This window comes from Callospermophilus lateralis, chromosome 7, assembly GCF_048772815.1.
Source record: "Callospermophilus lateralis isolate mCalLat2 chromosome 7, mCalLat2.hap1, whole genome shotgun sequence".
Taxonomy (NCBI): Eukaryota; Metazoa; Chordata; class Mammalia; order Rodentia; family Sciuridae; genus Callospermophilus; species Callospermophilus lateralis.
This window is the reverse complement of record NC_135311.1, coordinates 42,776,090-42,846,909: the sequence shown is the minus strand read 5'-3', so window position 1 is coordinate 42,846,909 and position 70,820 is coordinate 42,776,090. Positions and strand designations below refer to the sequence as shown.

Sequence of the window (70,820 nt, the reverse complement as noted above, 5' to 3'; positions counted from 1 at the left end):
GGACAGGTTGAAGGCGAGTGGGGTCAGGGAGATGGGCGTGGTAGGATGGACTATGGAGTTAAGAATCTAGGGAGGCCAAGAAGTGGGTAATGAAGGTTGAAAAGGGTCAAGTGGGAGAACAGCATGGTGGGTTTAGGTTTCTCTTGGGTGTGCTGGATTAATTGTCCAGTCCAGGGAGGAGAAAGTGGGTGGGCGGGGCCAGCCAGGGCCGGGCTAATGAGGGCGTGTCGGTCGTTGGGCGGGGCCAGGAGAGAACAGTTTGTCTGTTCATCTTAGCTTGTGTATGCACAGCATCGCAGTAGCTGTACCCGACTTGGTACTCCTGCTGCCTGTCATTCTGATCCTGATGATACAGGCTGTGTCGGTGAGCAAGGTAAGCGAGTACTGCAATACCAGATGGTGCGGAGGCATCTTGCATCATTGGGAATCCGGCACTTTCGGATGATCTTCACTGCCCTTGGTCCTGATGGTGCCTCATGAGTCCTTCCAGACCCACCCCTTAAGATGCAACTCGAATCTTTCCTACCCCTGGAGCTCAGTGGTCATTCTTTCTCGTGGGTGCATTGCATGGAGAGCCTGTTATTTGAGGGATGGCTGCATCCTGCACTTGTGTTGATAAGAACCCTGCGATCAGAATAACACCAGCAGACACCTAGGAAAACGCTTGAGACGGGGGTCGGTCCTGAGTGGTGTAGCAGCCTGCAAGAAACTGAGTTTGGCGAGGCCAGCATTATACAGGAGGACATGCCACTCTTCCTGTCCTAGGTATGATTTTGCAAAGGTGGAAGACAGGAGGCTGTTGTCTGTGAGAGGCACACCTTTGCCAAAAAGCACAGAAACCCGAAAGTAGGATGTTAAGGAAATGAGGAAGGAACGATTCTAAATCTAACCCAAGGGGGCATGGGCAATAAAGTTGACCCCGTGGGAGTCAAGATTAAAAAGCCCCTAAAAGTTGAGCGTGAAATTTAGTTTTGATGAAGTGGAAACCTGGGAGCCATGGTGGGATTTTAAAAAAAAAAACAACCACAAAAACTCATTTATTGAGGAATAAATTAAAACTGCAAAATTCACTGTTTTAGTCTAGGATAAGGGATTTTGACAAATGGATACTGTCCTGCATTCTCCAGCATGATCAAGTTTAGGCAGTTTCTTTACTCCAGAATAACCTTTCATTCACCAGTTTTTGTCAGTCTCTCTCCCTATGTCCTTCTGGTTTTTCTTTTTTTCCAGGATCACATGAAAATAGAGTCATTGCCTTCTTTTCTCTGGCTTAATTTATTTAGGACAATGTATTTGAGATTCATCCATGTTGTCGCTCATATCAGTATTTTATTTCCTTTTATTGCTGTGTAGAAGCGTATGGATGCCCTATAGATTGTTTATACATTCATCAAACGAAGGATTTTTTACATTATATCTAGTTTTTGCCAGTATTGTTGTTTGTTTTGTTTTGTTTTTTTTCATACTAGAAATTGAACCCGGGGGTGATTAATCACTGAGCCACATTCCTAGCACCCCTCCCAATATGTTTAAAAAATATATTTTTTTAAAATTTTAAGACAGGGTCTCACTAAGTTGCTTAGCGCATCACTAAGTTGCTGAGGCTGACTTTGAACTTGCCATCTTCTTGCTTCAGGCTCCCAAGACTCTGGGATTATAGGTGTGGGCCACTATGCCTAGCTAGTTTGGGGTAGTTATAAATAAAGCTGCCCCAAACATTGATGCACAGGCATGTGAACATAAGTTTTCATTTCTGTTGAATAAATTCTTAAGGGTGGCATTGCTGAGTCATAAGGTAAACACGTGTGGAACTTTGTAGGAAATTGCCAAATTTGTCTTCCAAAACAACTGTAAGGTTTCTAAATTCTACCAGCAATGTTTGGGAATTCCAGTTGCTTCACATCCTCACCAACATTTCACACTTTTTTTTTTCAAATATCTTTTAGGTATCAGTTGACCTTTAATTTATTTATATGCAGGGCTAAGAATCGAATTCAGTGCCTCACACACACTAAGCAAGCATTCTACCACTGAGCCACAACCCCAGCCCCTCACACTGTCCTTTGTTATTTTGTTTTGTCTTTTAATCAATCCTGTCTTATTAAATGAGTCGTAGTATTTCATTAAGGTTCCAGGTTGTGTTTTCCTAATGAGTAATGATGTTGAGCCTATTTTCATGTCTGTTTGGCCTTCAGTGGGTTTTTGGTAAAATGTTTACTCCTGTCAGGGCACAGTGGCGCACACCTGTAATCCCAGCAGCTTGGGAGGCTGAGACAGGAGGATTCCGAGTTCAAAGCCAGCCTCAGCAAAGCAAGGCACTAAGCAACTCTGTGAGACCCTGTCTCTAATAAAATACAAAAAAAAATGGACTGGGCATGTGGCTCAGTGGTTGAGTGTGCCTATATTCAATCCGTGGTACCCACTCCCCCCAAAAGCGTTTACTCCAATTTTTTGCCCATTTGAAAAAACGGTTGTTTTCTTATTGAGTTTTAAGAGTTTTCTACATCAGACCCAGATCTAGGTTTTGCAAATCTCTTCTTGCAATCTGTGACTTGTCATTCCATTTTCTTCATAGCATCTTCCCAAGAGCAGGAGTCCTTAGTGTTGTTTTTCTAGGACTAGGGGTTGAATCAGGGGTGCTCAACCACTGAGTTCTCCCTCAGCATTTTGTGGCTGTTGTACATTCTACATAGAAAATTGTCATCTGTGAAGAACAGTTTCATTACCTTCTTTCCAATCTGTGTATCTTTATTGCTTTTGCTTTTTAGTGTTGAATAGGAATGATAGGGGTGGGCATCTCTGTCCTGGGATTCCTTTAGTATGGCAATCTCTTGACTAAAGGCTCTTTCAGTAAGACTGGTGGGCAGCATCAGTGGGGGAGGGGATGCTGCAGACCCCGAGACAGTGAACAGACAGAGGAGCCTACCTGCTCATCACCTCCCATTCTTTTAGTCCCCAGCCCACTACTGCCTTATCTTGTCCTCCTCCCACCTGAGACTCTGTGCTTGGCCCTTATTCATCAGCCCTGTGGTATGCCTTTACTTTGAGCTTGACCTTTACTGCTTTGTGTACTGAAGGCCTTCAGCCCAGATTTTCCTGGGCCATGTAATTTTTGACTACAAAATTATGATTGGGCCTCCCCATGCCCCTGTCCTCCCAGATAGTGAAATTCAATTAAGGCATAATTTAAAAAAATATGAGAGGTGGGGAAATGAAGTGGGATTGGTGTGGTGACATTGTCTTTGGAGCAATTGAGCAGCATAAGGAAGAGATTAAAAGATATCTGAAAGGGGCTGGGGTTGTAGCTCAGTTGCAGAGAACTTGCCTAGCATGTGTGAGGCACTGAGTTTGATCCTCAGCACCCCATACAAATTAAAAAAAAATAATAAGGTCTATCAACAACTAAAAATATTTTTTAAAAAATGGGGGTGTGTGGAAGGATGAGGTAAGAGGACAGGTGTGGCCAATGGAGACAGAACAAGGATCTTGCACAGGGAGGCACAGGATGATGAGGAGCCCTGAGAAGGCAGGAGAAAGGAGTGCAGTGTCAGCACTGTCTGGGGAGAGCTGCTCACAAGTGGGTCGAGGGAGGTCACTCTTCCTAGGAGCATAGGTAGGCAGAAGGCCCAGGGTCACTTTTGGGCTCCTCTGCCCTTAGAATCTTGCTCCAGGCCTGGGCTGAGCCCTGGCTTAGCTGACTGACTTAGGAGGAGTCACTGGGAGATGGCCTTGCCCAGTCCTGCTGATTCTGAGCTCCTCTTCCCATCCCCATCTCCCTCCAGGGCAAATCACCCCAGAACAACAACCCCTTCGACCAGGGCTGTGCCAACAACTGGTATTTGACCATTTGTATGCCAGTGGGACCCAAGTGATTTGGTAAACTGAAGGCTCAAGTGGTGGACCTCTGGGGCTGGTGGGAGAGGGGTGAGATAAAGCTGGGTTTTCTTCTTTGGTCCCTGACCCCAGCTCCCATGCCCTGTCACGCATTGTCTTTTCCTTTGGGGTTTTCTCCAGGGCACTCTGGGAGCCTCTTGAAACGTCACTATTTATTGCCCTTCTAGGTTCTTGGCCTAAGAAATGGGGTAGAGGGGAAATGCAGCCGGGATGAGACTCCTGGCTGGGAACCCTGGGCTCTGTGCTTTCCGAGCTGAGGGTGAGGGTGGTCAGGGGGACCAGGCCAAGGTGGGTAGTGACTCCCTGCATTTGGTCTATCATGCCCCATGTACATGTCTGCAGCTACTTGGATGCAGCAGGAGGAAGGCACGGAGTGGGACCCTGAGCAAGGGGACCCAGTGCACACACGGTTCTCACCTCAATATTCCCGTCAACACCGTCCCACAGAGCTCCATGGTCCCACATCTCCAACACATGGGCAGGCCCCCCAGGGAGTGGCGAGGCTGCAGCTTTACACTAGGTAAGGAATAGTGGGTGTGCATTGGGAGAGGGATGTCTGTGGGTCACACATGTGTTGGGGGAGGCTCCTGAGGTTGGCCTGGCCCTGAAGCTGAAGCACATGGAGCTTAAAGAAAAGAAATATGAACCTGAGTGTGCGGGTTCCAGGTTTCAGAGCACTCCCAGGTGTTGCTGAATAGACAAAGAGAAAAGACTGCACCACTAATTTGCTGGTTGGCCTTGGCCAGTCCCTTACCTTTCTAGGCCTCAGTTTCCTCAGTTACTAATGAGGACTGAGACTAGTAATTTATGTTTTAAAGGAGATTCTTTTTTGGGGGGGAGGGGGACAGGGAATTGAACTCAGGGCACTCGACCCCTGAGCCACATCCCCAGCCCTATTTTGTATTTTATTTAGAGACAGGTTCTCACTAAGTTACTTAGTGCCTCACTTTTGCTGAGGCTGGCTTTGAACTTGTGATCCTCCTGCGTCAGCCTCCCAGGCCACTAGAATTATAGTCATGTGCCACTGTGCCTGGCTCTTTTTTTTTTTTTTTTTTTTTTTGTAATGGAAATTTGTACTTGAAATCCCATGTGAAATATATGAAGTGGAGCATTAGGAGTGCAGTAGGGTTGATAAGCCATATTGCCCCACAAGGGCCCTTGCATTACTTGGGGTACCAGCCTTCTCCTTTGTCCTGCCTCTTGGGCCCAGAGCCATGACTGTGAACTGCAGGGTAGAAGCTAGAAAGAACACCTATGTATTGACTTATGTGTTTAGATTTCCATCAGCCCGATGCCGCAGCAAAAAGCCCACAGAGAAGGCTTGGCGTCCCAACCACGAGCCTCTCACTCACCCATTCACACTGCTGGGTACCAGGACATCTGAACTTCATCTTCTGAGCCTCCATGTGGAGGCCTCTCGTAGGTGAGCCCTCAATCACTCCCTATTGGGAGTGCTAAGACTTCCATTTCTGTTGTACATTTGTAAATAGTTTTTACTTCTTCCTATGGCTGCTCTGTCTGTTTGTTCTAGGTTTAGAGAAGTGGTGTTTCCTGGGGATGTAGGGAGGCTCTGAGGGGTTGGAACAAAGACTCTTGGAAGGGAAAGATCCTTACTCTCTGGAGACTCAAGCTAGGGAACCAACATTGTCTAGCTCATTGACCTTGAGCAAGACACTTGTCATTTCTCTCATCCTTAAAATGTGGCAACAGTAATAATCACAGTGACTGACCTGGCTGGCTTCCTGGCAAGGCCTGGAGATGAGAGGAGAGAAAACCCCCAGCTGGCACTAGGGATGGAACAAGCCCTGCCCCGCAGCATCCCTGTCTGACTACAGGGGGTGCCAGCTGCCCAGGAATTTGAAAACCAAGTCTGGCCCAGTCCTCTAGTGGGAGGTGAGCCAGCCTGAGTCAGTCTGGAGCACCCTCCTGGCCGCCTCCTCCCCAGATGTGGGAGGGTGGGGGCATTCATCCTGCATCTCTCCTGCAACTGTGTCCCACCCTGGTCCCTTCCTCCTGGGGTGCATCAGGTGCTGGTTCTGGTCCTGTCCCTGGGGTAGACTCAGGTCTTTTGAGTCTGCAGGCCCCAGAGTGTTGGGCAGGGGGCACATCAAACCATGTGTCTGTTAGTCTCCAGAGTGTGATCTTGGGACTGGGAATAATATAACCTTCGTTGTAGGTTGTTGGAGGAGGAGGTGAGGTGTTTCATCTAGTGCACAGCAGGCAAGCAATGAATGCAGCTGGAATGATTTATGGTTATTTTCTCCACTAGTTGGGCGACCCGACCATGTCAGAATTTCCAGAGTACTATTAGTGGTTGTGGGGCTCTCTGAATTTTTATCAAGAACCCCATATCATCTTGACACATGAAGCATCAGGACAGACAAACTATACTGCTTCTTTCCATACTTGTATCTGTGTGAAACCATCTTGTGTGATAAAGGTGGAGGCAAAAAGATGTCACCCAAGGGGTCAGATGCATGTCCCTAGGGTGTGTGTGTGTGTGTGTGTGTGTGTGTGTGTGTGTGTCAGAGAGAGAGAGAGAGAGAGAGTATGCACATGTTTGGTATGATCTCATCCTCGGGGGTTTGTTCGCCCAGCCCCTTATCCTTTCTGACCAACTTTAGGAGGTGGGTGACCTATGATGCAGGATGTGTCTCCAAGTCTCCAGACTACAAAGTCCCACGACAAGACTGCTCTTCCCTCTTCCTTTCCTCCTCAACCTCTCCTGGGAAGCCCAGGCCCAGCCCCACCCGCCTGCCCTGGCTTGAACTCCAACACTTCTCATCCCCTTTCCCTGTCCCAATATCTATCTCCCTGGGCTCAAGTCCCTTTGGGGCTTAAGGCTTTTCTCAAATCTTATTCCTGCTCACTTCCTTTGTCTGGAAAGCCCAAGTTCATGGGCACATGGCAGAGAAGGAGGGGAGGAGTCCCTGTGCCCAGATTTTAGTGCCTGTGAACCTGTGTGTGCTGTAGGAATGTCTCAACCCTGCTGACCAACAGGGGGAAAGGCCGAGTGGGGAAGCCAGAGGCTCCCAAGCTCATTCCCAAAGGACAGCCCTCCCAATAAACTGGATCTGAGTGAGGGAGGAGAGAGGTGGTCCAGGAGCCTGGGCCAAGGCCTGGATGTGCATCATGGAACTGGCTTGGTGGGGGAGTGCTTGAGGGAGTCCAGCTCCAAGTGGGGCCCAGAAGGCCAGGCCCCAGTCTCTGAGGAGTTCATGCTGCCTCCCCCAGCCCCGCTGGCTGTCCCCCTGCCATCCTGCCTATCCCCCTGCCATCCTGCCTGGTTCAGGTCTGCACTCATTGGCTCCCTGCCTTCAGGTATACAGTGCCTCTCTCAGTCTCAGGCAAGGGCCTTTTAAATCCTAAGCTAGATGTGAGACATCTCCTTGACAATCTGGTCCTCAGTTTCCCCACTAGGGAAGGATGTAATTTCCCTCAGATTCTCAAAAGAGGACATTGCCTTTCCAAAGGCAAAGACTTCCTGCTCTGGGATGAAGATTTTTGGTGTGTCCGGCCCTGCCCCCAGCCTAGGATTCCTAGCATTTCCTTAAGAAAGACCCTTGGATCAGGCTCATTGCTTCTTGAGCATTAAGTGGGACATAGAACATTCCTTCCTTTGACGTCCTCCACCATACCCTCTACCCTAAGCCTTGGGCCAGTCTTGTGACTCCTGGCCAACTTGAGAGGACCCAACTGGGCTGCACCCCCTTCCCTTTTTGCCCCCTTCTCATTTCTGCTGAATGTGCCCTTGATTCTCAGACATGCCCCACCCAATTCTTGGCCAATGGATAAGGCAAGGGGTGTTATAGGGGACCAGTTATGGGGCCCACTGTCCACCTACCCAGGAAACTCTGCCATCCCTGGGCCAGAGCCAAGAAATGGCCCCCACGCCTGCAGGGCTACCAGGTGCCCACAAGCTCCTAGAACCGTAATGCCAGATTCGTGGGACCCCAATAGACCTCCAGGAGCCGAATCTGATGCAATTACACAAAAGTCTTTATTGCAGGCTCGCGCCTGGACTCTCACCCGTTTACAATACAGTGGTCCTGAGTAGTGAATCCCAGACCTTAGTTAGTGAGGATTTATAGGTTTTGGGGGGATACACTATGCATCACAACATCACACAGGAAATCATTTTATACCACGGGAAAATCAAACAACAATTCTTAACATTGATGAGCACATTCACCGGTGGGAACAAGTTGGGTAAGGGTAGTGGGTGAATTCAAATGGTGGATATATTTGAACTGATTGGTTTAAGCCCGGAAGAGTTGCAAGAGTCTATATGCCAAACTGCAGGGTTGCCTAATCATGTTATACATCACGGAAACTACTGGGAGGTCACCTGACATTTCAGATATTTTTCCTGTCTCCTGCTGATTGGTGGTTGCTAGGGGGTTGCTATGGGTCCTCACCTAGCATAACTGAGTCAGGGGCACCTAGCACCACAGATTCCTTTTGTTAAACAACTCAGCAGGGTGGGTATGTGCCTAAGAACCTTCTGTGGGTTTTTCCAAGGACAAGAGTCATGCCCCCTCCCTCTGGACAGGCCTTGAGGTAGAAGCTGATTTCTCAAAAATGGAGTCACATCAGTTTCTCAGAACCTGGGATGGAGAGCCTAGCATCTCCAGACCTTTCCTCATGGGCCTCTTGGGAAGTCAGGGCAAATAGGATGAGACTCAACCTAGTCACCCAGCTCTGCCCCCAACTAATGTGCCACAGGAGAATCTGTCTTCCCTTTGCTAAAACTTGGAGTCCTCAAGGTAATCATAGATATCACACTGAGGGTCAAAGACTCTTAAGTCTTTAGGGAGGGTAGGGACTCAGGGCTACCTCATCCAGCTGTCTGCCACCCCCAGTTTTGCAGATTAGGCTCTTAGGTCCTGCAGAGGGAAGAGTTTGCCCAAGATAACCTGGTGGCATCAGCCTGATGGCTTTCTCTTTTTCCCAGGGGACCACTCTCATTCCTGCTTCCAGGGCCATTCCAGCAGGGGAAGGGCTTGGGCAGTGACCACAGGGCCCTACTCTCTAGGCAAACTTAGAGCTGGCAGTGAAGTTCAGCACAGGGCTGTCTACTGAAAAGCCAGCCAGTTTGGACCCCTCTCCAACCCTGCACTGTGCCCATAGTGCTCCTGCTGCCTCTGGCTCAGCCCTGTCCTGCTCTGCCCTGAGGGCCCCACCCAAGAAAGCCTGCAAGTGGCTGAGGGTGAGGCAAGGCTAGGACCCCTGGGGCAGAGGAGCTGGTTGTCTGAGTAAGTGGGGGTGTCCTGCCCCTTTTACACACTTTAGAATTCCTTTGTTCTCATGCCTTCACTTCCTCACAACCTGCTCACTTGACCTAAAAGATGGAGTGATCCAAGGGACAGGAGGAAGTCCATCAGGGGTCCTGGCAAGAAGGGAGCAGCCTAGGAGGCATTCATTAACAGCCCCTACAACTCCCTGCAGGGAGGAATAATCCCCTGAAGCTGGTAACATTGGCAACAGGTGGAAAAGGGGAAGTGCTCTAGAGGTATTACCATTTTACTACTTTTCCTTTCAAACCAGCCTCCATCTTTCTGATCTGAACCATTACTTATTACTTGCACTGTCCTTTTGTCCCCACCAACAACACTTTCTGAATATGTGTCCTATGAAGACAATTAAATTTGATTCCACGTGTACAGACCACTGATTGCTACAATTTTCCTTACTTCCAATCACCTCTCCCCATACCTTCGACCTCCCTGCTTCCTTATCATAAGCATCCCGAAACCTTATGGGGGAGAGTTCTGAGACTTGATCTGTCATCTGATTTGGCTGCCTCCTAAATAAACCTTTTCTCATTTGCAAAACTGGTCATTTTGAGATAGTAATTTGGGAAGACAGAGAGACATACTAAGTGTCAAAAGAAGCGCCATAAACCACTAAATGTGAAAGGCTCCCTCCAACACTTGCAACTTTGAGGGCAATGTGCAAAGAAGGGTGTAAAATTGTGTAGCTCTACCCTGCCTCCACCTCTAGACCAGCCCCTAGATATCCTCCCTCTGCAAATACTAACACCCCATACCAACAGGTTGCTGTCTGTCTCTCTGGAGATAGCCTGCTTTACCCCAAAGGGGTCTCTCTCTTAAGATAAGACCCCATTCTTCCTTGAATATGTATCTACTTTACAAATAAACCTCTGTCTCTGCCTTTGACTGGTGCATGGTAAAATTCTTTTCTGTCATGTCTGCAAGAACCCTGCTGGCCCTGAGTCAAGTTCTCCCTTTCTCTGGAAAATTCTCAGACCATTCTTCAGAGAAATATCTTCTCCTGTGACCAGTTCAGTGATTGGCATGCCATCTATGGGAGGCGGGTGGCCAGGACCTTGCCTAATTCAGTAACTGACTGTCATGGAGAAGAGATCTCTCCCAAGAAAGGTCCAAAGAGTTCCCAGAGGGAACTCAGGGCAGCAAAGTGTTTCAGCATGAGTCTGGCAAAGGCAGAGACAAAGGTTTATTTAGAAAGTAGATACACATTTAAGGGAGAATGCCATCTGTCTCAAGAGTGAGAAGCCCCTCCTTAGTTGGAGGTCCAACATTTGTAGAAGGGCCATAGTCAGGGACAGGACTGAGGTGGAGACAGTGTGGAGCTGCACAATTGTAAGCTCAGTTTCCCCTGAGTTTATGTATTTCCCTCATTTTACAAGGACATGAGCCAAGAGCCTGTCAAGATTTTAACACAGTGACTCCCACTGCTTGCCTGTCTCTTTTGTCTAAAGAAAACACAGAGACCAAGCTAGAATTTCATAGGACCAAGCCCATGGAGAAAGGGCTGAGAAAGGAGTGCAAGTTTGGGGTTTGGGGAGGGAATACTGAGGAGATAGCTCTGGCTGTCTCCCTATTCATTCGTACCTACTCCCTTTCTTGCAGTTTTGGAGAGAATACAGGTATGGGGGGAATGCAGCAAAAGGGGTGGGAGAGGCTTTCTTTTTGCCCCAGTGGTATCTGAAGAGCAAAAGTGGACAGCATGCCAGAAGCTGACTCTCTTGCCTAGCTGACTCACAGTTTTTATTATTTGATTGCTTGTTTTCTTTTGTCTGACTTACCTACCCTCAATTTTGCCTAAACACACACACTGGCTCATTAATTTAGCACACATATGCTGAATACCCACCAGTGACAAGAGTAAGATGTCACCCCATGCTCATTGTTCACAGACCTAGAAAGGGAGATGGACACTTAAAGAGTTAGTAAAAAAGATGAAAAGTGCCAAAACAAGTAGGACTGTCTGTGAATGTATTAATCATACCTTTATATTCTGCTTTTTGTTGTTATTGTTGTAGTGTTTAAATAAGGGACTGCTTCTTTGGGGTTAGGCATTTCCTAAAGACAGTAAAAAATTGCCTAAGGCACACCTCTTATATGCATACCAACCACTGGGGGGGGGGGCTATACTTCTAACCTCTTCTTTTAGCCAGCTCTTAGTGTTCCCTTTACCTAATTGCCCCAGGGCCAGGTACCAGATTGAAAGAGACATTCCTAAATGCTGCAGCCTGTTGGAGTTAGCCAAACCAAACAATTCAAAACTTATGCTCCTTTACCCAGTCCTTCCCTTAGAAACCACAATACAGGCTCTGACCTTGTTTTCTGAGTGACCTGGTATTTCCCTGTGTGCTCCCCATTCACAGCCTGCAGTGCCTTCTGTTTGTAGGGATCAGTAGTATAAGTCCCTTCTTCCTTCATGACAGTACTTTCTTTGTCTATGTGACTTAACACACATTTCAAACAATCCTGGGAATGGGTATGATGGTGCATACCAGTAATCCCAGTAGTTCAGGAGGCTGAGACAGAAAGATGACATTTTCAAAGCCGCCTCAGCTATTTAGCAAGGCACTGTCTCAAAATGAAAAATAAAAAAAAAAGGCTGGGCATGTATGATATACTCAATGATTAAGTGCCCTTGGGCTCAATCCATGGTGTCCAAACAAACAAGGAAAAAAAAAAACAAAACACCACCATTTCTGGTTACACTTAAAACAGTAAATACCTATATCTCCCCTACTATTTTGATTTTTTATAAGAAAACATAACTAGATAAGAGTTTTTCCCCACATGGGTTCTATTTCATAATTCTCAGAGCAAAGAGTCTACTTATTTGTTTATGAACTATCTTAGTATTCCTGGGATGCTAAAATAATAAATAACAAATTTATTCCTCACAGTTCTGGGGACTGAAAAATGTAAGGTCATGGTACCAGCTTTCCTGATTCATAAATAACTTCCTGCGGTGTCCTCACTTGCTGAAATGGGCAGATAAGCCCCTTGGCTTATTTTGAAGAACACTATCCCATTTTTAAAGATAGTAATCTCTGGCAATAGGCATGCACTGTATACAGGAATATAGGGCTCTGCCCTCATGAATTCATCATCTCCCATAGGTCCCACTTCCTTATGCCATCTCCTTGGAGGCTTAGAAATTCAACATATGAATTTGGGGGTTGAGAGTAGGAATACAAACATTCAGACCATAGCAAGAATTTTTGTTTAAGAAACTGGGTGGGGGCCTGGGGCTGTAGCTCAGTGGTAGAGCGCTTGCCTCACCCGTGTGAGGCACTGGATTTGATCCTCAGCACCACATTAAAAAATAAATTTATAAACAAAAATATTGTGTCCATCTACATATAAAAAAAAAGAAAGAAAGAAAGAGGGGCTGGGGATGTGGCTCAAGTGGTAGCGTGATCACCTGGCATGTGCGCTGCCCTGGGTTCGATCCTCAGCACCACATACAAATTAAAGATGTTGTGTCCGCCAAAAAAAAACTATAAAATAAATATCAAAAAATTCTCTCTCTCTCTCTCTCTCTCTCTCTCTCTCTCTCTCTCTCTCTCTCTTTAAAAAGAAAGAAAGAAACTGGGTGGGATTTGGAGGCGGTTCCTGGAGAAGTTTGAGGAATTAGAAATATCCTATATGTAATGAATTCTTAGTAAGTTTCAAACAAAAACCATGTAGTCTGACAACTTCTGAATATCAAAGAAAACTATCCATTTCTAGAACTTCAATTGCCAGGCTCCTCTCTGTTTGCAAAGTATCTTTACAGTTAATCTGTCATTACTCACATTACTGATAATAGTTGAGAGATGCTATAAGACTCACTTGGCTTGAAATAACTTGGCCAATAACCTGGGTTTCCTCCTACTCTATTTGGTATAAATTGCCTAGTTATAGCCTCTATCAAAGGGTAATTTAAGTTATCTGGCAGGGGAGAAATGTCTCTCTTTGATGATTTGCAGCTGTTGAAGATTTCTAGTAACTAGCTTGACATAGAAATGTGGGGATGTTTCTCAAGAAATATCAGCTTAGAGGGCTGGGGTTGTGGCTCAGTGGTAGAGCGCTCGCCTAGCATGCAGAAGGCACTGGGTTCCATCTTCAGCACCACATAAGTGTAAAATGAAGATATTCTGTACACCTAAAAATAAGAAATAAACATTTTTTTAAAAAAAGAAATATCAGCTCAGGGTTTAATTCTGCTAAATCTGGGTATTCTTAGATGATCCCTAAAGCTCAAGTGTTGAAGAGTTGGTCCCCAATGCAGCGGTGTTCAAAGATGGGGGTCTTTGAGAACTGATTAAATCACAAGGACTCTGACTTCAACAATGCATTCATTCATTTATGGTTCAGAGTTTACTGGGTTTCGAGTGAGAGGCTTTGCTATAAAAGCAAATTCTCCTTTGCTTCCTAGGCACCATGAGGTCAATAGATTTGGTCTACCACATGTCCCTCAGTGATGTTCTGCCTCACTATAGGCCAAAAAGCAACAGAATCAGCAAATCATGGAAAGAAACCTCTGAAACTATAACCCAAATATAAATCTTTTCTCCTTTCTAGTTGTATATCTTAAGTATTTTGTCAGTGACACAAAGCTGATCAACAAACTGAATTCCAATCTTTTCCTTGGACATATTACCACAAATCAGTTGGATAATCACTTTGGCACACACTGAGACTGACTGGGGCAGGATAGGTGTTCAATAAAATTTATTGCATATTCAGTTGAATGAATTGAAGCTTTACTGCATCAGTTCCAGCTGTGATTTGCATAGAACAGGGACCAACTCTAGTTATACAAAGCAAATAGAGAAATTCCTGGAAGGGTATCAGGAGTTCATAGAATTAAGGCAGTTATCTGGCTTGTGGCAAATTGCAGAATCAAGGCAGTTCCATGGAGCTGGCACAAATCCACAGGTTTATGAATAATCTGTCCCTAGAATCGCCATTAGCCCCACCTCCAGCATCCCTTCTGATCCAGGATTCAAATTCCTGGGACTTTAATGGTCTAAATTACCTGTTTGAAATAATTAACCCAAAGGAGATAAAGGAAGGGTCTTCCAATCCCAAGATGGGAGGTTGCAATGGAAGACACATCCTAAGAATTGTTCCAATAAAGCCTTCACACAATAAGAAAAATTTCAAAAAAGAATATGGTGGTAATAGAAGAGGGGAATTAGATATTGCACTGTGAAGAAAGACAAATGTCATTCACATTGATACTAAAAGAGAGATGGGCTGGGTGGGGGCGGGGTGGCGGTTACTGGTAAAGGAGGAAATATAAGGGTGTAGTTTCAGAAGAAGGAGAAAGTGACCATCACAGTCCTCATGTAGCTGGCCAGACAGCTACAAGAACCTGGACAATGGGGTACAGAAAATAAGTATTTCATGGAGTTCCCAGGCTAACACAGGAGCTGAACAAATATTTGTTAATTGAATTCACAACAAAATGGAAACCTAAAACATGCTATTTAGATACAAGGAACTGAGTTTTCTTCTGTTAGCTCAGTGAGGAATGTGTCCCCATAAAGAGTGACTCATCCCTAGAACCAGTTGAGACTTCCCATTTACTCTTAGGCCCTTATCAAATTACTCAGTTATATTTTGACTTCTGTGTCAGAAGAATGGGGTCTCCATGAAGTTAGTCTTGGGCTTTCCCAGACTTCAGCTACACTGGAATGACTGCTTTCATGCTCCCAAGAGACATGCTTCTCTTTCTGGGTTTTCAGATAAAGAATCAGCCCTTAACCAGGTGAATGAGAAGTAATACTCCATTTATGCATGTTGTGTCAAAATGCATTCTACTGTCATGTAGAATAGAATAATTAAAAAAAAAATCAGCCCTTAATTCCTGGCAATTATTTTTCTCTTTTTCTATAAGAATCTCTTTTCTAGCCAATCGCAGTGGTGCACAGACAGTAATCCCAGTGGCTCGGGAGTCTAAGAAAGGAGGATCCTGAGTTCAAAGCCAGCTTCAGGATAGTGAGGTGCTAAGCAACTCGTGATACCCTGTCCCTAAAGAAAATACAAAAAAGGCATGGAATGTGACTCTGTGGTCAAGTGCCCTGATTTCAATCCATAGCCCCCCCCTGAGAAAAAGAATCTTCTCTGCTGCACGCTGCCCAGTCATCTGGCCTAGCTGACGGTGACCTGTGGAACCTCTGACAGAAGAGTCACCTGGCCCTCGAATGCACCATGTCTTGTTCCTCCAGCGTTGACACTATGAAGAAGGTGGTTCAGCAGCTCTTGCTGGAGGCCGGACTCAACCACATGAAGGTTTCCCAGGCAGTTGCAGACTTGAAAAAATTTTGTCTGCAGAATGCTCACCATGATCCCCTACTGACTGAAGTATCTTCATGTACAAGTTCCTTCAGACCCCAGAAAGTCTATTCCTTTTTTGTAGTCATCTTTCTGAGGTTTCCCAAACCCACTGCTCAAGAACCAGTGAATATTCAAGAGAGCTTAATTTGAAGCCTGTACAAAAAATTTGCCTGTAACACATGTACCAAAATACAATCTTCTACTTTTGTCAATCTTTAACATCTACCTCTCTGAATTTTCATGAATTTCTCATTCACAAGGGTAATTATTTTATATACACTGGCAGCAACATACAATAAAATATTGATTTATTTTTTAGTACCGGGGATTGAACCCAAGGGCATTCAACCACTGAGCCACATCCCCAGCCCTATTTTGTGTTTTTATTTAGAGACAGGATCTCACTGAGTTGTTTAGTGCCTTGCTTTTGCTGAGGCTGGCTTTGAACTCTCGATTGTCCTGTCTCAGTCTCCCCGGCTGCTAGGATTACAGACAGGTGCCACTGCACCTGGCTCAAAATACTTGGTATTAAAAAAGAAAAAAAAAACTTTCTTCTTCCTCTTGCAGAGAAGCCACATAACCCAGATTTGAATCCTGGTGTACTATAAATCTGAATTTCAATCTTAGGTCTTTCCCATATTTGCTGGTTTTCTCATCTTGTTGAATATGACCATAGCCAGTTCATTACTCTGAGAAAATCCTGTCCTACAGGAATTTTGAGTGAAAATATACTTAAAGTTCCAGACACATAAAATACTGGATTTCTCATGATACCCAGCCATTAGGTCGTGTCCAAAAGATAGACTTATTAAAAATAGTGCTCAAGGGCTGGGGATGTACCTCAGTGATAAATTGGTTGCTTGCATGAGGCCCTGGGTTCTATTCCCAGCATTTAAAACAAAAGAAAAGTTCAAGATACCACCTCCCCTCACCCAAAAATAATATGTTAGACAGGTGTGGTGGCACCTGTTATCCCAGTGGCTTTGGAGGATGAGGCAGGAGAACTGTGGGTTCAAAGCCAGCCCTAGCAACTTAGTGAGGGATTAAGAAACTTAGTGAGACTCTATCTCTAAATAAAATACAAAAACATGCTGGGGATGTTGCTCAGGGGCTAAGCAACCCTGGGTTCAATTCCCAGTACCAAAAAAAAAAAAAAAAAAAGAATATGTTAGCTGGAACATGAGACTGATCAAATTATGTGCATGCAAGAATATGGTATAATGAATCCCAGTATTATGTAAAATTTTACTAATAAAAATAAATAAATAAATTGCAATTTTTTACTTGGGGGAAAAAAAGCAATGTATTATCATATCAACAACCCCAGAAAAAATCTGTAAATTGAAGGCTGGCATCATAAATGTATCTGGTGGATACAAATAATCATTTTCTAGAAACCCATTATTTTGTCATACATATATATTTCCTTAGGTACTATAAGAGCTTGAATAAAATTTCCCAGTAGAATCTCTCCATTCTGGTCCAACGGTGTCATTCAGTGATGGAGCAATTGCCTAGCTCATGTGAGGCTCTGGGTTTGATCCACAGCACAGGGATCTCCCAAATCCTTTAAAGAAACAAGTGGTTCGGTACACAAAGATGTTTTTTAGATAGACGGAAGGTCACCACAGTGTAAAAGTAACGTGTAAAGCTTGAAATTACTACAGAGAATTAAATAAATTATAATATAAATTATAATAATTTGTTATAGATTTTTATGTAGCCGTCGTTAAGAGATTCTGCAGAAATATATTTACTCACAAGTGGCTTTCTGAGATAGTAACATGCAGTGAGAGTGGTCTGTCAGAGATTCCACCATGGGTATGGTCGGGCAAAAACCACAGAAGGCAATGGTGCAGCCCATCACCCTCTTCTTCAGATGCTTGCAAAATACGTGCCAATTTCAGGGGTGGTTCTATGAGCAAATGAATATAATGATAAGAGCTGTATCATTGGTTTTGATGAGTACATGAGCATTGTATCAGATGATGAGAACAGATTTATTTTAAAACAGTCAAGAAAACAACTGGGTTGGATCATACTAAAAGAAGATAATATTGGGCTGGATACAGTGATGCCTGCCTGTAATTCCTGCAGCTTGGGAGGCTAAGACAGGAGGATCTCAGATTCAAAGCCAGCCTCAGTAAAATCAAGGTGCTAAGCAAATCAGTGAGACCCTGTCTGTAAAATAAAATACCAAATAGGTCTGGGGATATGGGCTCAGTGGTCAAGTGTCATGAGTTCAATCCCCAGTACCCCCCTACCCAGAAAAAGAGATAATATTATTCTGTCACAAAGTGCCTCCAACTAGAAATGATAACTGAAAGCCTGGGACTGTAGCTCAGTGGTAGAGCACCCGAATCACACATGTGAGGCACTGGGTTTGATCCTCAGTACCACATAAAAATAAATAAAGACATTGTGTCCAACTACACCTAAATATATATATATATATATATATATATATATATATATATATATATATATATATATATATATTTAGGTTAAACATTTTTTTCATATTGTTTTTGTTACCTTTTTGATATTATCAGATGAGAATGCTGTGGGGTTGATTTTATTTTTAAAAGTTCTGGGCCAGGACAGTGGCACATGCCTAAATTCAGGAGGCTGAGACAAGTCTATCACAAGTTGAAGGCTAGCCTTAGCAACTTAATAAAAAGTAAAAAGAAATGATCATTGCATCCTTTTTGCCTTGATATTAGCCTCTTCAAGGACCCCATTTTTGGGTACAGGGGATTGAAGTAGGGGCTTTCACATGCTAGGCAAGTGCCCTACTAACGAGCACCATACCCAGCCAATCCCCCTCATTTTTAGACAGGGTCCACCTGAGTTGCCCAAGCTGGCATAAAATTTGCCATCTTTCTGCCTCAGCCTTTTGAGTAGTGGGGATGAGGAGACATGTCCTGCAATGATTGGCTGAGAATAGATTTTTCAAAAAACTTTTTCTCAAGGATATCTCTTAAGAAGATACAGGAACAAAACTGTGTCCAGGAAAACAATTTAAAATGTATATTGAAGGCATGTCTCCCACATGAGCTTTTGGAGGACACACAATATCAAACGATGACACACTGGTTGGAGGATTATAGGCTGGTAGGTTTTCCTTTCAACACTTCAAAATTTCACTCAACTCTCTTTCTCTAGCACATTTTATGAGAAGTCCACTAAGATTCTTATCTTGGCTCCTCTATGACTAAGATTATTTCTTTAAATACCATCTCTTTGGCTTTGATTTTCAGCAATTTGAAAGATGGTAGGTGTAGATTTTGGGTATTTGCCTTGTTTGATGTTCTCAGAACTCCCTGTATCTATTACTTCATAAAAGTTTTCTGTCATTATCACTCGAAGTCTTTCCTCAACTCTGTTCTATTTTGCTTCTCCTCCTCCGATTCCAACTGCACATGTGTTTATCTTTTGCAATTGCCCCGTTGTTCTTAAATTTTCTGTTTCAATTTTTCTTTTCTCTTTGCAATTTTGCCTGAGAAATTTCTTCTGAACTATCTTCAAGTTCACTAATATTCTCCCCAGTCATGTCCAGGCTACTAGTGAGCCCATCAAAGGTGTTAAGCATTCATCTTAGTCATTTTATCTCCAGTCTTTCCTTTTTTTTCTTGTTTACCATTTCCATCATTAGCTTACATTATCTATCTTTTCTTTAATATTCTTGTTCAGCTATAACCCTCTATAACCCTTAGGATCTCAATCATAGTTGTTTCAAATCCCTGTCTGATAATTCCCACAGACTCATCAATTGAGGGTCTCATTTGAATGCTTGCTTTATGTCCTTAGACTTTCTTTCTTCTTGCTTTTTAGTATGTATACCTTGTAATAATTTTTGATTGAACGCTAGAGAGTGTACTGAATAAAATGAACTGGTAAATAGGCCAATTATTTGGTGAGATTTTGTGCTCATCTGTCTAGAAGTTCGGTCATGTTTAGTGTTTTCTCTTTCATCTCTAATTCTCTAAAGTTGTGCGGAGGCTTTTTGGTATAGTGGCACAGTAGAGAGGAAGGAAGGATTCTGTGGTCTATGATTATATCATGGTGTTGAGTGAGCCTGTATTGCTGGGGTGTGACTTTCACTGGTGTTTCCTACTTTTTCCACCACCACTAGCACCTTGCAGGAGATAAGAGCCTGGAGTAGGAGAAACGCCTTCCCCCTCGAGGGACAAGGCTCTGGTGAAATCCTTGTACTTGGAGAGTAGGTTTCTGTTCTGGAGAATGGTTGCTCTTTTCACAATGGTTACCTCCATGTCTAGGTTCACTATTCTCAAGGGACCTAAATGTCGTCTGCCCTCTGGGATTCACCAGTCAGGGCTCCTTTCCATTATTGGCAGCACCCATCTCAGGCACTGATCCCATGCTCCAACTTCACTCCCTTTCTACTCAGGCCCCTGACAGCAACCCCTCCTGAAGTCACCTGCTTGGTGGTTGGTGGCAAGGACTCTGGAGCCAGACCTCATAAGTCCAAATCACAGCTCTACAACTGTCCAGCAGGGAGACCTTGGGTAGCACTTAGCACCTGGTCACTCAATTTCCCTATCTGTAAAACAAGGAATTGTGGGTTATTTCATGTAAACCACATAGAACAGTGGTTGTACCACAAAGTGCCCTGTGTGCTGAAGACAGACCACGATATATGCTGATGTAGAAGGGGAAAAGGTACACTCATACACTGGTGGTGGGACTGCAAATTGGTGCAACCCAATCTGGAAAGAAGTATGGAGATTCCTTTGAAAACTTGGAATAGAACCACCATTTGACCCAGCTATCCCTCTCTTAGGTCTATACCTAAATGACTGAAAATCAGCATATTACACGGACACAGTCATATCAATGTTTATAGCAGCTCAATTCACAATTGCTAAACTGTGGAAACAGCCTGGATGCCCGTCAATAGATGAATGGATCGAGAAACTGTGGTATATATACCTAATGGAATATTACTCAGCATTAAAAGAGAATAAAATTACGACATGTAATGAATGGAGTTAGAGAATATCATGCTAAATCAAGTAAGCCAATCCCCAAAATCCAAAGGCTGAATGTTCACTCTGATAAGGAAAAATGGAGGAACTTTTATCTGGCAAAGGGGAGGCAGAGGTGAGGAGGGGGCATGGGGGTAGGAAAGATGGTGGAATGAGATGGACATCATTACCCTAGGTACATGTATGAATGCACATATGGTGTGAACACTACATCAGGTACAACCATAGAAATGTAAATTTGTGCTGCAGTTGTGTACAATGAATTAAAATGCATGGTGCTGTCATATATATCTAATGAAAAATACAAAACAAAAAGAGAAACCCTAAGGCTAGCATGGTCTGCTCCAAAGCTCAATAGACCTGGTAGTTATGATTCTAGTACCACTCCTAACCTTTTTCCATGACCCAATGCATGTCATCCCTTCTTCTTGTGCTACAACAGAAATTGACATAAAATTTAGTGGCAGACTGTGACCCAAACATCACTTCATTCTCAGTAGAAACACAACTGACCAAAGATCTGAAAAAAAAATTCAATATTACTAATCACTAGAGAAATGCAATTAAAATCATAATGGGATACCCTCTCACACCTATTAGAATGGCTATTGTCAAAAAGACAAAAGAACCAGTGGCACATGCCTTAATCTCAGTAACTCAGGAGGCTGAGGCAGGAGGATTATAAATTCAAGGTAAACCTTAGCAACTCAGTGAGACCTGATCTCAAAATAAAAAGTAAAAAGGTCTCCAGATGGCTATCAGGGGTAAAGTCCCCCTGGATTCAACCCCCATCATAACTAAAAGAAAAAGAAAGACAAAAGATTTTAAGTACTGGTCAGGATGTGGAGAAACTAGAATTCTTGTACTATGTTTGGAGGAATGTAAATTAGTACAGTCATTATGGAAATTAGTATGGGAAGTTTCTTTAAAAATTAAAAATAGAGCTCAGTTGGGAGAGTGGTTGCCTTGCATGGACAAGGCCCTGGGTTCAATTCCCAGCACCAAAAAAAAAAACAAAAACAAAATCAAAAAACTACCCTATGGTCCAGCCAATCGGTGGATGAATGGATACAGACAATGTGGTTTAGAAATATAAGGGGATACTCTTTAGTCTTTAAAAAAAATAAGGAAATTCTGTCATTTATGACAAATGAATGAGGCCAAAGGACGTTTTATGGGGGGAAATAGCCACGCACAGGGCAACAATCACATGATCTCACCTACATGTGGAATCGATAAAAGTTGAACTCATAGAAACAGAGAGCAGAATGGTGACTGCCAGGGTCCCAGGAGTTGCAGAGCTGTGGAGGGGGAAGATGCTGGTCCCAGGAGAACAAATTACACTTAGATGAGAGGGATGAGTTTAAGGGATCTATTGTGCAATATACTGACTACAGTTAATAATAACATACAACAGAATGAGTACAGTTGATAATGTTATCTACACTAAAAATGACTCAAAGAGTAGATTTTAAGGGTCCTCACCACAAATAAGAATATGAAGTAATGTATATGTTAAAAAGCTTGACTCAGACATTCTTCAATGTAACAGTTTTCAAATTATGTTATATGCCATAAATATGTACAAATTATTATTATTATTGTTATTATCATCATCATCAGGGATTGAACCTAGGATTGTTTAAACATTGAGTCACATCCCAAGCTCATTTTATTTTTGAGAGAGAATTACATCATAAATCCCACCATGGAAGTGAGTAAACTGGGAAGATATTTAATTGGTAGATTTCTACCTCCTTCCCCAAACTGGAGCTCTGTTACATTAAAAAGGAAGAAGTGGAGCTAGGATGAGCAATGAGCACTGTTGACTCCAATTAGCACTGGGCCTGAAAGGGGATAACCATCACCAAACTTCTCCCCATGCCATCTTCACATATTTTATGGCCTCTGTATTAGCCTGCTTTCTGTTACTCTAACAAAATACCCGAGAACAGATAATTTATAAGGAGGTAAGGTTTATTTAACTCAGTATCCAAGATTTGGAAGCTCCTGCAAGTGATCTCTCGTGAGGGTGTTCACCAGATTGTGTGGTCAGAAAACAGGGAGGGACCAATCTGGCTCTTTTTATAACAACTCCCTCGTACAGGAGCAAATGAGGACCATGAGAAGTCCATTACTCCCTTGAGAGGGCATCTTGCAGAGTGACTGAGTTACCTCCCACTAGGCCCACCTCTTTCAGGTTCTACCACCTCATCACTGAGGACCAACCCTCGAGCCTTTGAACCTTAATGGGACAAACCACATCACATCATCACAAGCTCCAACAAAGCTACCATCATAAGAGCAGGATGTCCCAGTCTACAACATGTGCGTATGTGGGGGTGGGGGAAGGATGATCTCAGAAGTCACTGGAAGCAGCCAGAGCCCTCATTCCAGAACCTCTGTGATGTCACTTGTGTTGTCATGGCAGTCTGGGTGCCAACCCAGAAGAGTTCGTTGATGGCTTCAGTCTGTGAGACTTGGTGGTCTAGCCATGGCCTCTTCACAGAGTATCATGCCCCCAAATGAACCTCCGATCGAATCCTCATGGCTGAAACCAAGCCTGTTTCCAGCTTTTAATACAATACTTCTTATTACAATAAGTGGCATCTTCTTCGCCTTTCCGTGAGTCTCCCATGGAAGGTGTCAATGTCTTAGACACAGAAGAGGAAATAGACAAGGACAGTACAGAGGCAGGGAGGGAAGTGGAGAGAGAGGGTCAGCAGGGGAAGGAGGATATAGAGTTAGAGGGAACCCAATGTGAAAGCACAGAGGTCTGGAGTGTCTGACACATTTAGGGAACTATGAGAGGCTGGTAATGCTGGTGACATTTTGTGGAGTCTCCATGGTCTGTCTCTAACCTGGATATTTAGATCTGTCCTTAAGGCGAGTGAGTCCTACCTCAGGTGAACTAGGCATTGTGGGGAGCTCTGGGTTTCCCCAGACTGGGACTGAGTCTGGCTCTGGTTTCAGGTGCCGGTGGTTGGCTCAGAATGGGCAGTGAGAATTTGCCGTGGTTTCGGGCCTATTCTTTGTAGTGTCCTTCTGCAGCTTCATTTTCCCCAATGGGTCAGACCCAGGCATTTTACACAAAGGTAAGGCCTCAGACCCCTGGAGATGGAGGTGGTATCCCAAGGGCTGATGCCTGTAGGGGTGATTTCAAACATGCTAACCCCCCTCAACCCCACCCCTCGCCCCCGTGGCCTCAGGAGCCCTTCCATCCATGTCATCATTACTTGGGCCCTGGCACTTCATTTCCCAAGCCACTGAAGTGCGAAAAAACAGAATCCTGGAGGTGTTCCAGCTGCTTTAGAAGGAAGGACTGGGCAGGCTGGCAAGAGAGGCCAGCAGGCTCTTCCAAACCACGCAGTTCACTCCTCCTCCTTCCCATTTTACACACGACTTCAAGCACTGATCACTATTCCAAAAGGGGAGAGCTCTGTATAGAGCTCCTGTGGCTGGACAGCCCTTTCTCTCTGACTGCCGCCCATCTGAGTGGTCAGCTTGCTCAACAGGGACTGGGATTCCCCTGCCCTCCTCCTCCCCACCCTTCTTGTTGCCCAATGATGCTATGGGACGGCCCCAAGCAGTAGAGTGGTGGAAGCGCCTCCTACCACTGCCCAAATCACTTTCCATGCCAGGCTCCTTAGAAGAGGACCCGAACATTCAATACATAGCACAAGTTAACAACACGACCTTTCGCCTGCAGTGGTGCTCGAAGTGTTCTTTCCATCGCCCACCCCGGTCCCACCACTGTCCCTTCTGTAATATCTGTGTGGAGGTAAGTACTCCTCCTTCCTGTACACTCAGCAACCCATCCCAGGGCACCTGGCCAGGACCAGGAACCTCACATCATATGTGTTCCAGGGGTGGGTATGAGATCATCTTCCCACACTGGTACAAGTGGCTCTCAGCCACTCTTGGTCACTTATATATGTTATTGCCTCCAGTTATGCACTTGTCCTGAGACGCTGGCCTTGCTTGCACAGGTGCTGACATGCAAAGGGCACCATCTGTGCTGAGCCTGGTGGAGTGAAGGGGAGGAAAGGCAGTGACTGTCCCACTAGCTTGCTGATACTAGATACCCATAACTTTAGGCCGGCTGCTGCCCTGTTCTGGGTATCGTTGCCTGTCCACCTCTGGGTGTCCAATTGAGGATTTCCGGGGTTCCGAGTGCTCTTCTCTCATGTGCACACCTTGCACGGTTTTCCAAGTACAGAAGGCTTGCTGGGCAAGAAATTCTTCTCATCCTTACCCAGTATCTGAAAAAATACAGCTTCAGAGCTTTTCTGTATCCTGCTCAAAGTGACACCAGGCAGGTCTTGTCTCTAAAGACCTCACTCATGACAAATGACCTGATGAGCCATGGCGTCCTAACTGTGCTCTATCCATGGACGTGCTGGTTTCACCCTGGAGATGGGAGCTCATGTGCAGGGCCAAGAGCAGGTGGTCTCTGGGCTGGGTTGAGGGGGGGCCTCAAGATTTGGGGTATTGGGCTAAGCAAATAGACCCTCAAGGTCTGCCTTCTCTCCCCTAGGACTTTGACCACCACTGCCTGTGGGTAAACAATTGTGTAGGTCAAAAAAATTTCCACGTATTCGTGCTGCTGCTGGTGTCCCTGTGCCTTTATCTGGTTGTTCTTCTGGCTACCAGTGTGCTTTTTCTCATTCGTACAAGACACATGCCCTTGTCCCTGGACTCAGCCATGGCGTATCCACCCAGACCCAAGGGCCCACACTTGGAAGAGAATGGGTTTTGGGGAGGGACAGACAGCCAAGGGGCAGGTGAGCCAAGAGGCGGGGTTAACCGAGGGACGGCTGATGTTGTGGGCAATGCTAAAGGGAGAAGCTACTTGGGAGGACCTATGAAGGACATGTTGAAGGCGAGTGGGGTCAGGGAGATGGGCGTGGTAGGATGGACTATGGAGTTAAGAATCTAGGGAGGCCAAGAAGTGGGGTAATGAAGGTTGAAAAGGGTCAAGTGGGAGGACAGCTTGGTGGGGTGAGGTTTTTCATGGGTGTGCTGGATTAATTGTCCAGTCCAGGGAGGAGAAAGTGGGTGGGCGGGGCCAGCCAGGGCGGGGCTAATGAGGGCGTGTCGGTCATTGAGCTGGGCCAGGAGAGAACAGTTTGTCTGTTCTTCTTTGCTTGTATATGCACAGCATCGCAGTAGCTGTACCCGTCTTGGTACTCCTGCTGCCTGTCATTCTGATCCTGAAGATACAGGCTGTGTCATTGAGCAAGGTCAGCAAGTACTGCAATACCAGATGGTGCTGAGGCATCTTGCATCTTTGGGAATCCGGCACTTTCGGCTGATCTACACTGCCCTTGGTCCTGATGGTGCCTCATGAGTCCTTCCAGACCCACCCCTTAAGATGCAGCTCGAATCTTTCCTCCCCCTGGAGCTCAGTGGTCATTCTTCCTCGTGGGTGCATTGCATGGAGAGCCTGTTATTTGAGGGATGGCTGCATCCTGCGCTTGTGTTGATAAGAACCCTGCGATCAGAATAACACCAGCAGACACCTAGGAAAACGCTTGAGACGGGGGTCGGTCCTGAGTGGTGTAGCAGCCTGCAAGAAACTGAGTTTGGCGAGGCGAGCATTGTAGAGGAGGACATGCCACTCTTCCTGTCCTAGGTGTGATTTTGCAAAGGTGGAAGACAGGAGGGTGTTGTCTGTGAGAGGCACACCTTTGCCAAAAGGCACAGAAACCCGAAAGTAGGATGTTAAGGAAATGAGGAAGGAACGATTCTAAATCAAACCCAAGGTGGCATGGGCAATGAAGTTGACCCCGTGGGAGTCAAGATTAAAAAGCCCCTAAAAGTTGAGCGTGAAATTTAGTTTTGATGAAGTGGAAACCTGGGAGCCATGGTGGGATTTAAAGAAAAAAAAAACAACCACAAAAACTCATTTATTGAGGAATAAATTAAAACTGCAAAATTCACCCTTTTAGTCTAGGATAAGGGATTTTGACAAATGGATACTGTCCTGCATTCTCCAGCATGATCAAGTTTAGGCAGTTTCTTTACTCCAGAATATCCTTTCATTCACCTGTTGTTGTTTTTCTTTTCTTCCAGGATCACATGTAAATGGAGTCATTGCCTTCTTTTCTCTGGCTTTATTTATTTAGGACAATGTATTTGAGATTCATTCATGTTGTCGCTCATATCAGTATTTTATTTTCTTTTATTGCTGTGTAGAAGCGTATGGATGCCCTATAGATTGTTTATACATTCATCAAACGAAGGATTTTTTACATTATGTCTAGTTTTTGCCAGTATTTTTGTTTGTTTTGTTTTGTTTTTTTCATACTAGAAATTGAACCTGGGGGTGTTTAATCACTGAGCCACATTCCTAGCACCCCTCCCATTATGTTTAAAAATTTTTTTTTTTTAATTTTGAGAAAGGGTCTCACTAAGTTGCTTAGCGCATCACTAAGTTGCTGAGGCTGACTTTGAACTTGCCATCCTCTTGCTTCAGGCTCCCAAGCCTCTGGGATTATAGGTGTGGGCCACTATGCCTACCTAGTTTGGGATAGTTATAAATAAAGCTGCCCCATACATTGATGCACAGGCATGTGAACATAAGTTTTCATTTTTGTTGAATAAATTCTTAAGGGTGGCATTGCTGAGTGATAAGGTAAACACATGTGGAATTTTGCAGGAAATTGCCAAATTTGTCTTCCAAAACAACTGCAAGGTTTCTAAATTCTACCAGCAATATTTGAGAATTCCAGTTGCTTCACATCCTCACCAACATTTCACACTTTTTTTTTTTCAAATATCTTTTAGGTATCAGTTGACCTTTTATTTATTTATTGCAGTGCTAAGAATTGAATTCAGTGCCTCACACACACTAGGCAAGCATTCTACCACTGAGCCACAACCCCAGCCCCTCACACTGTCCTTTGTTATTTTGTTTTGTCTTTTAATCAAACATGTCTTATTAAATGAGTCATAGTATTTCATTAAGGTTCCAGGTTGTGTTTTCCTAATGAGTAATGATGTTGAGCCTATTTTCATGTCTGTTTGGCCTTCAGTGGGTCTTTGGTAAAATGTTTACTCCTGGCAGGGCACAGTGGCGCACACCTGTAATCCCAGCAGCTTGGGAGGCTGAGACAGGAGGATTCCGAGTTCAAAGCCAGCCTCAGCAAAGCGAGGCACTAAGCAACTCTGTGAGACCCTGTCTCTAATAAAATACAAAAAAAAAATGGACTGGGGATGTGGCTCAGTGGTTGAGTGTCCCTATATTCAATCCGTGGTACCCACTCCCCCCAAAAGCGTTTACTCCAATCTTTTGCCCATTTGAAATATGGTTGTTTTCTTATTGAGTTTTAAGAGTTTTCTACATCAGATCCAGATCTAGGTTTTGCAAATCTCTTCTTGCAATCTGTGACTTGTCATTCCATTTTCTTCAAAGCATCTTCCCAAGAGCAGATGTCCTTAGTGTTGTTTTTCTAGGACTAGGGGTTGAATCAGGGGTGCTCAACCAATGAGTTCTCCCTCAGCATTTTGTGGCTGTAGTACATTCTACATAGAAAATTGTCATCTGTGAAGAACACTTTCATTACTTTCTTTCCAATCTGTGTTTCTTCATTGCTTTTTCTTTTTAGTGTAAAATAGGAATGATAGGGGTGGACATCTCTGTCCTGGGATTCCTTTAGTATGGCAATCTCTTCACTAAAGGCTCTTTCAGTAAGACTGGTGGGCACCATCAGTGGGGGAGGGGATGCTTCAGACTCCGAGACAGTGAACAGACAGAGGAGCCTACCTGCTCATCACCTCCCATCCTTTTACTCCCCAGCCCACCACTGCCATATCTGGTCCTCCTCCCACCTGAGACTCTGTACTTGGCTTTTATTCATCAGCCTTGTGGTCTGCCTTTACTTTGAGCTTGACCTTTACTGCTTTGTGTACTGAAGGCCTTCAGCCCAGATTTTCCTGGGCCATGTGATTTTTGACTAGGAAACTATGATTGGGCCTCCCCACTGCCCCTGTCCTCCCTGATAGTGAAATTCAATTAAGGCATAATTTTAGAAAAAAAAAGAGAGGTGGGGAAATGAAGTGGGAGTGGGGTGGTGACATTGTCTTTGGAGCAATTGAGCAGCACAAGGAAGAGTTTAAAAGGTATCTTAAAGGGCCTGGGGTTGTAGCTCAGTGGCAGAGACCTTGCCTAGCATGTGTGAGGCACTCAGTTCGATCCTCAGCACCCCATACAAATTAAAAAAAAATAATAAGTTCTATCAACAACTAAAAAATATTTTTTAAAAAACGGGGGTGTGTGGAAGGATGAGGTAAGAGGACGGGTGTGGCTAATGGAGACAGAACAAGGGTCTTGCACAGGGAGGCACAGGATGATGAGGAGCCCTGAGAAGGCAGGAGAAAGAAGTGCAGTGTCAGCACAGTCTGGAGAGAGCTGCTCACAAGTGGGTCGAGGGAGGTCACTCTTCCAAAGGAGCATAGGAAGGCAGGAGGCCCTGGGTCACTCTTGGGCTCCCCTGCCCTTAGAATCTTGCTCCAGGCCTGGGCTGAGCCCTGGCTTAGCTGACTGACTTAGGAGGAGTCACTGGGAGATGGCCTTGCCCAGTCCTGCTGATTCTGAGCTCCTCTTCCCATCCCCATCTCCCTCCAGGGCAAATCACTCTGGAACAACAACCCCTTCGACCAGGGCTGTGCCAACAACTGGTATTTGACAATTTGTATGCCAGTGGGACCCAAGTGAGTTGGTAAACTGAAGGCTCAAGTGGTGAACTTCTGGGGCTGGTGGGAGTGGGGTGAGATAAAGGTAGGTTTTCTTCTTTGGTCCCTGACCCCAGCTCCCAGGCCCTGTCACCCATTGTCCTTTCCTTTGGGGTTTTCTCCAGGGCACTCTGGGAGCCCCTGGGAACGTCCCTATTCATTGCCCTTCTAGGTTCTTGCCCTAAAAAATGGGGTAGAGGGGAAATGCAGCCGGGATGAGACTCCTGGCTGGGAACCCTGGGCTCTGTGCTTTCCAAGATGAGGGTGAGGGTGGTCATGGGGACAAGGCCAAGGTGGGTAGTGACTCCCTGCATTTGGTCTATCACGCCCCAGGTACATGTCTGCAGCTACTTGGATGCAGCAGGAGGAAGGCACAGAGTGGGACCCTGAGCAAGGGGACCCAGTGCACACACGGTTCTCACCACAATATTCCCGTCAACACCGTCCCACAGAGCTCCCTGGGCCCACATCTCCAACACATGGGCAGGGCCCCCCAGGGAGTGGCGAGGCTGCAGCTTTATAGGTTGTGAGGAATAGTGGGTGTGCATTGGGAGAGGGATGTCTGTGGGTCACACATGTGTTGGGGGAGGCTCCTGAGGTTGGGCTGGCCCTGAAGATGAAGCACATGGAGCTTAAGGAATGGAAATATGAACCTGAGTGTGCGGGTTCCAGGTTTCAGACACTCATTGCTCATCCTAGCTCCACTTCTTTCTTTTTGTTGTAACAAAGCTCCAGATTGTGGAAGGAGGTAGAAATCTAACAATTAAATATCTTCCCAGTTTACTCACTTTCATGGTGGGATTTATGATGTAATTCTCTCTCAAAAATAAAATGAGCTGGGGATGTGACTCAATGTTTAAACAATCCTAGGTTCAATCCCTGATGATGATGATAATAACAATAATAATAATAATTTGTACATATGTATGGCATATAACATAATTTGACAAAAGTTACATTGAAGAATGTCTGAGTCAATCTTTCTAACATATACATTACTTCATATTCTTATTTCTGGTGAGGACCCTTAAAATCAACTCTTTGAGTCATTTTTAGTGTAGATAACATTATCAACTGTACTCTTTCTGTTGTGTGTTATTATTAACTGTAGTCATTATATTGCACAATAGATCCCATAAGCTCATCCCTCTCATCTAAGTGTAATTTGTTCTCCTGAGACCAGCATCTTCTCCCTCCAAAGCCCAGCCACTCCTGGGCCCCTGGCAGTCACCATTCTGCTCTCTGTTTCTATGAGTTCAACTTTTATCGATTCCACATGTAGGTGAGATCATGTGATTGTTGCCCTGTGCGTGGCTATTTCCCCCCATAAAACGTCCTTTGGCCTCATTCATTTGTCATAAATGACAGAATTTCCTTATTTTTTTTAAAGACTAAAGAGTATCCCCTTATATTTCTAAACCACATTGTCTGTATCCATTCATCCACCGATTGGCTGGACCATAGGGTAGTTTTTTGATTTTGTTTTTGTTTTTTTTTTTGGTGCTGGGAATTGAACCCAGGGCCTTGTCCATGCAAGGCAACCACTCTCCCAACTGAGCTCTATTTTTAATTTTTAAAGAAACTTCCCATACTAATTTCCATAATGACTGTACTAATTTACATTCCTCCAAACATAGTACAAGAATTCTAGTTTCTCCACATCCTGACCAGTACTTAAAATCTTTTGTCTTTCTTTTTCTTTTAGTTATGATGGGGGTTGAATCCAGGGGGACTTTACCCCTGATAGCCATCTGGAGACCTTTTTACTTTTTATTTTGAGATCAGGTCTCACTGAGTTGCTAAGGTTTACCTTGAATTTATAATCCTCCTGCCTCAGCCTCCTGAGTTACTGAGATTAAGGCATGTGCCACTGGTTCTTTTGTCTTTTTGACAATAGCCATTCTAATAGGTGTGAGAGGGTATCCCATTATGATTTTAATTGCATTTCTCTAGTGATTAGTAATATTGAATTTTTTTTTCAGATCTTTGGTCAGTTGTGTTTCTACTGAGAATGAAGTGATGTTTGGGTCACAGTCTGCCACTAAATTTTATGTCAATTTCTGTTGTAGCACAAGAAGAAGGGATGACATGCATTGGGTCATGGAAAAAGGTTAGGAGTGGTACTAGAATCATAACTACCAGGTCTATTGAGCTTTGGAGCAGACCATGCTAGCCTTAGGGTTTCTCTTTTTGTTTTGTATTTTTCATTAGATATATATGACAGCACCATGCATTTTAATTCATTGTACACAACTGCAGCACAAATTTACATTTCTATGGTTGTACCTGATGTAGTGTTCACACCATATGTGCATTCATACATGTACCTAGGGTAATGATGTCCATCTCATTCCACCATCTTTCCTACCCCCATGCCCCCTCCTCACCTCTGCCTCCCCTTTGCCAGATAAAAGTTCCTCCATTTTTCCTTATCAGAGTGAACATTCAGCCTTTGGATTTTGGGGATTGGCTTACTTGATTTAGCATGATATTCTCTAACTCCATTCATTACATGTCGTAATTTTATTCTCTTTTAATGCTGAGTAATATTCCATTAGGTATATATACCACAGTTTCTCGATCCATTCATCTATTGACGGGCATCCAGGCTGTTTCCACAGTTTAGCAATTGTGAATTGAGCTGCTATAAACATTGATATGACTGTGTCCGTGTAATATGCTGATTTTCAGTCATTTAGGTATAGACCTAAGAGAGGGATAGCTGGGTCAAATGGTGGTTCTATTCCAAGTTTTCAAAGGAATCTCCATACTTCTTTCCAGATTGGGTTGCACCAATTTGCAGTCCCACCACCAGTGTATGAGTGTACCTTTTCCCCTTCTACATCAGCATATATCGTGGTCTGTCTTCAGCACACAGGGCACTTTGTGGTACAACCACTGTTCTATGTGGTTTACATGAAATAACCCACAATTCCTTGTTTTACAGATAGGGAAATTGAGTGACCAGGTGCTAAGTGCTACCCAAGGTCTCCCTGCTGGACAGTTGTAGAGCTGTGATTTGGACTTATGAGGTCTGGCTCCAGAGTCCTTGCCACCAACCACCAAGCAGGTGACTTCAGGAGGGGTTGCTGTCAGGGGCCTGAGTAGAAAGGGAGTGAAGTTGGAGCATGGGATCAGTGCCTGAGATGGGTGCTGCCAATAATGGAAAGGAGCCCTGACTGGTGAATCCCAGAGGGCAGACGACATTTAGGTCCCTTGAGAATAGTGAACCTAGACATGGAGGTAACCATTGTGAAAAGAGCAACCATTCTCCAGAACAGAAACCTACTCTCCAAGTACAAGGATTTCACCAGAGCCTTGTCCCTCGAGGGGGAAGGCGTTTCTCCTACTCCAGGCTCTTATCTCCTGCAAGGTGCTAGTGGTGGTGGAAAAAGTAGGAAACACCAGTGAAAGTCACACCCCAGCAATACAGGCTCACTCAACACCATGATATAATCATAGACCACAGAATCCTTCCTTCCTCTCTACTGTGCCACTATACCAAAAAGCCTCCGCACAACTTTAGAGAATTAGAGATGAAAGAGAAAACACTAAACATGACCGAACTTCTAGACAGATGAGCACAAAATCTCACCAAATAATTGGCCTATTTACCAGTTCATTTTATTCAGTACACTCTCTAGCGTTCAATCAAAAATTATTACAAGGTATACATACTAAAAAGCAAGAAGAAAGAAAGTCTAAGGACATAAAGCAAGCATTCAAATGAGACCCTCAATTGATGAGTCTGTGGGAATTATCAGACAGGGATTTGAAACAACTATGATTGAGATCCTAAGGGTTATAGAGGGTTATAGCTGAACAAGAATATTAAAGAAAAGATAGATAATGTAAGCTAATGATGGAAATGGTAAACAAGAAAAAAAAGGAAAGACTGGAGATAAAATGACTAAGATGAATGCTTAACACCTTTGATGGGCTCACTAGTAGCCTGGACATGACTGGGGAGAATATTAGTGAACTTGAAGATAGTTCAGAAGAAATTTCTCAGGCAAAATTGCAAAGAGAAAAGAAAAATTGAAACAGAAAATTTAAGAACAACGGGGCAATTGCAAAAGATAAACACATGTGCAGTTGGAATCGGAGGAGGAGAAGCAAAATAGAACAGAGTTGAGGAAAGACTTCGAGTGATAATGACAGAAAACTTTTATGAAGTAATAGATACAGGGAGTTCTGAGAACATCAAACAAGGCAAATACCCAAAATCTACACCTACCATCTTTCAAATTGCTGAAAATCAAAGCCAAAGAGATGGTATTTAAAGAAATAATCTTAGTCATAGAGGAGCCAAGATAAGAATCTTAGTGGACTTCTCATAAAATGTGCTAGAGAAAGAGAGTTGAGTGAAATTTTGAAGTGTTGAAAGGAAAACCTACCAGCCTATAATCCTCCAACCAGTGTGTCATCGTTTGATATTGTGTGTCCTCCAAAAGCTCATGTGGGAGACATGCCTTCAATATACATTTTAAATTGTTTTCCTGGACACAGTTTTGTTCCTGTATCTTCTTAAGAGATATCCTTGAGAAAAAGTTTTTTGAAAAATCTATTCTCAGCCAATCATTGCAGGACATGTCTCCTCATCCCCACTACTCAAAAGGCTGAGGCAGAAAGATGGCAAATTTTATGCCAGCTTGGGCAACTCAGGTGGACCCTGTCTAAAAATGAGGGGGATTGGCTGGGTATGGTGCTCGTTAGTAGGGCACTTGCCTAGCATGTGAAAGCCCCTACTTCAATCCCCTGTACCCAAAAATGGGGTCCTTGAAGAGGCTAATATCAAGGCAAAAAGGATGCAATGATCATTTCTTTTTACTTTTTATTAAGTTGCTAAGGCTAGCCTTCAACTTGTGATAGACTTGTCTCAGCCTCCTGAATTTAGGCATGTGCCACTGTCCTGGCCCAGAACTTTTAAAAATAAAATCAACCCCACAGCATTCTCATCTGATAATATCAAAAAGGTAACAAAAACAATATGAAAAAAATGTTTAACCTAAATATATATATATATATATATATATATATATATATATATATATATATATATATATATATATATATATTTAGGTGTAGTTGGACACAATGTCTTTATTTATTTTTATGTGGTACTGAGGATCAAACCCAGTGCCTCACATGTGTGATTCGGGTGCTCTACCACTGAGCTACAGTCCCAGGCTTTCAGTTATCATTTCTAGTTGGAGGCACTTTGTGACAGAATAATATTATCTCTTTTTCTGGGTAGGGGGGTACTGGGGATTGAACTCATGACACTTGACCACTGAGCCCATATCCCCAGACCTATTTGGTATTTTATTTTACAGACAGGGTCTCACTGATTTGCTTAGCACCTTGATTTTACTGAGGCTGGCTTTGAATCTGAGATCCTCCTGTCTTAGCCTCCCAAGCTGCAGGAATTACAGGCAGGCATCACTGTATCCAGCCCAATATTATCTTCTTTTAGTATGATCCAACCCAGTTGTTTTCTTGACTGTTTTAAAATAAATCTGTTCTCATCATCTGATACAATGCTCATGTACTCATCAAAACCAATGATACAGCTCTTATCATTATATTCATTTGCTCATAGAACCACCCCTGAAATTGGCACGTATTTTGCAAGCATCTGAAGAAGAGGGTGATGGGCTGCACCATTGCCTTCTGTGGTTTTTGCCCGACCATACCCATGGTGGAATCTCTGACAGACCACTCTCACTGCATGTTACTATCTCAGAAAGCCACTTGTGAGTAAATATATTTCTGCAGAATCTCTTAACGACGGCTACATAAAAATCTATAACAAATTATTATAATTTATATTATAATTTATTTAATTCTCTGTAGTAATTTCAAGCTTTACACGTTACTTTTACACTGTGGTGACCTTCCGTCTATCTAAAAAACATCTTTGTGTACCGAACCACTTGTTTCTTTAAAGGATTTGGGAGATCCCTGTGCTGTGGATCAAACCCAGAGCCTCACATGAGCTAGGCAATTGCTCCATCACTGAATGACACCGTTGGACCAGAATGGAGAGATTCTACTGGGAAATTTTATTCAAGCTCTTATAGTACCTAAGGAAATATATATGTATGACAAAATAATGGGTTTCTAGAAAATGATTATTTGTATCCACCAGATACATTTATGATGCCAGCCTTCAATTTACAGATTTTTTCTGGGGTTGTTGATATGATAATACATTGCTTTTTTTCCCCCAAGTAAAAAATTGCAATTTATTTATTTATTTTTATTAGTAAAATTTTACATAATACTGGGATTCATTATACCATATTCTTGCATGCACATAATTTGATCAGTCTCATGTTCCAGCTAACATATTCTTTTTTTTTTTTTTTTTTGGTACTGGGAATTGAACCCAGGGTTGCTTAGCCCCTGAGCAACATCCCCAGCATGTTTTTGTATTTTATTTAGAGATAGAGTCTCACTAAGTTTCTTAATCCCTCACTAAGTTGCTAGGGCTGGCTTTGAACCCACAGTTCTCCTGCCTCATCCTCCAAAGCCACTGGGATAACAGGTGCCACCACACCTGTCTAACATATTATTTTTGGGTGAGGGGAGGTGGTATCTTGAACTTTTCTTTTGTTTTAAATGCTGGGAATAGAACCCAGGGCCTCATGCAAGCAACCAATTTATCACTGAGGTACATCCCCAGCCCTTGAGCACTATTTTTAATAAGTCTATCTTTTGGACACGACCTAATGGCTGGGTATCATGAGAAATCCAGTATTTTATGTGTCTGGAACTTTAAGTATATTTTCACTCAAAATTCCTGTAGGACAGGATTTTCTCAGAGTAATGAACTGGCTATGGTCATATTCAAGAAGATGAGAAAACCAGCAAATATGGGAAAGACCTAAGATTGAAATTCAGATTTATAGTACACCAGGATTCAAATCTGGGTTATGTGGCTTCTCTGCAAGAGGAAGAAGAAAGTTTTTTTTTTCTTTTTTAATACCAAGTATTTTGAGCCAGGTGCAGTGGCACCTGTCTGTAATCCTAGCAGCCGGGGAGACTGAGACAGGAGAATCGAGAGTTCAAAGCCAGCCTCAGCAAAAGCAAGGCACTAAACAACTCAGTGAGATCCTGTCTCTAAATAAAAACACAAAATAGGGCTGGGGATGTGGCTCAGTGGTTGAATGTCCTTGGGTTCAATCCCCGGTACTAAAAAATAAATCAATATTTTATTGTATGTTGCTGCCAGTGTATATAAAATAATTACCCTTGTGAATGAGAAATTCATGAAAATTCAGAGAGGTAGATGTTAAAGATTGACAAAAGTAGAAGATTGTATTTTGGTACATGTGTTACAGGCAAATTTTTTGTACAGGCTTCAAATTAAGCTCTCTTGAATATTCACTGGTTCTTGAGCAGTGGGTTTGGGAAACCTCAGAAAGATGACTACAAAAAAGGAATAGACTTTCTGGGGTCTGAAGGAACTTGTACATGAAGATACTTCAGTCAGTAGGGGATCATGGTGAGCATTCTGCAGACAAAATTTTTTCAAGTCTGCAACTGCCTGGGAAACCTTCATGTGGTTGAGTCCGGCCTCCAGCAAGAGCTGCTGAACCACCTTCTTCATAGTGTCAACGCTGGAGGAACAAGACATGGTGCATTCGAGGGCCAGGTGACTCTTCTGTCAGAGGTTCCACAGGTCACCGTCAGCTGGGCCAGATGACTGGGCAGCGTGCAGCAGAGAAGATTCTTTTTCTCAGGGGGGGGCTATGGATTGAAATCAGGGCACTTGACCACAGAGTCACATTCCATGCCTTTTTTGTATTTTCTTTAGGGACAGGGTATCACGAGTTGCTTAGCACCTCACTATCCTGAAGCTGGCTTTGAACTCAGGATCCTCCTTTCTTAGACTCCCGAGCCACTGGGATTACTGTCTGTGCACCACTGCGATTGGCTAGAAAAGAGATTCTTATAGAAAAAGAGAAAAATAATTGCCAGGAATTAAGGGCTGATTTTTTTTTAATTGTTCTATTCTACATGACAGTAGAATGCATTTTGACACAACATGCATAAATGGAGTATTACTTCTCATTCACCTGGTTAAGGGCTGATTCTTTATCTGAAAACCCAGAAAGAGAAGCATGTCTCTTGGGAGCATGAAAGCAGTCATTCCAGTGTAGCTGAAGTCTGGGAAAGCCCAAGACTAACTTCATGGAGACCCCATTCTTCTGACACAGAAGTCAAAATATAACTGAGTAATTTGATAAGGGCCTAAGAGTAAATGGGAAGTCTCAACTGGTTCTAGGGATGAGTCACTCTTTATGGGGACACATTCCTCACTGAGCTAACAGAAGAAAACTCAGTTCCTTGTATCTAAATAGCATGTTTTAGGTTTCCATTTTGTTGTGAATTCAATTAACAAATATTTGTTCAGCTCCTGTGTTAGCCTGGGAACTCCATGAAATACTTATTTTCTGTACCCCATTGTCCAGGTTCTTGTAGCTGTCTGGCCAGCTACATGAGGACTGTGATGGTCACTTTCTCCTTCTTCTGAAACTACACCCTTATATTTCCTCCTTTACCAGTAACCGCCACCCCCCCCCACCCAGCCCATCTCTCTTTTAGTATCAATGTGAATGACATTTGTCTTTCTTCACAGTGCAATATCTAATTCCCCTCTTCTATTACCACCATATTCTTTTTTGAAATTTTTCTTATTGTGTGAAGGCTTTATTGGAACAATTCTTAGGATGTGTCTTCCATTGCAACCTCCCATCTTGGGATTGGAAGACCCTTCCTTTTTCTCCTTTGGGTTAATTATTTCAAACAGGTAATTTAGACCATTAAAGTCCCAGGAATTTGAATCCTGGATCAGAAGGGATGCTAGAGGTGGGGCTAATGGCGATTCTAGGGACAGATTATTCATAAACCTGTGGATTTGTGCCAGCTCCATGGAACTGCCTTGATTCTGCAATTTGCCACAAGCCAGATAACTGCCTTAATTCTATGAACTCCTGATACCCTTCCAGGAATTTCTCTATTTGCTTTGTATAACTAGAGTTGGTCCCTGTTCTATGCAAATCACAGCTGGAACTGATGCAGTAAAGCTTCAATTCATTCAACTGAATATGCAATAAATTTTATTGAACACCTATCCTGCCCCAGTCAGTCTCAGTGTGTGCCAAAGTGATTATCCAACTGATTTGTGGTAATATGTCCAAGGAAAAGATTGGAATTCAGTTTGTTGATCAGCTTTGTGTCACTGACAAAATACTTAAGATATACAACTAGAAAGGAGAAAAGATTTATATTTGGGTTATAGTTTCAGAGGTTTCTTTCCATGATTTGCTGATTCTGTTGCTTTTTGGCCTATAGTGAGGCAGAACATCACTGAGGGACATGTGGTAGACCAAATCTATTGACCTCATGGTGCCTAGGAAGCAAAGGAGAATTTGCTTTTATAGCAAAGCCTCTCACTCGAAACCCAGTAAACTCTGAACCATAAATGAATGAATGCATTGTTGAAGTCAGAGTCCTTGTGATTTAATCAGTTCTCAAAGACCCCCATCTTTGAACACCGCTGCATTGGGGACCAACTCTTCAACACTTGAGCTTTAGGGATCATCTAAGAATACCCAGATTTAGCAGAATTAAACCCTGAGCTGATATTTCTTTTTTTAAAAAAATGTTTATTTCTTATTTTTAGGTGTACAGAATATCTTCATTTTACACTTATGTGGTGCTGAAGATGGAACCCAGTGCCTTCTGCATGCTAGGCGAGCGCTCTACCACTGAGCCACAACCCCAGCCCTCTAAGCTGATATTTCTTGAGAAACATCCCCACATTTCTATGTCAAGCTAGTTACTAGAAATCTTCAACAGCTGCAAATCATCAAAGAGAGACATTTCTCCCCTGCCAGATAACTTAAATTACCCTTTGATAGAGGCTATAACTAGGCAATTTATACCAAATAGAGTAGGAGGAAACCCAGGTTATTGGCCAAGTTATTTCAAGCCAAGTGAGTCTTATAGCATCTCTCAACTATTATCAGTAATGTGAGTAATGACAGATTAACTGTAAAGATACTTTGCAAACAGAGAGGAGCCTGGCAATTGAAGTTCTAGAAATGGATAGTTTTCTTTGATATTCAGAAGTTGTCAGACTACATGGTTTTTGTTTGAAACTTACTAAGAATTCATTACATATAGGATATTTCTAATTCCTCAAACTTCTCCAGGAACCGCCTCCAAATCCCACCCAGTTTCTTTCTTTCTTTTTAAAGAGAGAGAGAGAGAGAGAGAGAGAGAGAGAGAGAGAGAGAGAGAATTTTTTGATATTTATTTTATAGTTTTTTTTTGGCGGAAACAACATCTTTAATTTGTATGTGGTGCTGAGGATCGAACCCAGGGCAGCGCACATGCCAGGTGATCACGCTACCACTTGAGCCACATCCCCAGCCCCTCTTTCTTTCTTTCTTTTTTTTATATGTAGATGGACACAATATTTTTGTTTATAAATTTATTTTTTAATGTGGTGCTGAGGATCAAATCCAGTGCCTCACACGGGTGAGGCAAGCGCTCTACCACTGAGCTACAGCCCCAGGCCCCCACCCAGTTTCTTAAACAAAAATTCTTGCTATGGTCTGAATGTTTGTATTCCTACTCTCAACCCCCAAATTCATATGTTGAATTTCTAAGCCTCCAAGGAGATGGCATAAGGAAGTGGGACCTATGGGAGATGATGAATTCATGAGGGCAGAGCCCTATATTCCTGTATACAGTGCATGCCTATTGCCAGAGATTACTATCTTTAAAAATGGGATAGTGTTCTTCAAAATAAGCCAAGGGGCTTATCTGCCCATTTCAGCAAGTGAGGACACCGCAGGAAGTTATTTATGAATCAGGAAAGCTGGTACCATGACCTTACATTTTTCAGTCCCCAGAACTGTGAGGAATAAATTTGTTATTTATTATTTTAGCATCCCAGGAATACTAAGATAGTTCATAAACAAATAAGTAGACTCTTTGCTCTGAGAATTATGAAATAGAACCCATGTGGGGAAAAACTCTTATCTAGTTATGTTTTCTTATAAAAAATCAAAATAGTAGGGGAGATATAGGTATTTACTGTTTTAAGTGTAACCAGAAATGGTGGTGTTTTGTTTTTTTTTTTTCCTAGTTTGTTTCTACACCATGGATTGAGCCCAAGGGCACTTAATCATTGAGTATATCATACATGCCCAGCCTTTTTTTTTATTTTTCATTTTGAGACAGTGCCTTGCTAAATAGCTGAGGCGGCTTTGAAAATGTCATCTTTCTGTCTCAGCCTCCTGAACTACTGGGATTACTGGTATGCACCATCATACCCATTCCCAGGATTGTTTGAAATGTGTGTTAAGTCACATAGACAAAGAAAGTACTGTCATGAAGGAAGAAGGGACTTATACTACTGATCCCTACAAACAGAAGGCACTGCAGGCTGTGAATGGGGAGCACACAGGGAAATACCAGGTCACTCAGAAAACAAGGTCAGAGCCTGTATTGTGGTTTCTAAGGGAAGGACTGGGTAAAGGAGCATAAGTTTTGAATTGTTTGGTTTGGCTAACTCCAACAGGCTGCAGCATTTAGGAATGTCTCTTTCAATCTGGTACCTGGCCCTGGGGCAATTAGGTAAAGGGAACACTAAGAGCTGGCTAAAAGAAGAGGTTAGAAGTATAGCCCCCCCCCCCCCAGTGGTTGGTATGCATATAAGAGGTGTGCCTTAGGCAGTTTTTTACTGTCTTTAGGAAATGGCTAACCCCAAAGAAGCAGTCCCTTATTTAAACACTACAACAATAACAACAAAAAGCAGAATATAAAGGTATGATTAATACATTCACAGACAGTCCTACTTGTTTTGGCACTTTTCATCTTTTTTACTAACTCTTTAAGTGTCCATCTCCCTTTCTAGGTCTGTGAACAATGAGCATGGGGTGACATCTTACTCTTGTCACTGGTGGGTATTCAGCATATGTGTGCTAAATTAATGAGCCAGTGTGTGTGTTTAGGCAAAATTGAGGGTAGGTAAGTCAGACAAAAGAAAACAAGCAATCAAATAATAAAAACTGTGAGTCAGCTAGGCAAGAGAGTCAGCTTCTGGCATGCTGTCCACTTTTGCTCTTCAGATACCACTGGGGCAAAAAGAAAGGCTCTCCCACCCCTTTTGCTGCATTCCCCCCATACCTGTATTCTCTCCAAAACTGCAAGAAAGGGAGTAGGTACGAATGAATAGGGAGACAGCCAGAGCTATCTCCTCAGTATTCCCTCCCCAAACCCCAAACTTGCACTCCTTTCTCAGCCCTTTCTCCATGGGCTTGGTCCTATGAAATTCTAGCTTGGTCTCTGTGTTTTCTTTAGACAAAAGAGACAGGCAAGCAGTGGGAGTCACTGTGTTAAAATCTTGACAGGCTCTTGGCTCATGTCCTTGTAAAATGAGGGAAATACATAAACTCAGGGGAAACTGAGCTTACAATTGTGCAGCTCCACACTGTCTCCACCTCAGTCCTGTCCCTGACTATGGCCCTTCTACAAATGTTGGACCTCCAACTAAGGAGGGGCTTCTCACTCTTGAGACAGATGGCATTCTCCCTTAAATGTGTATCTACTTTCTAAATAAACCTTTGTCTCTGCCTTTGCCAGACTCATGCTGAAATTCTTTGCTGCCCTGAGTTCCCTCTGGGAACTCTTTGGACCTTTCTTGGGAGAGATCTCTTCTCCATGACAGTCAGTTACTGAATTAGGCAAGGTCCTGGCCACCCGCCTCCCATAGATGGCATGCCAATCACTGAACTGGTCACAGGAGAAGATATTTCTCTGAAGAATGGTCTGAGAAGTTTCCAGAGAAAGGGAGAACTTGACTCAGGGCCAGCAGGGTTCTTGCAGACATGACAGAAAAGAATTTTACCATGCACCAGTCAAAGGCAGAGACAGAGGTTTATTTGTAAAGTAGATACATATTCAAGGAAGAATGGGGTCTTATCTTAAGAGAGAGACCCCTTTGGGGTAAAGCAGGCTATCTCCAGAGAGACAGACAGCAACCTGTTGGTATGGGGTGTTAGTATTTGCAGAGGGAGGATATCTAGGGGCTGGTCTAGAGGTGGAGGCAGGGTAGAGCTACACAATTTTACACCCTTCTTTGCACATTGCCCTCAAAGTTGCAAGTGTTGGAGGGAGCCTTTCACATTTAGTGGTTTATGGCGCTTCTTTTGACACTTAGTATGTCTCTCTGTCTTCCCAAATTACTATCTCAAAATGACCAGTTTTGCAAACGAGAAAAGGTTTATTTAGGAGGCAGCCAAATCAGATGACAGATCAAGTCTCAGAACTCTCCCCCATAAGGTTTCGGGATGCTTATGATAAGGAAGCAGGGAGGTCGAAGGTATGGGGAGAGGTGATTGGAAGTAAGGAAAATTGTAGTAATCAGTGGTCTGTACACGTGGAATCAAATTTAATTGTCTTCATAGGACACATATTCAGAAAGTGTTGTTGGTGGGGACAAAAGGACAGTGCAAGTAATAAGTAATGGTTCAGATCAGAAAGATGGAGGCTGGTTTGAAAGGAAAAGTAGTAAAATGTTAATACCTCTAGAGCACTTCCCCTTTTCCACCTGTTGCCAATGTTACCAGCTTCCAGGGATTATTCCTCCCTGCAGGGAGTTGTAGGGGCTGTTAATGAATGCCTCCTAGGCTGCTCCCTTCTTGCCAGGACCCCTGATGGACTTCCTTCTGTCCCTTGGATCACTCCATCTTTTAGGTCAAGTGAGCAGGTTGTGAGGAAGTGAAGGCATGAGAACAAAGGAATTCTAAAGTGTGTAAAAGGGGCAGGACACCCCCACTTACTCAGACAACCAGCTCCTCTGCCCCAGGGGTCCTAGCCTTGCCTCACCCTCAGCCACTTGCAGGCTTTCTTGGGTGGGGCCCTCAGGGCAGAGCAGGACAGGGCTGAGCCAGAGGCAGCAGGAGCACTATGGGCACAGTGCAGGGTTGGAGAGGGGTCCAAACTGGCTGGCTTTTCAGTAGACAGCCCTGTGCTGAACTTCACTGCCAGCTCTAAGTTTGCCTAGAGAGTAGGGCCCTGTGGTCACTGCCCAAGCCCTTCCCCTGCTGGAATGGCCCTGGAAGCAGGAATGAGAGTGGTCCCCTGGGAAAAAGAGAAAGCCATCAGGCTGATGCCACCAGGTTATCTTGGGCAAACTCTTCCCTCTGCAGGACCTAAGAGCCTAATCTGCAAAACTGGGGGTGGCAGACAGCTGGATGAGGTAGCCCTGAGTCCCTACCCTCCCTAAAGACTTAAGAGTCTTTGACCCTCAGTGTGATATCTATGATTACCTTGAGGACTCCAAGTTTTAGCAAAGGGAAGACAGATTCTCCTGTGGCACATTAGTTGGGGGCAGAGCTGGGTGACTAGGTTGAGTCTCATCCTATTTGCCCTGACTTCCCAAGAGGCCCATGAGGAAAGGTCTGGAGATGCTAGGCTCTCCATCCCAGGTTCTGAGAAACTGATGTGACTCCATTTTTGAGAAATCAGCTTCTACCTCAAGGCCTGTCCAGAGGGAGGGGGCATGACTCTTGTCCTTGGAAAAACCCACAGAAGGTTCTTAGGCACATACCCACCCTGCTGAGTTGTTTAACAAAAGGAATCTGTGGTGCTAGGTGCCCCTGACTCAGTTATGCTAGGTGAGGACCCATAGCAACCCCCTAGCAACCACCAATCAGCAGGAGACAGGAAAAATATCTGAAATGTCAGGTGACCTCCCAGTAGTTTCCGTGATGTATTACATGATTAGGCAACCCTGCAGTTTGGCATATAGACTCTTGCAACTCTTCCGGGCTTAAACCAATCAGTTCAAATATATCCACCATTTGAATTCACCCACTACCCTTACCCAACTTGTTCCCACCGGTGAATGTGCTCATCAATGTTAAGAATTGTTGTTTGATTTTCCCGTGGTATAAAATGATTTCCTGTGTGATGTTGTGATGCATAGTGTATCCCCCCAAAACCTATAAATCCTCACTAACTAAGGTCTGGGATTCACTACTCAGGACCACTGTATTGTAAACGGGTGAGAGTCCAGGCGCGAGCCTGCAATAAAGACTTTTGTGTAATTGCATCAGATTCGGCTCCTGGAGGTCTATTGGGGTCCCACGAATCTGGCATTACGGTTCTAGGAGCTTGTGGGCACCTGGTAGCCCTGCAGGCGTGGGGGCCATTTCTTGGCTCTGGCCCAGGGATGGCAGAGTTTCCTGGGTAGGTGGACAGTGGGCCCCATAACTGGTCCCCTATAACACCCCTTGCCTTATCCATTGGCCAAGAATTGGGTGGGGCATGTCTGAGAATCAAGGGCACATTCAGCAGAAATGAGAAGGGGGCAAAAAGGGAAGGGGGTGCAGCCCAGTTGGGTCCTCTCAAGTTGGCAAGGAGTCACAAGACTGGCCCAAGGCTTAGGGTAGAGGGTATGGTGGAGGACGTCAAAGGAAGGAATGTTCTATGTCCCACTTAATGCTCAAGAAGCAATGAGCCTGATCCAAGGGTCTTTCTTAAGGAAATGCTAGGAATCCTAGGCTGGGGGCAGGGCCGGACACACCAAAAATCTTCATCCCAGAGCAGGAAGTCTTTGCCTTTGGAAAGGCAATGTCCTCTTTTGAGAATCTGAGGGAAATTACATCCTTCCCTAGTGGGGAAACTGAGGACCAGATTGTCAAGGAGATGTCTCACATCTAGCTTAGGATTTAAAAGGCCCTTGCCTGAGACTGAGAGAGGCACTGTATACCTGAAGGCAGGGAGCCAATGAGTGCAGACCTGAACCAGGCAGGATGGCAGGGGGATAGGCAGGATGGCAGGGGGACAGCCAGCGGGGCTGGGGGAGGCAGCATGAACTCCTCAGAGACTGGGGCCTGGCCTTCTGGGCCCCACTTGGAGCTGGACTCCCTCAAGCACTCCCCCACCAAGCCAGTTCCATGATGCACATCCAGGCCTTGGCCCAGGCTCCTGGACCACCTCTCTCCTCCCTCACTCAGATCCAGTTTATTGGGAGGGCTGTCCTTTGGGAATGAGCTTGGGAGCCTCTGGCTTCCCCACTCGGCCTTTCCCCCTGTTGGTCAGCAGGGTTGAGACATTCCTACAGCACACACAGGTTCACAGGCACTAAAATCTGGGCACAGGGACTCCTCCCCTCCTTCTCTGCCATGTGCCCATGAACTTGGGCTTTCCAGACAAAGGAAGTGAGCAGGAATAAGATTTGAGAAAAGCCTTAAGCCCCAAAGGGACTTGAGCCCAGGGAGATAGATATTGGGACAGGGAAAGGGGATGAGAAGTGTTGGAGTTCAAGCCAGGGCAGGCGGGTGGGGCTGGGCCTGGGCTTCCCAGGAGAGGTTGAGGAGGAAAGGAAGAGGGAAGAGCAGTCTTGTCGTGGGACTTTGTAGTCTGGAGACTTGGAGACACATCCTGCATCATAGGTCACCCACCTCCTAAAGTTGGTCAGAAAGGATAAGGGGCTGGGCGAACAAACCCCCGAGGATGAGATCATACCAAACATGTGCATACTCTCTCTCTCTCTCTCTCTCTGACACACACACACACACACACACACACACACACACACCCTAGGGACATGCATCTGACCCCTTGGGTGACATCTTTTTGCCTCCACCTTTATCACACAAGATGGTTTCACACAGATACAAGTATGGAAAGAAGCAGTATAGTTTGTCTGTCCTGATGCTTCATGTGTCAAGATGATATGGGGTTCTTGATAAAAATTCAGAGAGCCCCACAACCACTAATAGTACTCTGGAAATTCTGACATGGTCGGGTCGCCCAACTAGTGGAGAAAATAACCATAAATCATTCCAGCTGCATTCATTGCTTGCCTGCTGTGCACTAGATGAAACACCTCACCTCCTCCTCCAACAACCTACAACGAAGGTTATATTATTCCCAGTCCCAAGATCACACTCTGGAGACTAACAGACACATGGTTTGATGTGCCCCCTGCCCAACACTCTGGGGCCTGCAGACTCAAAAGACCTGAGTCTACCCCAGGGACAGGACCAGAACCAGCACCTGATGCACCCCAGGAGGAAGGGACCAGGGTGGGACACAGTTGCAGGAGAGATGCAGGATGAATGCCCCCACCCTCCCACATCTGGGGAGGAGGCGGCCAGGAGGGTGCTCCAGACTGACTCAGGCTGGCTCACCTCCCACTAGAGGACTGGGCCAGACTTGGTTTTCAAATTCCTGGGCAGCTGGCACCCCCTGTAGTCAGACAGGGATGCTGCGGGGCAGGGCTTGTTCCATCCCTAGTGCCAGCTGGGGGTTTTCTCTCCTCTCATCTCCAGGCCTTGCCAGGAAGCCAGCCAGGTCAGTCACTGTGATTATTACTGTTGCCACATTTTAAGGATGAGAGAAATGACAAGTGTCTTGCTCAAGGTCAATGAGCTAGACAATGTTGGTTCCCTAGCTTGAGTCTCCAGAGAGTAAGGATCTTTCCCTTCCAAGAGTCTTTGTTCCAACCCCTCAGAGCCTCCCTACATCCCCAGGAAACACCACTTCTCTAAACCTAGAACAAACAGACAGAGCAGCCATAGGAAGAAGTAAAAACTATTTACAAATGTACAACAGAAATGGAAGTCTTAGTACTCCCAATAGGGAGTGATTGAGGGCTCACCTACGAGAGGCCTCCACATGGAGGCTCAGAAGATGAAGTTCAGATGTCCTGGTACCCAGCAGTGTGAATGGGTGAGTGAGAGGCTCGTGGTTGGGACGCCAAGCCTTCTCTGTGGGCTTTTTGCTGCGGCATCGGGCTGATGGAAATCTAAACACATAAGTCAATACATAGGTGTTCTTTCTAGCTTCTACCCTGCAGTTCACAGTCATGGCTCTGGGCCCAAGAGGCAGGACAAAGGAGAAGGCTGGTACCCCAAGTAATGCAAGGGCCCTTGTGGGGCAATATGGCTTATCAACCCTACTGCACTCCTAATGCTCCACTTCATATATTTCACATGGGATTTCAAGTACAAATTTCCATTACAAAAAAAAAAAAAAAAAAAAAAAGAGCCAGGCACAGTGGCACATGACTATAATTCTAGTGGCCTGGGAGGCTGACGCAGGAGGATCACAAGTTCAAAGCCAGCCTCAGCAAAAGTGAGGCACTAAGTAACTTAGTGAGAACCTGTCTCTAAATAAAATACAAAATAGGGCTGGGGATGTGGCTCAGGGGTCGAGTGCCCTGAGTTCAATTCCCTGTCCCCCTCCCCCCCAAAAAAGAATCTCCTTTAAAACATAAATTACTAGTCTCAGTCCTCATTAGTAACTGAGGAAACTGAGGCCTAGAAAGGTAAGGGACTGGCCAAGGCCAACCAGCAAATTAGTGGTGCAGTCTTTTCTCTTTGTCTATTCAGCAACACCTGGGAGTGCTCTGAAACCTGGAACCCGCACACTCAGGTTCATATTTCTTTTCTTTAAGCTCCATGTGCTTCAGCTTCAGGGCCAGGCCAACCTCAGGAGCCTCCCCCAACACATGTGTGACCCACAGACATCCCTCTCCCAATGCACACCCACTATTCCTTACCTAGTGTAAAGCTGCAGCCTCGCCACTCCCTGGGGGGCCTGCCCATGTGTTGGAGATGTGGGACCATGGAGCTCTGTGGGACGGTGTTGACGGGAATATTGAGGTGAGAACCGTGTGTGCACTGGGTCCCCTTGCTCAGGGTCCCACTCCGTGCCTTCCTCCTGCTGCATCCAAGTAGCTGCAGACATGTACATGGGGCGTGATAGACCAAATGCAGGGAGTCACTACCCACCTTGGCCTGGTCCCCCTGACCACCCTCACCCTCAGCTCGGAAAGCACAGAGCCCAGGGTTCCCAGCCAGGAGTCTCATCCCGGCTGCATTTCCCTTCTACCCCATTTCTTAGGGCAAGAACCTAGAAGGGCAATAAATAGTGACGTTTCAAGAGGCTCCCAGAGTGCCCTGGAGAAAACCCCAAAGGAAAAGACAATGCGTGACAGGGCATGGGAGCTGGGGTCAGGGACCAAAGAAGAAAACCCAGCTTTATCTCACCTCTCTCCCACCAGCCCCAGAGGTCCACCACTTGAGCCTTCAGTTTACCAAATCACTTGGGTCCCACTGGCATACAAATGGTCAAATACCAGTTGTTGGCACAGCCCTGGTCGAAGGGGTTGTTGTTCTGGGTGATTTGCCCTGGAGGGAGATGGGGATGGGAAGAGGAGCTCAGAATCAGCAGGACTGGGCAAGGCCATCTCCCAGTGACTCCTCCTAAGTCAGTCAGCTAAGCCAGGGCTCAGCCCAGGCCTGGAGCAAGATTCTAAGGGCAGAGGAGCCCAAAAGTGACCCCGGGCCTCCTGCCTACCTATGCTCCTAGGAAGAGTGACCTCCCTCGACCCACTTGTGAGCAGCTCTCCCAAGACAGTGCTGACACTGCACTCCTTTCTCCTGCCTTCTCAGGGCTCCTCATCATCCTGTGCCTCCCTGTGCAAGATCCTTGTTCTGTCTCCATTGGCCACACCTGTCCTCTTACCTCATCCTTCCACACACCCCCATTTTTTAAAAAATATTTTTAGTTGTTGATAGACCTTATTATTTTTTTTTAATTTCTATGGGGTGCTGAGGATCAAACTCAGTGCCTCACACATGCTAGGCAAGTTCTCTGCAACTGAGCTACAACCCCAGCCCCTTTCAGATATCTTTTAATCTCTTCCTTATGCTGCTCAATTGCTCCAAAGACAATGTCACCACACCAATCCCACTTCATTTCCCCACCTCTCATATTTTTTTAAATTATGCCTTAATTGAATTTCACTATCTGGGAGGACAGGGGCATGGGGAGGCCCAATCATAATTTTGTAGTCAAAAATTACATGGCCCAGGAAAATCTGGGCTGAAGGCCTTCAGTACACAAAGCAGTAAAGGTCAAGCTCAAAGTAAAGGCATACCACAGGGCTGATGAATAAGGGCCAAGCACAGAGTCTCAGGTGGGAGGAGGACAAGATAAGGCAGTAGTGGGCTGGGGACTAAAAGAATGGGAGGTGATGAGCAGGTAGGCTCCTCTGTCTGTTCACTGTCTCGGGGTCTGCAGCATCCCCTCCCCCACTGATGCTGCCCACCAGTCTTACTGAAAGAGCCTTTAGTCAAGAGATTGCCATACTAAAGGAATCCCAGGACAGAGATGCCCACCCCTATCATTCCTATTCAACACTAAAAAGCAAAAGCAATAAAGATACACAGATTGGAAAGAAGGTAATGAAACTGTTCTTCACAGATGACAATTTTCTATGTAGAATGTACAACAGCCACAAAATGCTGAGGGAGAACTCAGTGGTTGAGCACCCCTGATTCAACCCCTAGTCCTAGAAAAACAACACTAAGGACTCCTGCTCTTGGGAAGATGCTATGAAGAAAATGGAATGACAAGTCACAGATTGCAAGAAGAGATTTGCAAAACCTAGATCTGAGTCTGATGTAGAAAACTCTTAAAACTCAATAAGAAAACAACCGTTTTTTCAAATGGGCAAAAAATTGGAGTAAACGCTTTTGGGGGGAGTGGGTACCACGGATTGAATATAGGCACACTCAACCACTGAGCCACATGCCCAGTCCATTTTTTTTTGTATTTTATTAAAGACAGGGTCTCACAGAGTTGCTTAGTGCCTTGCTTTGCTGAGGCTGGCTTTGAACTCGGAATCCTCCTGTCTCAGCCTCCCAAGCTGCTGGGATTACAGGTGTGCGCCACTGTGCCCTGACAGGAGTAAACATTTTACCAAAAACCCACTGAAGGCCAAACAGACATGAAAATAGGCTCAACATCATTACTCATTAGGAAAACACAACCTGGAACCTTAATGAAATACTACGACTCATTTAATAAGACAGGATTGATTAAAAGACAAAACAAAATAACAAAGGACAGTGTGAGGGGCTGGGGTTGTGGCTCAGTGGTAGAATGCTTGCTTAGTGTGTGTGAGGCACTGAATTCGATTCTTAGCCCTGCATATAAATAAATTAAAGGTCAACTGATACCTAAAAGATATTTGAAAAAAAAAAGTGTGAAATGTTGGTGAGGATGTGAAGCAACTGGAATTCCCAAACATTGCTGGTAGAATTTAGAAACCTTACAGTTGTTTTGGAAGACAAATTTGGCAATTTCCTACAAAGTTCCACACGTGTTTACCTTATGACTCAGCAATGCCACCCTTAAGAATTTATTCAACAGAAATGAAAACTTATGTTCACATGCCTGTGCATCAATGTTTGGGGCAGCTTTATTTATAACTACCCCAAACTAGCTAGGCATAGTGGCCCACACCTATAATCCCAGAGGCTTGGGAGCCTGAAGCAAGAAGATGGCAAGTTCAAAGTCAGCCTCAGCAACTTAGTGATGCGCTAAGCAACTTAGTGAGACCCTGTCTTAAAATTTAAAAAAAATATATATTTTTTAAACATATTGGGAGGGGTGCTAGGAATGTGGCTCAGTGATTAATCACCCCCGGGTTCAATTTCTAGTATGAAAAAAAACAAAACAAAACAAACAACAATACTGGCAAAAACTAGATATAATGTAAAAAATCCTTCATTTGATGAATGTATAAACAATCTATAGGGCATCCATACGCTTCTACACAGCAATAAAAGGAAATAAAATACTGATATGAGCGATAACATGGATGAATCTCAAATACATTGTCCTAAATAAATTAAGCCAGAGAAAAGAAGGCAATGACTCTATTTTCATGTGATCCTGGAAAAAAGGAAAAACCAGAAGGACATAGGGAGAGAGACTGACAAAAACTGGTGAATGAAAGGTTATTCTGGAGTAAAGAAACTGCCTAAACTTGATCATGCTGGAGAATGCAGGACAGTATCCATTTGTCAAAATCCCTTATCCTAGACTAAAATGGTGAATTTTGCAGTTTTAATTTATTCCTCAATAAATGAGTTTTTGTGGTTGTTTTTTTTTTTTAAATCCCACCATGGCTCCCAGGTTTCCACTGAGATTTGGTCTTATGAGGTCTGGCTCCAGAGTCCTTGCCACAAAGGACCAAGCAAGTGACTCGAGGAGGAGTTGCAGTCAGGGGGCTGAGTAGAAAGGGAGTGAAGATGGAGCATGGGACCAGTGCCTGAGATGGGTGCTGCCAAAAATGGATAGAGCCCTGATTGGTGAATCCCAGAAGGCAGACCACATTTAGGTCCCTTGAGAATAATGATCCTGGACATGGAGGTAACCATTGTGAAAAGAGCAACCATTCTCCAGAACAGAAACCTACTCTCCAAGTACAAGGATTTCACCAGAGCCTTGTCCCTCGAGGGGGAAGGCGTTTCTCCTACTCCAGGCTCTTATCTCCTGCAAGGTGCTAGTGGTGGTGGAAAAGTAGGAAACACCAGTGAAAGTCACCCCCCAGCAATACAGGCTCACTCAACACAATGATATAATCATAGACCACAGAATCCTTCCTTCCTCTCTACTGTGCCACTATACCAAAAAGCCTCCGCACAACTTTAGAGAATTAGAGATGAAAGAGAAAACACTAAACATGACCGAACTTCTAGACTGATGAGCACAAAATCTCACCAAATAATTGGCCTATTTACCTCAGTTCCTATTATTCAGTACACTGTCTAGCTTTCAATCAAAAATTATTATAAGGTATACATACTAAAAAGCAAGAAGAAAGAAAATCTAAGTACATAAAGCAAGCATTCGAATGAGACCCTCAAATGGTGAGGCTGTGGGAATTATCAGACAGGGATATGAAACAACTATGATTGAGATCCTAAGGGTTGTAGAGGGTTATAGCTGAACAAGAATATTAAAGAAAAGATAGATAATGTAAGCTAATGATGGAAATGGTAAACAAGAAAAAAAAAGAAAGACTCCAGATAAAATGACTAAGATGAATGCTTAACACCTTTGATGGGCTCACTAGTACCCTGGACATGACTGGGGAGAATATTAGTGAACATGCAGATAGTTCAGAAGAAATTTCTCAGGAAAAATTGCAAAGAGAAAAGAAAAAATGAAACAGAAAATTTAAGAACAACGGGGCAATTGCAAAAGATAAACACATGTGCAGTTGGAATCGGAGGAGGAGAAGCAAAATAGAACAGAGTTGAGGAAAGACTTCGAGTAATAATAACAGAAAACTTTTATGAAGTAATAGATACAGGGAGTTCTGAGAACATCAAACAAGGCAAATACCCAACATCTACACCTACCATCTTTCAAGTTGCTGAAAATCAAAGCCAAAGAGATGGTATTTAAAGAAATAATCTTAGTCATAGAGGAGCCAAGATAAGAATCTTAGTGGACTTCTCCTAAAATGTGCTAGAGAAAGAGAGTTGAGTGAAATTTTGAAGTGTTGAAACGAAAACCCAGGAGCCTATAATCCTCTACCCAGTGTATCATTTTTTGATATTGTGTGTCCTCCAAAAGCTCATGTGGGAGACATGCCTTCAATATACATTTTAAATTGTTTTTCTGGACACAGTTTTGTTCCTGTAACTTCTTAAGAGATATCCTTGAGAAAAAGTTTTTTGAAAAATCTATTCTCAGCCAATCATTGCAGGACATGTCTCCTCATCCCCACTACTCAAAAGGCTGAGGCAGGAAGATGGCAAATTTGATGTCAGCTTGGGCAACTCAGGTGGACCCTGTCTAAAAACAAGGGAGATTGGCTGGGTATGGTGCTCGTTAGTATGGCACTTGCCTAGCATGTGAAAGCCCCTATTTCAATCCCCTGTACCCAAAAATGGGGTTCTTGAAGAGGGTAATATCAAGGCAAAAAGGATGCAATGATCATTTCTTTTTACTTTTTATTAAGTTGCTAAGGCTAGCCTTCAACTTGTGATAGTCCTGTCTCAGCCTCCTGAATTTAGGCATGTGCAACTGTCCTGGCCCAGAACTTTTTAAAATAAAATCAACCCCACAGCATTGTCATCTGATAATATCAAAAAGGTAACAAAAACAATATGAAAAATATGTTTCCCCCAAATATATATATATATATATATATTTAGTTGTAGTTGGAAACAATGTCTTTATTTATTTTTATGTGGTACTGAGGATCAAACCCAGTGCCTCACATGTGTGATTCGGGTGCTCTACCACTGAGCTGCAGTCCCAGGCTTTCAGTTATCATTTCTAGTTGGAGGCACTTTGTGACAGAATAATATTATCTCTTTTTCTGGGTGGGGGGGTACTAGGGATTGAACTCATGACACTTCACCACTGAGCTCATATCCCCAGACCTATTTGGTATTTTATGTTAGAGACAGGGTCTCACTGATTTGCTTAGCACCTTGATTTTACTGAGGCTGGCTTTGAATCTGAGGTCCTCCTGTCTTAGCCTCCCAAGCTGCAGGGATTACAGGCAGGCGCCACTGTACCCAGCCCAATATTATCTTCTTTTAGTATGATCCAACCCAGTTGTTTTCTTGACTGTTTTAAAATAAATCTGTTCTCATCATCTGATACAATGCTCATGTACTCATCAAAACCAATGATACAGCTCTTATCATTATATTCATTTGCTCATAGAACCACCCCTGAAATTGGCACCTATTTTGCAAGCATCTGAAGAAGAGGGTGATGGGCTGCACCATTGCCTTCTGTGCTTTTGGCCCAAGCATACCCGTGGTGGAATCTCTGACAGACCACTCTCACTGCATGCTACTACCTCAGAAAGCCACTTGTGAGTAAATATATTTCTGCAGAATCTCTTAACGATGGCTACATAAAAATCTATAACAAATTATTATAATTTATATTATAATTTATTTAATTCTCTGTAGTAATTTCAAGCTTTACACGTTACTTTTACACTGTGGTGACCTTCCTTCTATCTAACAAACATTTTTGTGTACCGAACCACTTGTTTCTTTAAAGGATTTGGGAGATCCCTGTGCTGTGGATCAAACCCAGAGCCTCACATGAGCTAGGCAATTGCTCCATCACTGAATGACACCGTTGGACCAGAATGGAGAGATTTTACTGGGAAATTTTATTCAAGCTCTGATAGTACCTAATGAAATGTTGCTGTATGACAAAATAATGGGTTTCTAGAAAATGATTATTGGTACCCACCAGATATACTTATGATGCCAGCCATCAGATTTACAGATTTTTTCTGGGGTTGTTGATAAGATAATACATTGCTTTTTTTCCCCCAAGTAAAAAATTCGATTCTATCTATTTATTTTTATTTGTAAAATTTTACATAATACTGGGATTCATCATACCATATTCTTGCATGCACATAATTGTTCAGTCTCATGTTCCAGCTAACATATTCTTTTTTTTTTTTTTTTGGTACTGGGAATTGAACCCAGGGGTGCTTAGCCACTGAGCAACATCTCCAGCATTTTTTTGTATTTTATTTAGAGATAGAGTCTCACTGAGTTTCTTAAGGCCTCACTAAGTTGCTAAGGCTGGCTTTGAACCCACAGTTCTCCTGCCTCATCCTCCAAAGCCACTGGGATAACAGGTGCCACCACACCTGTCTAACATATTCTTTTTGGGTGAGGGGAGGTGGTATCTTAAACTTTTTGTTTGTTTTAAATGCTGGGAATTGAACCCAGGGCCTCATGCAAGCAACCAATATATCACTGAGGTACATCCCTAGCCCTTGAGCATTATTTTTAATAGGTCTATCTTTTGGACACGACCTAATGGCTGGGTATCATGAGAAATCCAGTATTTTATGTTTCTGGAATTTTAAGTATATTTTCACTCAAAATTCCTGTAGGACAGGAGTTTCGCAGAGTAATGAACTGGCTCTGGTCATATTCAACAAGATGAGACAACCAGCAAATATGGGAAAGACCTTAGATTGAAATTCAGATTTCTAGTACACCAGGATTCAATATCTGGGTTATGTTGCTTCTCTGCAAGAGGAAGAAGAAAGGTTTTTTTTTTTTTTTTTTTCTTTTTTAATACCAAGTATTTTGAGCCAGGTGCAGTGGCATGTGCCTGTAATCTTAGCAGCCGGGGAGACTGAGACAGGAGAATCGAGAGTTCAAAGCCAGCCTCAGCAAAAGCAAGGCACTAAACAACTCAGTGAGATCCTGTCTCTAAATAAAAACACAAAATAGGGCTGGGGATGTGGCTCAGTGGTTGAATGTCCTTGGGTTCAATCCCCGGTACTAAAAAATAAATCAATATTTTATTGTATGTTGCTGCCAGTGTATATAAAATAATTACCCTTGTGAAATAGAAATTCATGAAAATTCAGAGAGGTAGATGTTAAGGATTGACAAAAGTAGAAGATTGTATTTTGGTACATGTGTTACAGGGAAATTTTTTGTACAGGCTTCAAATTAAGCTCTCTTGAATATTCACTGGTTCTTGAGCAGTGGGTTTGGGAAACCTCAGAAAGATGACTACAAAAAGGAATAGACTTTCTGGGGTCTGAAGGAACTTGTACATGAAGATACTCCAGTCAGTAGGGGATCATGGTGAGCATTCTGCAGACAAAATTTTTTCAAGTCTGCAACTGCCTGGGAAACCTTCATGTGGTTGAGTCCGTCCTCCAGCCAGAGCTGCTGAACCACCTTCTTCATAGTATCAACGCTGGAGGAACAAGACATGGTGCATTCGAGGGCCAGGTGACTCTTCTGTCAGAGGGTCCACAGGTCACCGTCAGCTGGGCCAGATGACTGGGCAGCGTGCAGCAGAGAAGATTCTTTTTTTGAGGGGGTCTGTGGATTGAACTCAGGGCTCTTGACCACAGAGTCACATTCCCAGCCCTTTTTTGTATTTTCTTTAGAGACAGGGTCTCACAATTTGCTTAGCACCTCGCCATTGCTGAGGCTGGCTTAGAACTCACGATTCTCCTGTCTCAGACTCCCGAGCCACTGGAATTAGTCGCTGTGCACCACTGCGATTGGCTAGAAAAGAGATTCTTATAGAAAAAGAGATAAATAATTGCCAGGAATTAAGGGCTGATTCTTTTTTTTTAATTGTTCTATTCTACATGACAGTAGAATGCATTTTGACACAACATGTATAAATGGAGTATTACTTCTCATTCACCTGGTTAAGGGCTGATTTTTTATATGAAAAACCAGAAAGAGAAGCATGTCTCTTGGGAGCATGAAAGCAGTCATTCCAGTGTAGCTGAAGACTGGGAAAGCCGAAGACTAACTTCATGGAGACCCCATACTTCTGACACAGAAGGCAAAAGATAACCCAGTATCTTTGATAAGGGCCTAAGAGTAAATGGGAAGTCTCAACTGGTTCTAAGGATGAGTCACTGTGTATGGGAACACATTCCCCACTGAGCCAACAGAAGGAAACTCAGTTCCTTGTATATAAATAGCATGTTTTAGGTTTCCATTTTGTTGTGAATTCAATGAACAAATATTTGTTCAGCTCCTATGTTAGCCTGGGAACTCCATGAAATACTTATTTTCTGTACCCCATTGTCCAGGTTCTTGTAGCTGTCTGGCCAGCTACATGAGGACTGTGATGGTCACTTTCTCCTTCTTCTGAAACTACACCCTTATATTTCCTCCTTTACCAGTAACCGCCGCCCCCCCACACAGCCCATCTCTCTTTTAGTATCAATGTGAATGACATTTGTCTTTCTTCACAGTGCAATATCTAATTCCCCTCTTCTATTACCACCATATTCTTTTTAGAAATTTTTCTTATTGTGTGAAGGCTTTATTGGAACAATTCTTAGTATGTGGCTTCCATTGCAGCCTCCCATCTTGGGAGTTGAAGACCCTGATTTTATCTCCTTTGGGTTAATTATTTCAAACAGGTAATTTAGACCATTAAAATCCCAGGAATTTGAATCCTGGATCAGAAGGGATGCTGGAGTTGGGGCTAATGGCAATTCTAGGGACAGATTATTCATGAACCTGTGGATTTGTGTCAGCTCCCTGGAACTGCCTTGATTCTGCAATTTGCCACAAGCCAGATAACTGCCTTAATTCTATGAACTCCTGATACCCTTCCAGGAATTTCTCTATTTGCTTTGTATAATTAGAGTTGGTCCCTGTTCTATGCAAATCACAGCTGGAACTGATGCAGTAAACCTTCCATTCATTCAACTGAATATGCAATAAATTTTATTGAACACCTATCCTGCCCCAGTTAGTCTAAGTGTCTGTCAAAGTGATTATCCAAACTGATTTGTGGTATATGTCCAAGGAAAAGATTGGAATTCAGTTTGTTGATCAGCTTTGTGTCACTGAAAAAATACTTAATTTATACAACTAGAAAGGAGAAAAGATTTATATTTGGGTTATAGTTTCAGAAGTTTCATTCCATGATTAGGTGATTCTGTTGCTTTTAGGCCTATAGTGAGGCAGAACATCACTGAGGGAGCATGTGGTAGACCAAAGCTATTGACCTCATGGTGCCTAAAAAGCAAAGGAGAATTTGCTTTTATAACAAAGCCTCTCACTCAAAACCCAGTAAACTCTGAACCATAAATGAATGAATGCATTGCTGAAGTCAGAGTCCTTGTGATTTAATCAGTTCTCAAAGACCCCCATCTTTGAACACCGCTGCATGGGGGAACAACTCTTCAACACTTGAGCTTTAGGGGTCATCTAAGTATACCCAGAATTAGCAGAATTAAACCCTAAGCTGATATATCTTTTTTAAAAAAAATGTTTATTTCTTAGTTTTAGGTGGACACAATATCTTCATTTTACACTTATGTGGTGCTGAAGATGGAACCCAGTGCCTTCTGCATGCTAGGCGAGCGCTCTACCACTGAGCCACAACCCCAGCCCTCCAAGCTGATATTTCTTGAGAACCATCCCCACATTTCTATGTCAAGCTAGTTACTAGAAATCTTCAACAGCTGCAAATCATCGAAGAGAGACATTTCTCCCCTGCCAGATAACTTAAATTACCCTTTGATAGAGGCTATAACTAGGCAATTTATACCAAATAGAGTAGGAGGAAACCCAGGTTATTGGCCAAGGTATTTCAAGCCAAGTGAGTCTTATAGCATCTCTCAACTATTATCAGTAATGTGAGTAATGACAGATTAACTGTAAAGATACTTTGCAAACACAGAGGAGCCTGGCAATTGAAGTTCTAGAAATGGATAGTTTTCTTTGATATTCAGAAGTTGTCAGACTACCTGGTTTTAGTTTGAATCTTACTAAGAATTCATTAATATAGGATATTCCTAATTCCTCAAACTTCCCCAGCAACCGCCTCCAAATCCCACCCAGTTTCTTTCTTTCTTTTTTTAAAGAGAGAGAGAGAGAGAGAGAGAGAGAGAGAGAGAGAGAGAGAGAATTTTTTGATATTTATTTTAGAGTTTTTTTTTTTTGGCGGACACAACATCTTTAATTTGTATGTGGTGCTAAAGATCGAACCCAGGGCAGTGCACATGCCAGGTGAGCATGCTACCGCTTGAGCCACATCCCCAGCCCCTCTTTCTTTCTTTCTTTCTTCTTTAGTTGTAGATGGACACAATATTTTTGTTTATGAATTTATTTTTTAATGTGGTGCTGAGGATCAAATCCAGTGCCTCACACGGGTGAGGCAAGTGCTCTACCACTGAGCTAAAGCCCCAGGCCCCCACCCAGTTTCTTAAACAGAAATTCTTACTATGGTCTGAATGTTTGTATTCCTACTCCCAACCCCCAAATTCATATGTTGAATTTCTAAGCCTCCAAGGCGATGGCATCAGGAAGTGGGACCTATAGGAGATGATGAAGTCATGAGGGCAGAGCCCTATATTCCTGTATACAGTGCATGCCTATTGCCAGAGATTACTATCTTTAAAAATGGGATAGCGTTCCTCAAAATAAGCCAAGGGGGCTTATCTGCCGCTTTCAGCAAGTGAGGACACAGCAGGAAGTTATTTATGAATCAGGAAAGCTGGTACCATGACCTTACATTTTCCAGTCCCCAGAACTGTGAGGAATAAATTTGTTATTTATTATTTTAGCATCCCCTGAATACTAAGATAGTTCATAAACAAATAAGTAGACTCTTTGCTCTGACAAAGATGAAACAGAACCCATGTGGGGAAAAAACTCTTATCTACTTATGTTTGTTTATACTAAACATAATAGTAGGGAAGATATAGGTATTCACTGTTTTAAGTGTAACCAGAAATGGTGGTGGTTGTTTTTTTTTTTTTCTTTTTCCTTGTTTGTTTGGACACCATGGATTGAGCCCAAGGGCACTTAATCATTGAGTATATAATACATCTCCAGCCTTTTTTTTTTTATTTTTCATTTTGAAACAGGGCCTTGCTAAATTGCTGAGGTGGCTTTGAACTTGTTTCTCCCTGTCTCAGCCTACTGAACTGCTGGGATTACTGGTATGCACCATCATACCCAATCCCAGGATTGTTTGAAATGTGTGTTAAGTCACATAGACAAAGAAAGTACTGTCATGAAGGAAGAAGGGACTTATACTACTGATCCCTACAAACAGAAGGCACTGCAGGCTGTGAATGGGGAGCACACAGGGAAATACCAGGTCACTCAGAAAACAAGGTCAGAGCCTTCATTGTGGTTTCCAAGGGAAGGACTGGGTAAAGGAGCATAAGTTTTGAATTGTTTGGTTTGGCTAACTCCAACAGGCTGCAGCATTTAGGAATGTCTCTTGCAATCTGGTACCTGGCCCTGGGGCAATTAGGTAAAGGGAACACTAAGAGCTTGCTAAAAAAAGAGGTTAGAAGTATAGCCACCCCCCCAGTGGTTGGTATGCATATAAGAGGTGTGCCTTAGGCAGTTTTTTACTGTCTTTAGGAAATGGCTAACCCCAAAGAAGCAGTCCCTTATTTAAACACTACAACAATAACAACAAAAAGCAGAATATAAAGGTATGATTAATACATTCACAGACAGTCCTACTTGTTTTGGCACTTTTCCTATTTTTTACTAACTCTTTAAGTGTCCATCTCCCTTTCTAGGTCTGTGAACAATGAGCACGGGGTCACATCTTACTCTTGTCACTGGTGGGTATTCAGCATATGCCTGCTAAATTAATGAGCCAGTGTGTGTGTTAAGGCAAAATTTAGGGTAGGTATAGTCAGACAAAAGAAAACAAGCAATCAAATAATAAAAACTGTGAGTCAGCTAGGCAAGAGAGTCAGCTTCTGGCCTGCTGCCCACTTTGGCTCTTCAGATACCACTGGGGCGAAAAGAAAGCCTCCCCCGACCCCTTTTGCAGCCTTCCCCCCATACCTGTATTCTCTCCAAAACTGCAAAAAAGGCAGTAGGTACGAATGAATAGGGAGACAGCCAGAGCTATCTCCTCAGTATTCCCTCCCCAAACCCCAAACCTGCACTCCTTTCTCAGCCCTTTCCTAATGGGCTTGGTCCTATGAAATTCTAGCTTAGTCTCTGTGTTTTTTTAGACAAAAGAGACAGGCTTGAGGACAGGCAAGCAGTGGGAGTCACTGTGTTAAAATCTTGACAGGCTCTTGGCTCATGTCCTTGTAAAATGAGGGAAATACATAAACTCAGGGAAAACTGAGCTTACAATTGTGCAGCTCCACACTGTCTCCACCTCAGACTTGTCCCTGACTATGGTCCTTCTACAAATGTTGGACCTCCAACTCAAGGAGGGGCTTCTAACTCTTAAGACAGATGGCATTCTCCCTTAAATGTGTATCTACTTTCTAAATAAACCTTTGTCTCTGCCTTTGCCAGACTCATGCTGAAATTCTTTGCTGCCCTGAGTTCCCTCCGGGAACTCTTTGGACCCTTATTGGGAGAGATCTCTTCTCCATGACAGTCAGTTACTGAATTAGGCATGGTTCTGGCCACCCGCCTCCCATAGATGGGATGCCAATCACTGAACAGGTCACAGGAGAAGATATTTCTCTGAAGAATGGTCTGAGAAGTTTCCAGAGAAAGGGAGAACGTGACTCAGGGCCAGCAGGGTTCTTGCAGACATGACAGAAAAGAATTTTACCATGCACCAGTCAAAGGCAGAGACAGAGGTTTATTTGTGAAGTAGATACATATTCAAGGAAGAATGGGGGCTTATCTTAACAGAGAGACCCCTTTGGGGTAAAGCAGGCTATCTCCAGAGAGACAGACAGCAACCTGTTGGTATGGGGTGTTAGTATTTGCAGAGAGAGGATAGCTAGGGGCTGGTCTAGAGGTGGAGGCAGGGTAGAGCTTCACAATTTTACACCCTCCTTTGCACATTGCCCTCAAACTTGCAAGTGTTGGAGGGAGCCTTCACATTTAGTGGTTTATGGCTCTTCTTTTGACACTTAGTATGTCTCTCTGTCTTCCCAAATTACTATCTCAAAATGACCAGTTTTGCAAACGAGAAAAGGTTTATTTAGGAGGCAGCCAAGCCAGAAGACAGATCAAGTCTCAGATCTCTCCCCCATAAGGTTTAGGGATATTTATGATAACGAAGCAGGGAGGTTGAAGGTACTGGGAGAGGTGATTGGAAGTAAGGAATATTGAAGTAATCAGTGGTCCATACACGTGGAATCAAATTTCATTGTCTTCATAGGACACATATTCAGAAAGTGTTGTTGGTGGGGACAAAAGGAAAGTGTAAGTAATAAATAATGGGTCAGATCAGAAAGATGGGGGCTGGTTTGAAAGAAAAAGTAATAAAATGTTAATACCTCTAGAGCACTTCCCCTTTTCCACTTGTTGCCAAGGTTACCAGCCTCCAGGGATTATTCCTCCCTGCAGGGAGTTGTAGGGGCTGTTAATGTGTGCCTCCTAGGCTGCTCCCTTCTTGCCAGGACCCCTGAAGGACTTCCTTCTGGCCCTTGGATCACTCCATCTTTTAGGTCAAGTGAGCAGGTTGTGAGGAAGGGAAGGCATGAGAACAAAGGAATTCTAAAGTGTGTAAAAGGGGCAGGACACCCCCACTTCCTCAGACAACCAGCTCCTCTGCCCCAGGGGTCCTACCCTTGCCTCACCCTCAGCCACTTGCTGGCTTTCTTGGGTGGGGCCCTAGGGCAGAGCAGGACAGGGCTGAGCCAGAGGCATCAGGAGCACTTTGGGCACAGTGCAGGGTTGGAGAGGGGTTCAAACTGGCCGCCTTTTCAGTAGAGAGCCCTTTGCTGAACTTCACTGCCAGCTCTAAGTTTGCCTAGAGAGTGGGGCCCTGTGGTCACTGCCCAAGCCCTTCCCCTGCTGGAATGGCCCTGGAAGCAGGAATGAGAGTGGTCCCCTGGGAACCAGAGAAAGCCATCAGGCTGATGCCACCAGGTTATCTTGGGCAAACTCTTCTCTCTGCAGGACCTAAGAGCCCCATCTGCAAAACTGGGGGTGGCAGACAGCTGGATGAGGTAGCCCTGAGTACCTACCCTCCCTAAAGACTTAAGAGTCTTTGACCCTCAGTGTGATATCTATGATTACCTTGAGGACTCCAAGTTTTAGCAAAGGGAATCAGATTCTCCTGTGGCACATTAGTTGGCGGCAGAGCTATGTGACTAGGTTGAGTCTCATCCTATATGCCCTGAATTCCCAAGAGGCCCATGAGGAAAGGTCTGGAGATGCTAGGCTCTCCATCCCAGGTTCTGAGAAACTGATGTGACTCCATTTTTGAGAAATCAGCTTCTACCTCAAGGCCTGTCCACAGGGAGGGGGCATGACTCTTGTCCTTGGAAAAACCCACAGAAGGTTCTTAGGCACATACCCACCCTGCTGAGTTGTTTAACAAAAGGGATCTGTGGTACTAGGTGCCCCTGACTCAGTTATGCTAGGGGAGGACCCATAGCAACCCCCTAGCAACCACCAATCAGCAGGAGACAGAAAAATATCTGAAATGTCAGGTGACCTCCCAGTAGTTTCCGTGATGTATAACATGATTAGGCAACCCTGAAGTTTGGCATATAGACTCTTGCAACCCTTCCGGGCCTAAACCAATCAGTTCAAATATATCCACCATTTGAATTCACCCACTTCCCTTACCCAACTTGTTCCCGCCAGTGAATGTGCTCATCAATGTTAAGAATTGTTTTTTGATTTTCCCGCGGTATAAAATGATTTCATGGGTGATGTTGTGATGCATAGTGTATCCCCCCAAAACCTATAAATCCTCACTAACTAAGGGTTGGGACTCACAACTCAGGACCGCTGTATTGTAAAAGGTTGAGAGTCCAGGCGCGAGCCTGCAATAAATACTCTTGTGTAATTGCATCAGATTCGGCTCCTGGAGGTCTATTGTGGTCCCACGAATCTGGCATTACGGTTCTAGGAGCTTTTGGGCACCTGGTAGCCCTGCAGGTGTGGGGGCCATTTCTTGGCTCTGGCCCAGGGATGGCAGAGTTTCCTGGGTAGGTGGACAGTGGGCCCCATAACTGGTCTCCTATAACACCTCTTGCCTTATCCATGGGCCAAGGATTGGGTGGGGCATGTCTGAGAATCAAGGGCACATTCAGCAGAAATGAGAAGGGGGCAAAAAGGGAAGGGGGTGCACCCCAGTGGGGTCCTCTCAACTTTGCAAGGAGTCGCAAGACTGGCCCAAGGCTTAGGTTAGAGGGTATGGTGGAGGACGTCAAAGGAAGGAATGTTCTATGTCCCACTAAATGCTCAAGAAGCAATGAGCCTGATCCAAGGGTCTTTCTTAAGGAAATGCTAGGAATCCTAGGCTCGGGGCAGGGGGCGGACACACCTAAAATCTTCATCCCAGAGCAGGAAGTCTTTGCCTTTGGAAAGGCCATGTCCTCTTTTGAGAATCTGAGGGAAATTACATCAATCCCTAGTGGGGAAACTGAGGACCAGATTGTCAAGGAGATGTCTCACATCTAGCTTAGGACTTAAAAGGCCCTTGCCTGAAACTGAGTGAGGCCCTGTATACCTGAAGGCAGGGAGCCAATGAGTGCAGACCTGAACCAGGCAGCATGGCAGGGGGATAGGCAGGATGGCAGGGGGACAGCCAGCGGGGCTGGAGGAGGCAGCATGAACTCCTCAGAGACTGGGGCCTGGCCTTCTGGGCCCCGCTTGGAGCTGGACTCCCTCCAGCACTCCCCCACCCAGCCAGTTCCATGATGCACATCCAGGTCTTGGCCCAGGCTCCTGGACCACCTCTCTCCTCCCTCACTGAGATCCAGTTTATTGGGAGGGCTGTCCTTTGGGAATGAGCTTGGGAGCCTCTGGCTTCCCCACTCGGCCTTTCCCCCTGTTGCTCAGCATGGTTGAGCCATCCCTACTGCACACACGGGTTCACAGGCACTAAAATCTGGGCACAGGGACTCCTCCCCTCTTTTTCTGCCATGTGCCCATAAACTTGGGCTTTCCAGAAAGAGGAAGTGAGCAGGAATAAGATTTGAGAAAAGCCTTAAGCCCCAAAGGGACTTGAGTCCAGGGAGATAGATATTGGGACAGGGAAAGGGGATGAGAAATGTTGGAGTTCAAGCCAGGGCAGGTGGGTGGGGCTGGGCCTGGGATTCCCAGGAGAGGTTGAGGAAGAAAGGAAGAGGGAAGAGGAGTCTTGTCGTGGGACTTTGTAGTCTGGAGACTTGGAGACACATCCTGCATCATAGGTCACCCACCTCCTAAAGTTGGTCAGAAAGGATAAGGGGCTGGGCCAACAAACCCCCGAGGATATGCTCATACCATACATGTGAATACTTTCTCTCTCTCTCTCTCTCTCTCTCTCTCTCTCTCTCTCTCTCTCTCTCTCTCTCTCTCTCACACACACACACACACACACACACACACCCTAGGAACATGCATCTGACCCCTTGGGTGACATCCTTTTGCCTCCACCTTTATCACACAAGATGGTTTCACACAGATACAAGTATGGAAAGAAGCAGTATAGTTTGTCTGACCTGATGCTACATGTGTCAAGATGATATGGTGTCCTTGATACAAATTCCGAGAGCCCCACAACCACTAATAGTACTCTGGAAATTCTGACATTGTTGGGTCGCCGAAATAGTGGAGAAAATAACCATAAATCATTCCAGCTGCATTCATTACTTGCCTGCTGTGCACTAGATGAAACACCTCACCTCCTCTTCCAACAAACTACTACGAAGGTGATATTATTCCCAGTCCCAAGATCACACTCTGGAGACTAACAGACACACAGTTTGATGTGCCCCCTGCCCAACACTCTGGCGCCTGCAGACTCAAAAGACCGAAGTCTACCCCAGAGACAGGACCAGAACCAGCACCTGATGCACCCCAGGAGGAAGGGACCAGGGTGGGACACAGTTGCAGGAGAGATGCAGGGTGAATGCCCCCACCCTCCCACATCTGGGGAGGAGGCGGCCAGGAGGGTGCTCCAGACTGACTCAGGCTGGCTCACCTCCCACTAGAGGGCTGCGCCAGACTTGGTTTTCAAATTCCTGGGCAGCTGGCACCCCCTGTAGTCAGACAGGGATGCTGCAGGGCAGGGCTTGTTCCATCCCTAGTGCCAGCTGGGGGTTTTCTCTCCTCTCATCTCCAGGCCTTGCCAGGAAGCCAGCCAGGTCAGTCACTGTGATTATTACTGTTGCCACATTTTAAGGATGAGAGAAATGACAAGTGTCTTGCTCAAGGTCAATGAGCTAGACAATGTTGGTTCCCTAGCTTGGGTCTCCAGAGAGCAAGGATCTTTCCCTTCCAAGAGGGCTTTGTTCCAACCCCTCAGAGCCTCCCTAGATCCCCAGGAAACACCGCTTCTCTAAACCTAGAACAAACAGACAGAGCAGCCATAGGAAGAAGTAAAAACTATTTACAAATGTACAACAGAAATGGAAGTCTTAGCACTCCCAATAGGGAAGTGATTGAGGGCTCAGCTGAGAGAGGCCTTCACGTGGAGGCTCAGAAGATGAAGTTCAGATGTCCTGGTATCCAGCAGTGTGAATGGGTGAGTGAGAGGCTCGTGGATGGGAGGCCAAGCCTTCTCTGTTGGCTTTTTGCTGCGCCATCGGGCTGGTCGAAATCTAAACACATAAGTCAATACATGGGTTTTCTTTCTAGCTTCTACCCTGCAGTTCACAGTCATGGCTCTGGGCCCCAGGAGGCAGGACAAAGGAGAGGGCTGGTACCCCAAGTAATGCAAGGGCCCTTGGGGGGCACCATGGGTTATCTACCCTACTGCACTCCTAATGCTCCACTTCATATATTTCACATGGGATTTCAAGTACAAATTTCCATAAAAAAAAAGAGCCAGGCACAGTGGCACATGACTATAATTCTAGTGGCCTGGGAGGCTGATGCAGGAGGATCACAAGTTCAAAGCCAGCCTCAGCAAAAGTGAGGCACTAAGTAACTTAGTGAGAACCTGTCTCTAAATAAAATACAAAATAGGGCTGGGGATGTGGCTCAGGGGTCGAGTGCCCTGAGTTCAATTCCCTGTCCCCCTCCCCCACAAAAAAGAATCTCCTTTATAACATAAATAACTAGTCTCAGTCCTCATTAATAACTGAGGAAACTGAGGCCTAGAAAGGTAAGGGACTGGCCAAGGCCAACTAGCAAATTAGTGGTGCAGTCTTTTCTCTTTGTCTCTTCATCAACACCTGGGAGTGCTCTGAAACCTGGAACCCGCACACTCAGGTTCATATTTCCGTTCCTTAAGCTCCATGTGCTTCAGCTTCAGGGCCAGCCCAACCTCAGGAGCCTCCCCCAACACATGTGTGACCCACAGACATCCCTCTCCCAATGCACACCCACTATTCCTCACCTCCTGTAAAGCTGCAGCCTCGCCACTCCCTCGGGGGCCCTGCCCATGTGTTGGAGATGTGGGCCCAGGGAGCTCTGTGGGACGGTGTTGACGGGAATATTGTGGCGAGAACCGTGTGTGCAGTTGGTCCCCTTGCTCAGGGTCCCACTCCGTGCCTTCCTCCTGCTGCATCCAAGTAGCTGCAGACATGTACCTGGGGCGTGATAGACCAATGCAGGGAGTCACTACCCACCTTGGCCTGGTCCCCCTGACCACTCTCACCCTCAGCTTGGAAAGCACAGAGCCCAGGGTTCCCAGCCAGGAGTCTCATCCCGGCTGCATTTCCCCTCTATCCCATTTCTTAGGGCAAGAACCTAGAAGGAAAATGAATAGGGATGTTCCAAGAGGCTCCCAGAGTGCCCTGGAGAAAACCCCAAAGGAAAGAACAATGGGTGACAGGGCCTGGGAGCTGGGGTCAGGGACCAAAGAAGAAAACCCAGCGTTATCTCACCCCACTCCGACCAGCCCCAGAGGTCCACCACTTGAGCCTTCAGTTTACCAACTCACTTGGGTCCCAGTGGCATACAAATGGTCAAATACCAGTTGTTGGCACAGCCCTGGTCGAAGGGGTTGTTGTTCCGGAGTGATTTGCCCTGGAGGAAGATTGGGAAGGGAAGAGGAGCTCAGAATCAGCAGGACTGGGCAAGGCCATCTCCCAGTGACTAATCCTAAGTCAGTCAGCTAAGCCAGGGCTCATCCCAGGCCTGGAGCAAGATTCTAAGGGCAGGGGAGCCCAAGAGTGACCCAGGGCCTCCTGCCTTCCTATGCTCCTCAGATGAGTGACCTCCCTCGACCCACTTGTGAGCAGCTCTCCCCAGACAGTGCTGACACTGCACTCCTTTCTCCTGCCTTCTCAGGGCTCCTCATCATCCTGTGCCTCCCTGTGCAAGATCCTTGTTCTGTCTCCATTGGCCACACCTGTCCTCTTAAGTCATCCTTCCAGACACCGCCCCCCTTTTTTAAAAAAATATTTTTTAGTTGTTGATAGACCTTATTATTTTTTTTTAATTTGTATGGGGTGCTGAGGATCAAACTCAGTGCCTCACACATGCTAGACAAGTTCTGCCACTGAGCTACAACCCCGGCCCCTTTCAGATACCTTTTAAACTCTTCCTTGTGCTGCTCAATTGCTCCAAAGACAATGTCACCAACCCACTCCCACTTTATTTCCCCACCTCTCATTTTTTTTTTCTAAAATTATGCCTTAATTGGATTTCACTATTGGAAAGACAGGGGCAGTGGGGAGGCCCAATCATAGTTTCCTAGTCAAAAATCACATGGCCCAGGAAAATCTGGGCTGAAGGCCTTTAGTACACAAAGCAGTAAAGGTCAAGCTCAAAGTAAATGCAGAACACAGGGCTGATGAATAAGGGCCAAGCACAGAGTCTCAGGTGGAAGGAGGACCAGATATGGCAGTGGTGGGCTGGGGACTAAAAGGATGGGAGGTGATGAGCAGGTAGGCTCCTCTGTCTGTTCACTGTCTTGGGGTCTGCAGCATCCCCTCCCCCACTGATGCTGCCCACCAGTCTTACTGAAAGAGCCTTTAGTCAAGAGATTGCCATACTAAAGAAATCCCAGGGCAAAGATGCCCACCCCTATCATTCCTATTCAACACTAAAAAGAAAAAGCAATAAAGATACACAGATTGGAAAGAAGGTAATGAAACTGTTCTTCACAGATGACAATTTTCTATGTAGAATGTACAAGAGCCACAAAATGCTGAGGGAGAACTCAGTGATTGAGCACCCCTGATTCAACCCCTAGTCCTAGAAAAACAACACTAAGGACTCCTGCTCTTGGGAAGATGCTATGACGAAAATGGAATGACAAGTCACAGATTGCAAGAAGAGATTTGCAAAACCTAGATCTGAATCTGATGTAGAAAACTCATAAAACTAAATAAGAAAAAAAACGTTTTTTCAAATGGGCAAAAGATTGGAGTAAACGCTTTTGGGGGGAGTGGGTACCACGGATTGAATATAGCGACACTCAAACACTGAGCCACATCCCCAGTCCAATTTTTTTTGTATTTTATTAGAGACAGGGTCTCACAGAGTTGCTTAGTGCCTCGCTTTGCTGAGGCTGGCTTTGAACTCGGAATCCTCCTGTCTCAGCCTCCCAAGCTGCTGGGATTACAGGTGTGCGCCACTGTGCCCTGCCAGGAGTAAACATTTTACCAAAGACCCACTGAAGTCCAAACAGACATGAAAATAGGCTCAACATCATTACTCATTAGGAAAACACAACCTGGAACCTTAATGAAATACTACGACTCATTTAATAAGACAGGTTTGATTAAAAGACAAAGCAAAATAACAAAGGTCAGTGTGAGGGGCTGGGGTTGTGGCTCAGTGGTAGAATGCTTGCCTAGTGTGTGTGAGGCACTGAATTCGATTCTTAACACTGCATATAAATAAATAAAAGGTCAACTGATACCTAAAAGATATTTGAAAAAAAAGTGTGAAATGTTGGTGAGGATGTGAAGCAACTGGACTTCCCAAACATTGCTGGTAGAATTTAGAAACCTTACAGTTATTTTGGAAGACAAATTTGGCAATTTCCTACAAAGTTCCACACGTGTTTACCTTATGACTCAGCAATGCCACCCTTAAGAATTTATTCAACAAATATAAAAACTTATGTTCACAAGCCTGTGCATCAATCTTTGGGGCAGCTTTATTTATAACTACCCCAAACTAGCTAGGCATAGTGGCCCACACCTATAATCCCAGAGGCTTGGGAGCCTGAAGCAAGAGGATGGCAAGTTCAAAGTCAGCCTCAGCAACTTAGTGATGCGCTAAGCAACTTAGTGAGACCCTGTCTCAAAATTAAAAAAAAAAAAAAAATTTAAACATAATGGGAGGGGTGCTAGGAATGTGGTTCAGTGATTAAACACCCCCGGGTTCAATTTCTAGTACGAAAAAAACAAAAGAAAACAAACAAAAATACTTGTAAAATCTAGATATAATGTAAAAAATCCTTCGTTTGATGAATGTATAAACAATCTATAGGGCATCCATACGCTTCTACACAGCAATAAAAGGAAATAAAATACTGATATGAGCGACAACATGGATGAATCTCAAATACATTGTCCTAAATAAATAAAGCCAGAGAAAAGAAGGCAATGACTCCATTTACATGTGATCCTGGAAAAAAAGAAAAACCAGAAGAACATAGGGAGAGAGACTGACAACAACAGGTGAATGAAAGGATATTCTGGAGTAACGAAACTGCCTAAACTTGATCATGCTGGAGAATGCAGGACAGTATCCATTTGTCAAAATCCCTTATCCTAGACTAAAAGGGTGAATTTTGCCATTTTAATTTATTCCACAATAAATGAGTTTTTGTGGTTGTTGTTTTTTTTTTAAATCCCACCATGGCTCCCAGGTTTCCACTTCATCAAAACTAAATTTCACGCTCAACTTTTAGGGGCTTTTTAATCTTGACTCCCACGGGGTCAACTTCATTGCCCATGCCACCTTGGGTTTGATTTAGAATCGTTCCTTCCTCATTTCCTTAACATCCTACTTTCGGGTTTCTGTGCCTTTTGGCAATGGTGTGCCTCTCACAGACAACACCCTCCTGTCTTCCACCTTTGCAAAATCACACCTAGGACAGGAAGAGTGGCACGTCCTCCTCTACAATGCTGGCCTCGCCAAACTCAGTTTCTTGCAGGCTGCTACACCACTCAGGACCCACCCCCGTCTCAAGCATTTTCCTAGGTGTCTGCTGGTGTTATTCTGATCGCAGGGTTCTTATCAACACAAGCGCAGGATGCAGCCATCCCTCAAATAACAGGCTCTCCATGCAATGCACCCACGAGGAAGAATGACCACTGAGCTCCAGGGGGAGGAAAGATTCGAGCTGCATCTTAAGGGGTGGGTCTGGAAGGACTCATGAG

The 70,820-nt window shown here is 44.4% G+C and overlaps 2 protein-coding genes and 3 pseudogenes across 2 annotated transcripts in view; 3 read left to right on the top strand and 2 right to left on the bottom strand.

Moving 5' to 3' along the window:
* Positions 1–5,468, top strand: part of LOC143641963 (palmitoyltransferase ZDHHC19-like) — an 8,017-nt gene extending 2,549 nt beyond the window's left edge. Inside the window, exons 5-9 of the mRNA XM_077110060.1 lie at positions 292–373; positions 3,783–3,849; positions 4,237–4,414; positions 5,171–5,317; positions 5,426–5,468. Coding sequence (XP_076966175.1) covers positions 292–373; positions 3,783–3,849; positions 4,237–4,414; positions 5,171–5,317; positions 5,426–5,468 — 517 coding nt within the window. The remainder of the gene's footprint in view (positions 1–291; positions 374–3,782; positions 3,850–4,236; positions 4,415–5,170; positions 5,318–5,425) is intronic.
* A 9,909-nt stretch (positions 5,469–15,377) lies between these two features.
* LOC143641962 (guanine nucleotide-binding protein G(I)/G(S)/G(O) subunit gamma-5 pseudogene) lies at positions 15,378–22,989 on the top strand (annotated as a pseudogene).
* Positions 22,990–23,006: 17 nt separating this feature from the next.
* LOC143641961 (palmitoyltransferase ZDHHC19-like) lies at positions 23,007–29,231 on the top strand (annotated as a pseudogene).
* A 6,809-nt stretch (positions 29,232–36,040) lies between these two features.
* Positions 36,041–36,890, bottom strand: LOC143641960 (guanine nucleotide-binding protein G(I)/G(S)/G(O) subunit gamma-5 pseudogene; annotated as a pseudogene).
* A 29,136-nt stretch (positions 36,891–66,026) lies between these two features.
* LOC143641959 (palmitoyltransferase ZDHHC19-like) overlaps positions 66,027–70,820 on the bottom strand; it is a 7,643-nt gene continuing 2,849 nt past the window's right edge. The window contains exons 6-8 of the mRNA XM_077110059.1: positions 67,421–67,506; positions 66,875–67,067; positions 66,027–66,134 (exon numbers count right to left, since the gene is read on the bottom strand). Of these exons, the coding sequence (XP_076966174.1) occupies positions 66,027–66,134; positions 66,875–67,067; positions 67,421–67,506 (387 nt within the window). The remainder of the gene's footprint in view (positions 66,135–66,874; positions 67,068–67,420; positions 67,507–70,820) is intronic.